Source organism: Anas acuta, chromosome 11 (assembly GCF_963932015.1).
Source record: "Anas acuta chromosome 11, bAnaAcu1.1, whole genome shotgun sequence".
Lineage (NCBI taxonomy): Eukaryota > Metazoa > Chordata > Aves > Anseriformes > Anatidae > Anas > Anas acuta.
The window spans coordinates 2,148,718-2,208,374 of NC_088989.1; the positions used below are offsets into that span (position 1 = coordinate 2,148,718).

The following is a 59,657-nucleotide window of genomic DNA, read 5'->3' on the forward strand; positions in this document are numbered from 1 at the left end:
CAAACATATGAAATGCTCGTGTGGCCGTATCCTTAACGTGAGGACGAGAGGAGAGTGGGCTACTCGCTTACCTGGGGAGGGGGGCAAAAAATGAACTGCGCATGGGACCCTGACCGGCCCTCTGGGGACAGTGAGACAGCACGCAGGTGCCTTCCGCAGAAGGAAAGCAAAATGTTCCTTTTCTGTAGAAGTTGGGATTTGATTTTCCTGCTCATTTTGGATTCCAGCAGCCTCACAAAACCAGTAGTCCCAGCAGAGTTGCTGGCATCTTTCCAAAGCCCGAGTCTTACTCCGAGCCGTAGCATTAAGTGCTTGAGATAAGGGTGACTTGACTTCTGGCAGGGATCCTGCTCAGCCTCTCTGAGTGATGGTTCGTGGGGATATCATTACAGGTAGCTTTTAATGAATTTTGTGAAGCTGTAGGTTTAATTTATCTCACACTGGGCTTTGCTGAGCTATTATTCTTCACGCAACTTCTATAATTTACTAACGGCGTTTTCTTTAGCACAGGAATGTCAGGGAAATTATTCAAAACAATGCAATTTGGTACAGCGATCTGGGCAAAATATGTATTCTGCAGGGCTGTGAGAAATGCCATCGCTCAGCTCGGCTGGTTCAGGAGAACTGATGAGTAGTCAGAGTTTATCACGAATTTGGATGTTAAACCTGGCAGGAAGCTGACACAGAAGTGAAGCCGTACATCATCATCATCCGAATTTGGGTCTATGTATGGGGTTTCATAGAGGTGTTGCTAAAAATATGGCTAGGCTGTTTCTTCAAAACATATAAGTGAAATCTCAGGCGCCTGAGCTTTTCCACTTTATTTTCCCTTTCCCTTACTGCAGTCTGTGAAAGCTGCCGGGAGCTGCGGCTGTTTCCACAGGTTAGCAAGCACAAACCCTTTGTTTTCCTGGCACAACGGGCGAAAGCTGCAAACATTTCCCTTTTGTTGCAGCTTAATTAAAGCCTCGAGCTCCTTGCTGAGACACAAACTTGCACAGGAGCTTCGTGCTTGGGATCCTACCGGGCTGTGCCCGTGCAGATGGGGAGGGCAGTGGGTGGCCGTGCAGCCTGGCTTCCGAAATCCCCCGCTGCGGGGGCTTCTCCCAGGGCTCTGGGGTCTGATACAGAGGCTGTGTCCTGGTGGTTTTCATGTGCAGGGAGCTGGGCAGTGGCTCGTTGCAGAGGGGTCAGGAGCAAACTGGTGCAAAACCCTGCAAAACCCCCAAGAAATGCCTGCTGAGAGCAGCCCGGTTCAGAAGGGTTCCTTGGCTGCTGCAGAGGGGCTTCTGCTGGGGTCGGCCTCGATGATTTCTGCAGTGCTACCTCTGACTTCAAAATGTCTGGAAAAAATTCAGGCCAGCATATGCTGGGATTTGCACTTTTTTCCCTGCGTGGATTATTGCTTCGCTGGCCTAAGAAAGCACTAGCTGTAAGGCCTTTGTTCCCAAAGAGCAATGCCCATAATAACTCCCGTACAGATGGGAGCTGAAGGAGGAGGTGACATACTGAAGTCCTGATAGATTTTGCTGTTGTATTTATCCTTTTAAAAAAACAATTTAACAAGCCCCTGTTTTTCCAGGATTAGTCACCACTTTGTCTTCAAATGGGGCTTGAAAGAGAGAGATAATCCTGTTTAGTGCCAAAGCAGCAATGCTGCATGCCCCAAAATGCAAAATGTAGTGGGACTTCAAAAGATAGACTATCAGTGATTAGTTTGCATGAACACGACTTGATTGCTTGGTCTGGAAAGGCATTTTCCTTGTCCGTGGAAATTTGTTTTCTTTGCAGAAGGTTTCCAGCATGCTTCTGGTGAGCGTTTATTAGAGCTGATGCTACTTCAGGCAGAAGGATCCAAGCGACTCGCCAGCACCCTGCCAGTGGTTTTGGGAACCTGGGGCCCTGAACTGGCCTTGAGAATGGAAGGCAAGGTTTTAAATTACCTAGGTATTGAAGGATTTCTTTTAGAAGGTGTTGGCAAACAACTGTTCTGATGGTCTCCCTTGTCCCTGTGGCTTTTTATGGAGGCAAACTGTGAAATGGAAATGCTGCCTCTCCTGACTGAGGTTTGACTGCTGCCTGCCTGCCTGTTCACAGGTGTCTGCTCCCTCCTATCTCAACTGAGCTTGCAGTTTTCCAATGCTTTTGGGCAGCACAGAAGGACTTGGTCAGTAAACGTGACCTGTGTGCTCTCCTCTCTTCCCCATATTTTACTAAATTGCACAGATTATGCTCTCTGGTTTCTCTTTTAAGCTGATTGAGTCCAAGTTAGTTCTTTAACCTTTTCTATTCCTTTTCTGCTTTTCTCATATATCTGTTCACTTTCTGCACCTACTTTTTTTTCCCCGTTTCATCTTTCCTCTTTCTTTGCTGCATGTTGCTGGTGAGGAAAGAAAAATAAGCAAAGAAAACCCTCCAGGAGCTCTGTAATCATCCCAGCATCTTCTGGCGGTGAGTTTTTCAGCCTGTTCCAAAAGAAATGTGTTTGTTATTACAGGCTTCAGCCTTGAAGTTTATAGCTACGTATTTGTGAGGAGATGGGCTTCAAAAGCAGGCTGTGCCATGTAAGGCTGCTGTATTTAAAAGAAAGAGGGGAAAAAAAAAGTAAGGGAGAGGCTACTGTGCATGCACGGATCAGTGTGAGTTTGCTAAATAGGTCTGAGGTGCCTGGGACCTGTCCAGTAAAATGCTCCAGGTGGGTTTCTGGGTTGTTCTTAGTCCAGATACCATGACCAGAGCCCATCTTCTGGGAGATTTAACTTATGGCCCTTCTAGTTCTTGCAGCATTCTGCAAGAAATGAATTTAGTGACTGGGGCTGCTTCTAGAGGGTCAACATAAACGTTTCGAAATGCTGCGTTGCTGAGGTTAGCCGTGTCTCCTCAGATGCTTGTTTCCCCTGCTTTACCTTGCAGCCGATTATTACTGTCCCTTATCTTACTGTTCATGCCCTGCCGAGCCCCTCTGAGGGTGGCTGATTTGCAGACTGCTCTGCAGGGCGCTCCCTACAAGCAGCCCGCCTCAGGCCCTGCCTCATGGCCCAGCCCTGCTCAGCGCCCTCCAGGCTCTGCAGTTTTGTACAAAGTTTTGCTTCTTGGTTAGGAAACACGTAATGCTTTTTTTTTTTCTTCCCTTCAAGCAACAAAGACTCATTAAGCGGAGAACAACCTTTAGAGGCATCAAGGGAGTATATCAGGCATCCCAAACCAGTACAATTACTCAGTTTGAGGCTAAATTTTCCAAATGATTACGGTCTGCGCTAGTCACTTTTATTCCCAATTACTGCCAAAAAAATTCTATTTATAGGCTGGTTGCTCCCAATCAAGGGAAGAGATGAAACGTCAGAGAATGCAAAGAGTGCAGGAAAACAGGCAAGATGCACCGATAATTAATGCCTGAAGGGAAAGCAATTGGCTTTGTTTGGTGTCTGTTTGAGTCAACCACATTTCAACAAACGTAGCAGTGCGCGCATCAGACGCTGATTGCGAGAACAAAGCAGAAGCAGGTGTCACTTTGCCGTGACTTCTTCAAAAGTAAGATCGTACAAAGTGTCCCACGCAAGTTCAGGTGCTTGTCACCTTGTGCAGGCAGTACTGGGGGCTGCAGGAGGCAGAGCACTGCTAGATTCGCTGTCTTTTAATTGAAGTGAGTCAGTAATTGCAATTGCCTGCAGCCTGGAGACAGTTCCCTACAGCCCCAGGTTACTGGATGCCACCGTCCCAGCCTGGGTTGTCCTGAAAATATTTTTCCTGTACCAACCCCCACTCCCGAGAATAAATAAAAATGTGTTTGAGCTGAGCCAGTGCTATTTCCCATTTAGGATAAAGTTTCATTTAGATGCTCAAAACTGATCCAGAGGAGATTGAAAATGTGTCAACTTGACTGCAGAGAGCAGCAGGCTTTTATTGTATTGTCCCAAGAGCAGCCAAGTAAAAAAGCAGCAAATTGCACCCCATTTCGCTTGCTGTTTTTCTTTCTCTGCCTTCAGAGGAAAACAAAACAAAACCCGAAACCCAGCCCCAAGCCCCCCAAACCGTTGTCACCTGCATCTCCAGCAGCAACTGGCTTCTGCAGAGACCCTCCTGCGGGAGCTCCTGTCCTGTACAGGAGGGAGGAATGGAGCTCCTCCTGGCCGAGTACACGCCGGGACTGTCACGAGCCCTGGAGAAGATGTGAGAGGTTTGTTCAGCACTTACCGCTTGCAGCAGGCCTCTGACGTTTTGTACTCCTCTTTGCGTTGACACAGGCAGCATCATTGCCTCCCTCCTGTTCACTTCTCTCTGTCTGGGCTCTGCAGAGTGTTTTCGGATGTGACCCTCCTCGTACAGCTGGGCTGGCCAGGCACCGGCCAGGGCTGTGCTTCCAGCAGGGCTTGTGCCAGGCTGCTTGTGCCTCCCTGCCGGAGGGATCAGGCACCGTAACCACCCAAGTTTTGGTTGTGACTTCCAGCCTGTATTTTTTATTATTCCTTAAAGTGTGGGGCCCGGCTGAGCTCTGCTGCCGTACAGGAGCTCCTTCCAGCAGCGAAGTGGAGCTTACATAACAGCAGCCCGGGATTTCTCTTACAGATGCAGCACAGCCCCTGCTGCTATTTGCTACACAGAGTGCTCTCTGGCCCAGTTTGGTTTTGGTGTTAAGTGCCCAAAAAACATCCGTGGCTCCTGTGTGATGTGCTCTGCTGGCTGTCACTGCAGGCTTGCTCCGGAGCCGAATTTCCCGAGACAGCGAATTGGCTGTAAGTGACCTCAGGCCTGAGGCTGTGGAGCTGAGGGCCTCGCAGGTAGCTCGGCCCTGGTGCGAGCAGAGCAGGAATGTCTTACAGGCCCCGTGGGTTCCCAGCCTGGGACGTGTCTCCTCCCCTGCCCGTGTCCCTATACCCACATGTGCCTCGCTGCAGGTTTGTCCTTGGTTGCACAACAGGCTCTGTCTGCACGTTACTGCAGTTACACCGAGGGAGAGCTGGGACTGTAATGCCTGGCGTCAGCTGTTTGTGCCCTGCATTGTGCCTGCCTTCTTTATGGAAGAGCTTAAAGCTTTTATCTCAACTTCTGTGGAGCCGTAATAATAACCTGGTATGAGCCTGCCTGACCTGAATGGCACTGTTAGCTCCGAGAACGAGATAAAGGCTGTAAATCCGCCCCCCTGAGTTTTTTACGGCGAGCATCGATTTGATTTCCACTAAAGCTTCCCTCCTCCTCCGTGCTGGCACACTCAGGGCTGTGTTTTCTGCCTGAAGCCTGGGGGCAGCCCCAGGTAATGAAGCCCCTGTGTGAAAGTAGTGCATTGAGTGACCTGTTTGGGGCAGGACACCCCCAGGAACAACCCAGTCTGCAGGACTGGAAGCAGCCAGGTGTAGGAGTGCTCCTATGGGACAGTCACTGGTCTCTGGGCCCACCCAGGCGTGGCAGGCACGAGAACTTGCCCAGTAAATGCCAAATTCCAGTCCTGTGCCTGGGACATCACGGACACCGGTGGCTCCAGGCCCAGCTCCGCTTTGTTCCCCAGCAGCCTGTGTGCAGGAGCCTGGGGAGCATCTCCGTGTGTCCTTGTCGCTTTTCCAATGCATGCTTTTCATTTCTCATAAGCCAGAAACATTTTGCTTTGATCACAGGGTTGTTTTATCATGACGCATTCCCCGAATTAGTGTAAGAATGAACAGGTTGGGGCTGTGGCATGCCTCACATTGGTTGTATTTTTTTTTTTTAAATCTGATACAGCTTGGATAGCTCTGGAGGCTCATGAAAATCGTCCCTTGGTTCAAAAAAACTTGGTTCTGCAAGTTCACAATCACAACAGTGCTCAGGGTGTGTTTTTGTTCATGCTGCAAGTTTCCAAAAACAGCTCTGCAGGTTGGGTGGCGCCATGTCAGAAAAGCAGCAATTCGAGTGATTTTTTTACATTACGATGCAATCACCTATACTGTAAGAGCAAAATACAAAAATAAAAATCAAAAACATTCAGCAGTAGCTTGTAATGCATGGACTAAACCCATGATGTAGCAGGAGGATAAGATTTTATTTAATTTATGAAGCCTTTATTATCCGTTTTGGGAAGTAATTCCCATAGTGCACACTCATAATCTGGGGGGTTTTTAGGTCAGCGTGGCCTGCCCCTCAGCTGCCCCAGGATAATTAATGGGCTGAAGTACAAAGCCAGTTCTGGCAGCACTGAGAGATGCACCCACAGGTTCTGGGGGTAGATGTCCAGGGTTCGGGGCAGCCGGTCCCTGCCTGTGCTGCTGGGGGGAGCAGAACCCCACCCAGCTGTGCCAGCCAGCATCACCTTCAGAGGTGGCTCCTCCTTTCTGCTCGCAGTTAGGGAGTTAGCAGTTATTGGCCATCTGGTATCTTTTTAATTCACTTTCTCATAGCGTTCACATCTTTAGTTGCCAAAAACAAAATGGGTTTTCTTTTCTCGGTTGTACGGGCGAGGTGAGAAGCAGCCCGTGCCCCAGGAGGTGGGATGGGGCACTGCCCGCGTGGGACCGAGCAGCCCGGGTGTGTGATGTGCTGCGGCAGCAGGAGCTCTGGGTGGCTCTGCTCCCACACAGGTGGTGAAATTATTTCCTTTTCTTTGGAGCTCTGTGGACAAAGGCTGTTGCAGACAGAGACTGGGTTGCTGGCATTAACGTAGCCTCTAGTGAGTGTTTTTTCCTGTATCTCTGAGATGACGTTTCCTTGATTTGTCAAGATTGCGGCTGGACCAGTGGGCAGCTTTGCAGAAGGAGCTGCGGGCTCATCAGGCGTCGGGGGCCCTTGAATTGCTGCTGCAGCTGTGGGCTCGGCACCAGAGTGCTGCTGCCTGGCTGCGAGGTGAGTGAGTGATTGTCCTGACTCTTATAAAGGCAAGAAATCCACCAAATTGCAAATCTGTCTTGGAAATTTTACTTGAAGATCCATCACGGTCAAAATGCACTGGCTTCATTCCTCACTCACTTGAAAAGTACAGTGTGTGTATTTAAAACCAAGCTTAAACTTCATTTCCAGAGCCATGAGGCTCTTCTAATTCCCTCGTGTAAGCATTCCCGACACTGGCATCCAGCAGGAACTTCTGTACAGTCATTTTTTATTTATATTTACTTTTTTTTTCACTTGTACCTTTATAGGGATGAAAACGTTTCTAATTTACAGTGTAGTTAAATGTCTTGTAAGAGGTATAATGAAACTTTATAACTCCCGTCAGCTTGGGGCTTTACCAATCATTTGTCTCCAGGAGATGTTAATTGCTAATTGCTGCCGTGATTTTCAGTTAGGCAAGATCCCGTCTATTACGTGTCTCGGTTCCAGGGTAGGCTCATTTTTGTTCCCTATTTTCCTGTGTAATTATAATGGATTTTTTTCATAAAAAGTCATTTTGTACCTAGGGCACTGCGGCTTAATGATATTTATGCATTCTGGCTTTTTTTTAAATGTCAGCTCAGTATATAAGGTTTAGCTCTTTTCATGATTTTTATGTGTTACTCAGTAGAAAATACGATAAAAATATCATGCAGAGAGCTCGTATAGAACCAGCAGCACCGTTTTGAGTTCTTAGTGTGTGATAGTGCACACACACAGACACGTGTAGGTACAGGGGGAGCTGTCCCTTAGGATTGTAGGGTTTTACATGTTGATCATTGCCCGTGCAGAGACACCGTTACGTCTGGTTGTCTGCCAGTGTGTCCGACCCCTTTCACCACTTCGTCTTGTCCAAGCTGTGGATTGAATTAGACTCAATAATACCCGAACTGTGTCTTCTGCAGTGCCGTGTGAGGTGTCGTGCTCCTCCTGCACAGGGCCCTGCAGCTTTGGGGCCGTGCGTGGGGCAGGCAGGTGAGCAGGAACGGGGCAGTGGGCTGCGGTGCGAGCAGGGCTGTGTCCCATCCAGCATCGTGGCCTCTGCAGCGGTCAGTCCCGATGCAGGCACTGATGGAGGGCAGGGAGCAGCCTTCAGAAGGCAGAGGGCTGCACAAGGATGAGGAGGGACTTTGGACAATAAGCAGCCACCTCCCATTACCTGGGGTGTCTTTTATCTCCTCCTCCTCCTTCATATCAGTATGTTTAAATGTACAGAAAGGATATTGTTAGAAATTAATCCAATCAATCTTTGTGATCGTTTTGTTACATAAATATTTTGTAAGGTACAATTCGGCTTTGTCTTGGTTGCTGGTTTCTGGTTTGGCTTTGCCCTTGTTTGTTTGCAGCGTTATCTGCAGCCCTGTCTGAAGGGTGAGGGAGCTCTTTGGGGGACACACTCCTGCCTCGCACGACAGCAGCACGCCCGTGATTTATTGCTATTTTGCATGGAGGAACACCATCTTCCAGGGCAGAATCACAATTAAAGCAGAAGGAATCTCATCAGTCAGCCGGCCGTGTGCCCATGACATGTACAACTCGCAAGTCAAACGCTGAAATCTTTATTTGAGCAAAATTGTTCTCTGTCACAGCGCGAATTGTGTATGAGTAAGGAGCTAATTGCGCTGCTGCTAATTCTAACGAGGTGCTGGATGAGGGTAGAGGCTGTCGCTGCTCGGGTGGCAGCACGATTTCCCATTTTGCTGGGTGTCTAACTCGCAGCAGATGTGGTTGGCATGCTGCACGTGAAGTCTGCAGCCCATTCACCATGAGTTTGTCACAGTGAATTTGTGTTAATAACGGGCTGAACATTGCAAAACTTAGGAAAGTTCAAATGAGATTTAGTGGCCATTAAAAAAATGCACGACTGAAGCTGCTTAGCAAAGGACGCAATTGCTGAACAAAATAATCTGCAATCCTTGCTTAGCTCCACTTATTTATACTTAATAGAGGAAACAGGAGCTGACGCTGGTGCTTGCTGCTGTGCAGGAAGACAGGCAAGAACGTCCCAGCCCTCCTGGCCCTATTTTCCATCACTGGATATTAGTCTGGTCTTCAGGTTGCTGTTAATGTCCAGAACAAACGCTGCCTATTGCTCCCTAATGTTGTCACACGTAGTCCTGAGCTATGGGTAGCGCAACCACCCTGGGATGTCTGCGACCTAAATACATTCCCTTTCCTTTGCCTTTCTTTCTAATCACATTCTCTGCTCCGTTGCTTGTTTTGATTTCTTTTCTTTAACAGAAAGCTGTTCAGGTTGGCTCAGGTATTTTTGCTTGGGGGATCAAAACTGCAGAGGAAATCAAGGTGCGTGTGCAGGGGTAGCTGTGGCTTGCTGAAATTTAACATCCTCCTGAGAACTCATGCTGTTGGTTTTTTGTTTTGTTCTCCTGTTTGCTGTCACCTGCAGTCCTCCCTCTGTGACTGCTTTTGGCTATGAAGTTCCTTGTACCCTGTGTGTAGGACTTTGCAGCAGCCTTTCCCAAATGCTCGGGTATTTCCAAGATGGTGTTAGCGTTTGTCAGGTTGTGAGGTCTGAAGGTCTCTTTCCTTCCTGCCTGTGGATCGGGGAATCTTCCCATAAATACATCTCCAGCTCACAAAGTGTTCCTGGCTTTGTCCTATGTTTAACCCATTTGGGAATTGTCACCCATTGCTCATAAGAAGAGGCATCCTGGCCCTGTAATAGCAACTGGACTTCTTCCTTTTCATCCACACTGTGCCTCATTTTGTTTTGTGCTTGGAAGACTCAACTGCTCCTAAATGGAAGGGTAGTCACCGGTACCAGATGCTGAGGCTCTGCACCAGGAGAAATTTGGATTGTTCCTAATAGATGCTCACGCTCCCCATCGATCAATTAGCTGCTTAAATAAAACGATAAGAAATCTTTCTGGAGCTATGTAGCTGGACTAAATTAGTTGGGGTATGCACTTGATTGAGGAGCTGGAGGTTTTCCAGACTTTATCTTCTGGATGAGTTGTTGAGGATTTATTTGGCCTTTTATTTCCTGACAGCTTTTGCTTTCATTCACTGCAGAGGTTAAAACAACTGCGCAGAACTATTTGAAAAATATTAAGATAAATGATTTTATGTGTAAACAATTTTTCCCCACGCGGAAGATTAAGGAATAGGAAAATGAAGGATCTCTCCTCTGAGGAAATGAGACCTTGGAGGTCTTGCCTGTCTCTTTTTGGAAGAAGGATGGAGGTGGCTCCAGGAGAACAGAGGGGCTGCGTCTGCTTGGGCTCTGGCAGCAGTTAGCGGCTGTGCTCTGGGGGTTCTGCAGGGACGAGAAGCTTGCATGCTGCCAGTGGGGTCCTGGAAAAGTATGTTCAGCACAAGAAAGTAAAGAAACAGTTGGGCTTCAAGGTGTTGGAAAATATTAGGTCTTTTTGATGACAAGATCTGAAATATCGTTAACCCTTTAATACCAGTTCTGCCACTGAGTGTTGACAGTCTCTATGCAGACTTCACTATATATATGGATTAAAACAAATTGTTACTAAATGCTAGTGTTGTTTTGCATGTGATTTGAATCATTGAGTAGCTTTTTGATGATTTACTGTAGGCAAAATATTCAAAGCCTGTATTTTTTCTGCTGATCATTTGACCTACGCTATCAGGCCGCTGTTTGCCTACTGGATAAATGTAAGCACAGCACCAGGTAGGAGCTTTGAGCAGATGCTCTGCTTTCAGTGTGTCAGAAGAGAGGAAGGTTCTTTGCCTTTATTGACACAAGGTTATGTTCTTTATGCTGGGATAACCGGTGTGTTTGTCTTGCTGGGGATTGTAATAGAGACAAGGCACCAGCCCTTTATACCGCAACAGAGCGGGGAAGGACGTCGCTGTGTCTTTAGCCTGACACTTCCCAGTGCCGAGTTTACTCTGCAGGAGAATTATCTGCTGTTTGCTACGGGAATAACAGGCAGGGCTCACTCGCTGCCCAGGAGTCAGGGCAGATTTTGATCAGACGTGGGAAATGGGGTAATGGGCAGCACTAGAGAACGATACAGGAGGCTTCCTCACACAACATTTGTCTGAGACTTCTAATTAGAATGATTTTATGGAATTTGTTCCATTGGAGTATGACTTTTTAGTGTAGTTGTATTAAAAGGATTGTTGGCATTGAGGAACATGAGGGTCTGAGCCCTGGTGTGGGTTGAATCCATGGGATTAGATGAAGGAGAGTGAATGGCTGGGGAATGCGTGCTAACTGAAAGCTTCTGAGATCGGATTCCCAGGTTGTTATAAAGAAAATTAGGTGTCAAAGTCCTATAAAAATACAACTGAAGCTGGAGGATGACTTTCCAAGTCTTGTCTGAGAGATTAGTTTAGAAAAAGTCCTTGTGGTCGATGACCTTGAGCGGTCGCAGCCCCGCCGACAGCTTCAGCCCTGACGTGAAGGAGCTTGGAAGGCGCAGAAACCACTTCGTGCCATTGCTCCCGTGTGATGTGTGACAGCAAAACTTGGAGCTACGGGAGGATGGGGAGCAGTACAATAACTGCTAACGACATCATTTTCCACAAACCCAATTTTAAGCTGCCATTTAGAGACTTGCAAATGGCCTTAAATAGCTCTTGCCATTGAAGATGATCATTGGAAGCGCTGTTTAGCAGTGCACTTAAACATCTGCACCTTCATTTAATTGTTTGCTGAGATAACGTTCAGGTCAGCCCCGAAAAGTTGCTGCCTCCGATGTTTCTGCTCCCCCGCTCAGTGGCTGGGGGGGAACGGAGGGAACAGAGGGAGCAGCAGCTGCAGCCTCCGGGCAGAGACACAGCGTGGGGCTGTGCGGGTGCTCCTGCTGTGAGCTTTGCAGCTCCTAATTCTGCTGTGCTTTCACCATTTGCCTTAAGAAACCTACAGGGAGTATCTGGAGTATCTTTCTAGGGACGATTCCTTCTGGAGATGTTGTCTTCCTAGGAACCAGGAAGTTCTTGTTGTTCCGCTTGGCTGGAACATTTAACAGGCCACAGGTATTGTGAGCTTTATAATGTCGGGGTTGTTAGTTTATTATTTATGATGCAGGAGCTACATCCTTCTGGCTACCTCAGCTACCAGGTGATAGCAGCATTGCTCTCACCCCACCCAAATTTAAAGCAGAAATACCAGGTCATTGAAAAAAGAGCGAGCTCAGCGTACAGGACGGAGGACAGAGAAGGGAAGCGTGAGGGGGTCTGAGAAGTCCAGGATGGTGAGGATGGGCTGGGAGAGCAGCCTGGACATGGCCTGGAGGACGTGGTGGCCTGGGACTCGCAGTGTTACAGGAGAACAGCCAGAAAGGCTCAGAAAGGACAGGAGTGAGCTTGGCCAGGCTGGATGCACCCAGCGGTGTGTGGGGCGCGTGGGACGAGGCCGGGTGGCTGGAGGCAGATCACTGCTGCTCTCGAGTCCTGGCCTCCCACGGACAAGAGCTGCTCCGTGACTTGAGGCAAGTCAGAAAAAAACAGGTCTTTGTCTACGAAAATATGAATTATGTCCTCACCGGCTGTGTGCAGGAGCCAAGGGAGCTCTGTCTGAGCACAAAATACTCTGAAAACTCAAGGGCCCAGAGAAATGAAATTAGGCACCCAGATCTCTTGGCTTTAATCTACTTAAACAGTTCTCCTTTTCCTGCAGTAATGTTCTGAAGCTGAATCCAGCCGGTTTTGCAAAATGCTTTAATACTGTCCAGGGAGCTGCAAGCCCCCTGAGGAACGCTTTGCTGCAAACGAGGCGCTGGAGAGCTCGGAGGAGAGCTCGGAGCAGGGAGGAGGAAGCAAACTGAAGGGACCTGGAGCTGCCCAGCCTGCGGGGCCAGCACTCGTCCTGTGCAAACTGCAGGGGAGGGCAGTGCTGTGTGGTGCAGCAGGTACATCGGGCACATCAGCTTTGGGGAGGGCAAGGGGGTGCCACCAAGCTGGACGTGGTGCCTCGTGGGCTGAGAGAGGCTGCGTGGCCTGCTCTGAGAGCGGGGCTGCCCCCGGCCCTGTGCACTGCCTGCATGCATCCGTGTGCCTGTGGTCAAATTCAGAGGAAATTGGGGAATTTTACTGTTTGGATGGTAAGATGACCAAGGCTGCCTGTATTTGCCTTGCTCTGGAAGGAGCAAGGCCTCTCACCTCCTGTGAGGCACAGCGTGCCGTGACCGAGTGATTTTAGCAGTTACCAGAGCATTTGGCATCTGGGCACAACCTGGATCCCTGGCAGTCACTGCAACAAAAAACTGCTGAGCCTTTTAGCAGAAATAGGTTACGTAGTGATTATTTTTCAACAAAAGGGTATCATCCATAATCTATTATTACACTATGCACTGGCTTTGAGGGGTGTGTGGTGTGGCAGCCTCGATTCTGTCGCCGTGTGAGCAATGTGACTATTTAAGCCTCGAACACAGGGGCTGGAGTTGTTTTTCTCAGTCTCGGTGAGAAGGCTCAGTGCGGGCTGCAGCAGCTGTCTGCACATCTTCTGTATTCCCTGGGTGTGCTCTGATTTGCAATGAAAAACAAACATGTAATTGCGAATGGGATGCGGGATTGGATTTTTTTATTATTGTTATAGAGACCTCTTCAAATGGAATTTCAAGTATAATAGGACAATTTCATACCTGAAACCAAAAAAATAACAGATCAGTTACGAGCACTTGTTCCTGGTCTAGAGCGGTGAGTTTGTCAATGACCTGCTGTATTAGGGTCTGTGTAGTCCTTAAACGTGCTGCAGGGTCTCATGGTTTCTCCCATTAAATGATCCCGTTCAGAACGGGATGTAGGTGATACTCCAGGGATTGTTCTCCATCGTTCCCCACCTTGGTCTTTTCTGATGTTTTAATTCTCACGCCCAGCTGAATAGGCTGCTGTGGGAAAGCAATTGTTAAAAAAAAAAAATCTTGTAAGAATTTTTACTCCGGTTGTGTGCAGAAATCTGGCACTGCAGTTTGGAAAGATACAGATCTTATTTGGATCACTGAAAGTCAGTAACTCCACTGAGGAGGATAGGATTTAAATCCTGTTCTCCCCATCCCCAGAACTGAAATGAAAAATTATGGTTTCAAGTGATTTTCATAGAGAAAAAAAAATAATAAAAATGTCCATATTACAGAATTGCACTGAAAATGTTTCAGAGCTGTTCCGAATTTCAGGCAATGAATGCTTCCTGAAGCACTCCATGAGGATCTGCTTCGCCTGCCCGTGCAGTAAGGCATCGCTGATGTTGAGGAGAATCAAGCTCGTAGCTCCTTTTGCTGCTTTGGAGAATTCTGCGTAATGACCCATTCCAGCTTTTCCAAAGTGTTTCTTTGTGTTTCAAAACCTACTGATCTGATTCAGCATTCCTTTGGTCTACACGACATAAATACACAATGGTGCAAATTTTATGGTAAATCTCCCCTACCTTACTAGAAAGAAAAACGAGTCTTTTGTTCCCTCTATACCAGTAGAAAAAATAACAGAGACTCCCCAGGGTGCTCACAAGGAAGGAGAAGAGCTTTGGAGCAGAGCCATGGGAAGACATTTAGCTTTTTTTGTTAAGAGGAAGAGGAAGTTCTGTGTGTTAGAGTAAAGGGGAGGCAGAATGGTGCTGCCGAGGTGTTGCGTGCTGAAACCTTGGCCTTGATCTGAGGCTTGCTGACAGTCAGCAGCAGCTGTGGTCTCCAGAGGGAAACAGCTGAAAGAAAAACAGCGTAAGAGGTACGTGAAGGGAGAAAGGTTGGCAGGGAAAACGGGTAGCTGCAAAGGTAAATACAAATTCCAGGTCCTTTAGTGAGCTCTCATGGGATCTGGAGATCTCCAAGGCTGTGGGAGGGTCGCCCTTGAATGCTGGGAGGCTTTGGGGCAGGAGGAGAGGCGGCTGCAGGGCAGGTGGACTGGGGAGTGCGGGGCTGAAAGCTCTCCAATATTAAAAATCCCAATAGTTGGAAACTGCAGTAAAATATCAGGAGGATGGCAGTTCGGGAGAAACACAAAACGCTCACTTCTGTCTGACACCGCAGAGATCTTATCTGGAGCTTTTGGCAGCGGCGCTCTGTTTTACAGGGGCACGGTGGCAGTGTTTTACCAAGGGCTGTGTCCAACAGCGTTTCATGTCTCCAGCTCAGGCACTCGGGTTTTCCTGAAGAAAGAGGTTCGGTGTCAGCACATCCAACATCCACCTTGCCCTTTGCTCTTGGGGTTTCCATGGCTGTGGGCGCCGGGGCTGCAGCCCTTGTGCTGCCGGCAGTGAGTGTGGAAGGCAAATCCCCGCTGCAGCAGCAATTTGTGTCCGTCAGAGCCCTTGGGTAGGATTCAGGTCCATCACGTTGGGTTGCAGGATGGTGAGATGACTGGGGCCATCTGCCCCCAAAATGTCCCATTCCTTGCTGGGTGTCCCTGCAGTGGAGATGTTGCAGCAGCAGCCCCCAGCTGCTTATCACACTCAATCTTGGGAATTTCTTTGCATGGTGGCTTGTCCTCAGTCTTGTTTCCAAGGTTGCCAGCACAAAGTGAGAGGAGTTGCCCAATTAGTTTCCTTGGCAGAACTCAGAGGCCCCTTTTATCACTTCTGTCCTGGCCCGTCATGGGGCAAGTTTATGTACTTGTCAATGCATCTCAGGCATGCTGACCTTTTTCCAGTTCTGGCACGTTTTGTAGTGTTTATCAAAGAAATTGAGGACTGCAGGGTGCAGCCAGGATTATTCAGATCTACCTAAGGTGAAACCAGTGGTCCAAACTGTTGGCCTTTTCTCTTTGTAACCTCCTTTCAGTAGCAGTATGCATTGAGGAGGCGGGGTTGGAGGGCAGAGCACAGCTTTCCAAAAAGATCAGTGTATCTGCTCTGTAATCCATGACCATCTCCAGTAGGAGCCTGGGCCCATGGGTGAAAATATCCCCTCAGTCCAAGAGGAGGCTCAGATTTAGGTGAGGAAATGCAAAATGCATGTAGCTGGAGCACTGAGTACCACACTTGACTGAGCTACTTACTCTTCAGGGGACAGAGAGATTTCATTTGGGGGCGATCAAGTGGAAGGAACGCTGCAAAAGTTTAGTTGGGTATGAAATATCTACTCTTACTCATTTCTAAACTCTTAGCTAAATCAAAGATAACAATGTTTTTTTCCCATGCTGTTTTTAAAGCAGCCAGGCTCAATCTCTGCTTTGGAGCAAACTGGGGGTGTTTTTGTCTGCAGCGAATGGTAGATGCAAATACATTTTGAAGGCAATTAGGCAAACAGAGTATTTTTATTTTTGCTTACAATGAACTGCAAGCACAAAATTGTTAGGACAAGGTTGAAGGTTATTTGCTAAGATTGTATGCCACATGTCATTAATCTCTTACCCACTATTTTACTTTTTCTTTTATTAGCAGAATTTTAAATTTCCAGGAGAACCGTACAGAGCTCCAAGGGGACAGATTACAAGGCTGAAAATACTTATCACTGGTGGCTGTATGTGCAGAAAATGCAGCATTAGCTCGGGGGTTCTGGCTGTTCAGCTGTTCTCAGGTAACCTGCATCCCTCTGCCAGAGCCCCAGCTACCCTGAAACATTACAGACCAGCACATCCAGAAGGGTATGACTGTCAGGAAGCCGTTTCCCCTTGCTGTTCTTGAACAGCATCACTCTAATGATAACAAATGACATAACTCTGCCAAATAGGTCTGCAGGGAACAACAGGCACATAATTCCCCCAGTGGAAGGGAACATATTAAACGTTGCTCTGCTTCCTGTACCCCCAGCTGCTGTCGGGTGGTTGCTGATCAAATTGGTGAGTTGCTCCTTCCTCCTGCTCCATGGCTCCTCCACTGGTTCGACTGGGGGCCGAGAGGTTTGCGTGATCTTGGTACCGAGTATTTATGGCATAGCTGCACGAGTGCTGCAGGCAGGTGGTGGAGAAAGGGACTTGCTCTGCAGCTTCTGATACCTGTTCAGTAATTATTTTCTAAGAGAACTTTATGATGTCACGCAAGTTGGGAGCCGTAATTTGGCTGTCAACCTCGTCCTCGCCGTGTCTTTTCTCTGGAAAAAGTAGAGTGAACCTTCACTGCAAAAGAGATCTCAGTTTTAATTCATCATCACCGTTATAATAATAGAGGCAGTTTTAAGGTGAGAATAGCATATAGACAAGATGGTAATTATTGCTCTTAAGCTTTTCTGGAGGAGAAGGCAAGAGGAGAATTTCCATTAACATGAAAATTAAGTACAGGAGAAGGTGACAATAAATGTTTTCAGCATGCTACTCCTCCATGACTAAAAGACGCCTGCCTAATCCCAACATACAACTATCGTGATTAAAAATTTGAGATCTCATGAACATATAAAATATTGTGTATAGCAGAAGTACTTGATTTAAATGCATAATTAATACCTTCACTGAGCTTTACATTGAAATGCAAGATCAACAAGGCATGTCTCTGAGACGCATACTGGAGTTTTTGCACCAAAGCACTGTATCAGTAAACTATGCGGATAACTTGTCTCATTTTCAGACAGTTGGCTGTAGAGGAGAAAGAAGTTTGAAGCTGTCTATTTGAAATTTTTGGGGGAGCTCTATAATTGTCTTTTTTTTTTCTTTTTTCTTTATTTTTTTCGGTAAGTTAGTGAGTTAAAAAACTTCAACCCCAAGATCCAGGCACATCCATTATTTTAACAATTAACTTTTACTCACCACAAACCTATTTGGTATGTAAAAACATTGAAAAGGTTGCACACTGACATAAAGTGGTCATAAAGCGTAGAAAATTCTGTGCTTGCTGATTAAGTATCTAGTGTAACCATAACCATATGCTTCACCAGAAACCCACCCTGCTTGTGACTCGTGTGCAGTCCCTGCTGAGAACTTGAGTGGATTCAGAACAGACAAGGTACAACATTTCTGTAGGTTCAACGGCAAATTATGCATTTAGATTATACCCAGTGCTTGCACACAAACACCACTGCTTTTGGAGGTTTTCCACTTTTAGTGTACTAATTCAGTAAAATACTGAGAGTACTGCTTAATTTTAAGCCTGTAACAAATACAGTTCTATATTGGACCCAAACTTTTACTGTTTTGATAGTTTCAGCTATCTTAATTTCTGCTTTTGAAAGAACATTAATCCAGTTCACTTTTTTTTTCTTTTTTTTTAATGTGTATGCCAGAATTCAACTGTTTTATTTCAGCTTGGTAGCAGTGAGTTGTTTGTTTTTCTAACTGATCATAATGACAGCTAAATGTCAGCTTCGTTTCTGTCTTAGCTCAAAATACAAACAGAAGAATATACAAAAAGGAAACTTTTTTTCTTTTCACAATGATTTTTTTTTTGCTGTGTGCCTTATGCCAAACAGTTTTGATTCTGCATGTTACAGTCTAAAAGCCATACTGATATATATATTTCTAAATTATTTTCAATATTTTGCATCCAGTGCAGAGAAAACACTGCTATTAAAAAAATGTGTTAAAAAAAAAACAACATCCCTGCAACTTTGAAGTGTAATTCCATCAAGAGAAAACCACAATATTTTTATATAATGTTTTGGATATATTTTATGTCAAAACATGATCACCAGTCAAACTAGTGACATCTAAAACCAATACATTATTGTGACTTCTAAAATAAAAAATCAGAACAAAACTAAATTTATTATCGCTCCGCCTTCATTAAACACCATGTGTTGGTGGCTTAAGCACAACAAAAGTCTAGTATTCTTCAAAAGTGTCTACTAAATATAATAAAAAGAATAAGAGAACAATTAACATTTAGTCTGTTACACTAAAAAACTGGATGTACGTTTTCTATTGCCTGTTAGCTTTACCTAAGCCTTTTCAACAACTACAAAAAGAAAATGAAAATATAATTCATTGTTCAAAGTCAAAAACATTCAAATCAGTTGATACAACATTACAGTACAGTCAACTAACATCATTCAGGGTCTCCTTTTCTCAGTTTGAGTCCTCAGACCAGTGTTACAAAACTAGTTCAATGCAGTTTCAAAACTGTATGTTAGCTTTGCAAGATACTGTACTCTACTGATGGCTTCAAAGGAATGGGGTTGTGCTACTTCTGAATCACAGGGTAACCCCAGCCTCTCATTAATTGTATTCAGCACTGTAGTTAGAACAGCATTAAGTTTAGCACAATAACTAAAAGAAGGAAGAAAAAAAAAAAAAAAGAAACTGGGAGCTAGGTGAAGCTGCCATTTGTGTCAAACAATTGCGATACGCTATACTAAAAAATTCTGAAATATCCACCTGTCCTCACCACTCTGCCACAAGCTAGCAAAGTCAAAAATACAAAAGTCTTCAACTTCTCGTTTTTGCAGAATAAAGCAAAAAAGTCTTTGTGCTCCTTACTACCAGAAGCAAAATATCCTCTGAGTTACCACATGTAATAGCTTCTGGATGTGTCGACTTGGGTTGGCTTGGTCTCTGCAGAACCATCCTTGTCCTTTTCACTGTCGCCTTCCCAGAGATTAATAAGTGGAGGATAGAGCTCGTTCAGTGGGATTGAAGAGGTCTTTTGCATATATTTTTTCAAGGAATGGTGGTAGTTTTTTCTCTTAAATCTTTTTGCAATGTAAACAGAAATGGAGGCAAGACTAATAACGGCAAACATTGATCCCATTACTGCCGCAAGAGCAGTGCTGGTTTCTTGATCTGAAATATCTAGCGCAAAAGCTGCATTTTTTGTTGTAACATTAACGCAGGACCTCTGTGTTTGTTGATGGATGTTTGACACAGTTAGACACACTTCATAATCTGTAGATGGTTGTAAATGCGTGAGGTTATACTCGTGTACATCAACGGGGACCCGAGCAGTGTATGTAATGTGAGGGTTGTCAATCTTCATAGTAGCTGATGACCATTTTAAATTGGAAGTCATGACATTGGAGTTAACCTTCCAAGAAACTAAAATGGAATGCGATTCGGCTTGCTTGACGTAGATTTTCAGAACCTGGGTACCATCCAAAAGCGTCCCGTTCACCCGGATAGTAGCGACCCTCGTGTCAGCGCCTTCTATGTTTTGAGCCACACAAGTGTACCTCCCCGAGTCTTCGATCTGAATGTTAGAGATTTCCAAGGTACCCTCGCTACTCAGCTTGTATTTGTCGGAGAGACTTTCAACAGTTACTTTATTTCCCAGAGGAGTGACCCAGTAAATTTCTGGCTCGGGTTCTGCCATGGCCCGACAATCTAAAAACACCGTCATGCCGATGTCCAAGTTTAAGTGATTTGGAAAGGTCTCGTGCGAGATCATTGGAAGACATTGCTCGTTTGAATCCTGGATTAGCACCTCCTTCACCTGCTGCCCTCTGTACTCGGGAGGCATGGCGCAGAACATGGAGAGAGGTTCCATGAAACGGATGTTGGTTTTGTTTGAGTTGATCCAGTGAATGACACAGTCGCACCTGAGCGGGTTACTGTGGATACTGATCTCACGCAGGTTTGGGAGGGATTCCACTGTTTTTTGGTAGACGGCATTCAAGGCATTGTTGTTCAGCATCAGGCTCTCCAGGGCAGGAACGTTGCGAAATGCCAAACGGTGTATGTAAGACAGCTTTGGGTTGTTGGTGGCTTCAAGCTTGGTGAGTTCAGGCAGGTTGTCCAGCGCGTACCTATCGACGGAAACGAGTTCTCCCATGTTATTGATCCCAAGCTCTTTCAATTTGAGCATGTTTTTAAAATCACCTTCTTGAATTTTATGAATGGGGTTTTTGTTGAGATCCAGAAATTTTAGATTGGGAACCTTCTCAAGCGCCAGCTGAGGGACTTTTACCAATTTGTTGTCGTAGAAGGAAAGACTTTCAAGACTATCCAAGCCTACCAAGGCATTGCCGGGGATGTCTGTGAGATACATACCTGCCAAAACCAGACTCCTTAAATTGGAGAGTGGTTTGAAGTTCATATCTAGTATTCCAATCACTGGATTTTCTCCGATCATCAGAATCTCTAAGTTAGGAGTAGAATCAAACCAACGGCTGTCAATAACCTTTAATTTGTTGGAGTTGAGATGTAGTCTTAAAAGATTCTTCAGGCCAGAGAATGCATTTGCAGAAATGCTGCTGATCTGATTATGATTTATATATAACTCCTGAAGGTTGCAAAGGTCTTGCAAGCAGTAGTCAGTCATCTCCGTTATCTGGTTCTCCTCCAGGTGCAAGGTCGTTAGCTGAGTAAGGTTTGAGAGCCCCACGTCTTTGATACTTGTGAAGTTATTTTGTGAAAAATCTAATTCTGTTAAATTAAACAACTGTTGGAGTTCATCTGTGGTCTTTGCGATATTGTTGCTTTGTAACAGAAGGACTTGAGTGTCACTGGAAAGATTGCTGGGGATTTTTGTTAAGCGAAGGTCATTGCAGTCAACTGTTGTGGCTTCCCTGTACGTTGACTGCGGTGTAAACCAAGGCCTGATTTCACATACACAAAGCTGTGGACATTCATTGCTCTGTACGGAAGACTCAGTTAGTGAATTCATCAACAATTCTAGCACCAACTGGCAAACAGTTAAAACCAATCTAATCTTAGCCATGCTGGTCAGCTAGTGAGTTCAGCTCTCCAGCCCCTTAAAGTAACAATAAATTGAGCGTGTAATTTGTTGGCAGGAAGAAAATGTAAAGCTTAAAATTTAGGGTGAAAGGCTTGGTCATCCAGAAGATGAAAGTCGATTTTCTAAGGTTAGAGAAGACAAGAAATGGTCTGAAGGCTCTCAGCCGCTCCTCTGTGTCCCAGGATCTTCTGCAAATCGGTGCCTGAAGATGTTCCTGAAAACAGACAGGGATATATGTTATGCTCATCTCACATACACTGCGTATATGCTTTGATTTCTTCATCCTTTAAGGAGAAATATCTGAAGACAGTTTTAAGTAAATTAACATCTCTTAGGAAAATTCATACTTGGTGAAGTGTGTACATTTTGGAACTCCGATAGCTCCCAAGTGGTTCTAACAATACTTGTAATCAGCTGAAGATAAAACTTTCAGATATCTCTCAGTTTTACTGTGCAATATTTGTTTGAATGGCTGGGGAAGTGCCAAGGATGTAGGATATGCGTGTGGGGATGGGTGGGTCCCAAAGGAGCGTTCAGAACACGACCCCAGGTAGAGTTCAGGCTGCCATCGCGATCCCACTGCCTTGCATTTCAGGTATTTATGGGATAGGAAGATGTCGTTTTATAAGTTTCAAGCCAATTGCATAAGAACTTTGCCAAAATTCATCAAAGTTAATCAAATCAGTTCCAGATAACAGTTTAGACTTAATCCAGCTAAGCACCACACAGTAACACTAAATGTAATTAAATGAATGTACTGCCCTTATTTTAGCTGCTCGTACTGCATTGTGTCACGTGTGGATTATTTACCCCAACTCCAGTGCATTGTATAAACCACAGGATTGGTACCTCTTTTAGCCTGAAGTTACTCATCAAAGAGCATGTTTAAATTAACCCGGTGGTGTCCAGTGTACACCAGAAAGCAGGAATGTTACCTGGAAAGCATTTGACCCTGTTGAGTCAGATTTTCTGTCTTGTAGCTAATATTTCAGTTTGGGATGAGAAGACCCCACTGGAGGGGGGAAAGCCAAATGCAGGACAAGCATTCCTTGTCAAATAACTTCCACCTGATCCAAAAATTAAGACATTAACTGCATTTAAAAAATAATCCTAATAGCACTGTAAAAGTAACAATATCTGTTGTTACTGCAGAGTGATGAGGAAGCTGATGTACACTGAGTCATTCTGGCTGCAGTTACCCTGCAGGTACCGCTGCAGGAGGTGATGTGGCTCCAACCAGGCGTTCCCCCAAAGGCTGTCCTATCTCCTATCGCTCTGCTCCAGGTGGGAGAGCAGGGAGCAGCCCCTGCCTCCTAAAGCGCTACTCCTGCTGATGCGTTAGCGCTGATTTAACTCTGATGTAGTTGCAAGAATCGTGTAGTACTTTAAAAATGAAACTGCCCGAAAAAGATTTCAAAGCTTCTTTTAAAATGTGGGAACACATCTACATTTAAAAAAAAATAATAATAATTGGAACCTTTCTTTGTTGAATATTTCTATCCTCTTACTAGCACGTTGCATTTATTGTTCCTCCTCTGTAAGAAGGCATCTCTGGGTTCACTGAACAGACTTCTGGTGTTTGGTCACTGCAGACGTATGATTTTACAAGTTCCCAGTGACATTTCTCTTCTCTAGTTATTTTCTACTGCCAATGGATTTAATTCTCTTTAACTGGGAAATGTTCTGTAGAGATGACCTGCACATTATTGTCTCCGATCTCCTCCAGCCCAGGGCAGCATGGATGAGGCTATAAATGAAAAGGCAGCGCAATCAAAAAGTAAATTCTGCTCAGCTCCACATGCCCCGCTCCCTTTTAATGCCGTGCTTTGTGGATGACGGTCAAGAGGCCGCCGCGTAAGGGAAAAGCCGCACCATGGACTTTTGCTGTACCTGCTGCTTGTGCTGCACAGCCACATCCATCGCTCTGGGGAACTAGAAATTCAGTAAAAAAGTGCCCTACAAGCTTTAGATGTAAATAGATGGATCAGGTCAGAACATTTTAGCTTTTTTTCTTCTGAAAATAATATTTAATGGGGGTCTTGTGATCCGTGGCACTTGTTTTAACTGTGTGTTAAAAATGTATTTCTGTTTAAAATACTGGGTGGAGAAACTTCCCCTAAACATTGAGGGGGTGTGAGACAGTGGTGGAAGCTGCAGGCTGCCCTGGCCTTGCAACCTGGGTCCTGGAGAAGCTCGGCAGCAGCTCTGGGCTTTGGGCATCAGCTTCCAGCATCCTGTACCTTCCCTAGTTCAGTGCAATCGTATTTCCTAGTGCACCAGCCCACCATAACAGTCATTACAGGAATTAACTTGGTATCAACAGAAATACCGCTTAATTTTATGGGAGAGAGATGGAGGGAATTATTTTGCTAGGGGCTCAATAAATACATTTTCCATAGCACCTCTCAGTACCCAGTGCATTAAGAAACCACCTTTTAGTCAGTAAGCACATCACAGCTGCTCTCTGGGCTATCAGCTTTTTTGTATTTCTTGCAGACAGAAGTTCACATCATTCCTGCGTCTTCCTTCTTGGAAACGCACTGGGGAGAACCCAAATACCAGTCTGCGCATAGCTTCCCTTTCTGGCTAGGTTCTGCAAACTGCTCAATACTGAGAATTTGTTTGGCCAAAGAAAGCAGAAGGGTAGGGAGATGCGGGGCGTTGGGTTCTGGAGCAGAAGGTCCTTCGATTCAGCTTTCCTGCCTGGTGGGAAGAGGTGTGTGCCGGCAGCCCCCAGCCCTGCTGGAGGCTGCTAGAGGTCCTCCAGGTGTTCAGGAGATCCAAAAAACAGTAGGGTTAAATCCACAGTACAGTAAAGGGACAACATGGAGAAATACTCCTGAAAGAAACTGTTCACAAAAGTGTTCATAGCTAACTGCCCAGCTACAGAAATTGATGTTAAATTTTTCTTGGTTGCAGGAAGGCAAAGCAATGTCACTTCCGTGGCAGCTGTATTAGGGGTCACTGTTAAAAACTGCTGAAAAAGGAAATATAGGTTGCACGGGGACAGTTGGATGTCTGCCCTGAAACAGCAGCACTGCCACACGACAACTTGCCCCTCTTCACAGTCAAGTGGCTCATTCTTGCAGGATTTCTTTCATATTGCAGGTAGCATCAGCACAGGTCTGTGTGGGCAGCCATGCATGCTACACGTGCCCAGGTAAAAGTCTAAAGGATCAGATACGGGAAGAAAATTACTCAGGCTAAGAAAAGCGACTTATTTTGCACTTGCTGTGAGCCAGAAGCATGGACTGACCCACAGCACCCCCCTGCTTCCCCACGGTGCCATTCTCGTGTGTTGAACCTCAGTAACGTAGGTACCCTTTGGAAACCCAGGGACCTTTTGGAAACCCGTCCATTGTGCTGCTGTGCTAGTGAGCTGTGCAGCTGCCTCGATTCCCCTACTCAGTGCCAGGGAAGCTCCTGCATACGGGTATGTGCGCCCACTAAGCGGTTACGCAGCGAGCACAATGCTGAATGTCACCAGGAGTACTAGGGTACCATCATCGGGTCTTAGTGCAGCCCAGAGCATCAGTGAGCTTGTGCACGTCCCAGAGGAGGAGGCTGGCCTTGGGGTTAAGGGCAGGGACACTTAGGGCTAACCAACTGAAGGAGCTCCTCTCCCAGGAATCAAATTTACCAGCGCGGTCCTGTCTGTCTAGAAAAACACTGAGGAATCGTGTCTGATAGCAAGCCTTTTATATTAAAGTTTTTAAAGTCTCAGATGTCATCAGGAAATGAGATACTCACAAGATGGAATTGTGTAAAACACAGGGAAGTCAAGCTAGAAGGGTGCGAGTCAGTTAAAAATGTATACCAGGATCTGAAAATCTGAGTTTGTTATTAAAAGCAGAGACATAAACAAGGGATTATAGAACATGTAATAATGGTCTGAAAGCTTCAAAACACATCTTCAGGGATTTGTAATATTTAAGGTTTTGTTGTGTTTTATTTTTTTTCCTGCAAGTAATGCCTTGCTTTTAAAATTGTATCTTCCTCTTTTTTGTCTGTTCGCACATTCCATCAAAATACAGTCAGTGTTTAATTTCAGGGAAAGCTCTGGGGAAGCAGGGAAAGCTCTGATGAGAAAGTGCTTCGCTGTATTTCAGAAGACAACCTCAGCATGCTTTATCTGGGCTCTTTTGAACAATACTGGCCTTATCTCCATAGAAGAAATGCAAAGAGCATCCTCTTCATAATACTCGCACTACAGAAACAACATATTAAATCTGACATCTTTAAAATTTGTAATTTATTGTGGGCTTATTTTTAAGACTTGCATCTGATACAATGTTTTTCATTAAAATAGTGAAGTAAATTTGTAGCAGAGAGATTCTTTTCATTCATGTACTGATCCTGAGCACAGGGAGACGGCTCCATTGCGGAGCTCAGTCCCTGTATCCTGCTGGCCCATCAAATCAGCCGTGGAATTGTGACCCTGCTCCTGTCATCTGTGTGAAAACCTCTTGCAAATTACCATTAATAAGTCACATTAGAAACATCAGAAATAATAAGTGCTTCTGAACAATGGGCTGTCAAATTATATAGTCTGTTTGTTTGTTCTTTAGCAAAGAGAAACTCATAAAAGCATTTAAAAGCCTCGAAAACCTAAAAAGCTATGTTTGTTCAGTAGTAATAGTCGTGCATTGGAAACTCAACTTGCTATCTAATTTCTATGTTTATTTTCATAAGAAAATGTTTATTTTTATAGGGAAACAGTTAAATCTTGAGAAAATGTAGGCTGTTCTTTTATTGCCCGTGCCTCTCGTTTTCACTCCTCCTACACAGGGTCTGCTCGTATTCAATACGAAGGCAGTAGTAAAGCTTTTATTTCATTCACTGGAGAAGAACCATGCCCCTGGTGCTCAGCCTCGTTCTACATGTACGTATTTACCAGATGAAATTAATTCAGCAGATTGGCCTTCCTGACAACCAGCCACACAGCTTCCACCGTTGGGTTAAAAGCCAACACCAGGAGCCTTCCCTTGCTGCTCTTTGCCCTGCAAAGCCAAGTCCCTGCAGCAAGCTGGGCAGCAAGGTGCCTGCCCCACTCCTGCCCTCGCCCTGAGAGGTGCTGAGCGGTTGGGGCGGCTGCACAGAGGTGGCAAAGCTCCCTGCTACCCGCGGGCACACCCGAACATTCGCTGCAAACAGCTCAGAGATACTGGGCTTGATGAGGGATGAAGCGCTATGGAGATTTGTTCATTTCCAACTGTACTCGCTGTAATGTATTCATATCCCTCTGTATATTTTAAATGCTAGGGAGAATTTAAACCTAATTGGTTTTAGGTTGTAGAGTGTCAAAAATTTACAGAGCATAACTAATTTTGGAAGACCTGTTCCAACTATTTTTTGCATTTAGTGTTTCTGCTGGCTAAAGAATGAAAGAAGACAAATATTAGAGAAATCTGACTGAGTCTTCTAATTAAAGAGCAGAAAGGGGCAGAATTTGGTCTTGGCACGCTCCACATCTCTGATCCGAGTGGAAGGATCTGAACAGCTTGTTACTCGTGGGGCTACCTGCTTCTGGGGCAGCGCGGGTACGAGGAGGCAGAGACTATCAGTCAGTACAGTCCAAATTAAAATTTAAACAACCAAAACCAGCAACCACCACAACAAACCCCAATTAGCTCTAAAAGAAGAACGGGGGAATTAGGAGATGGGGCTGGGCTTTGGAATAGAATTTCTGGTTTGTTTTTTTGACTGCTCTGTGAGACGAGGCAGCTTTGCTCGTGAAGTGTTAATAACGATAAAATAAGGAGCACATAAGAAATATTTTTAACCATGAGAAAAATGGATGCCAGAACTCCACGGGATTTTCACCAAGCAACAGAAAATCCTCTTCCCCTCTTTTTGCTGACTGGCTTTCTGGCAGCGTGATTACTTTACTTCCCACCCAGTTCTAGATCAAGCTCCGGCGTTATGAGTCATTCGGGAACCCCGCAGACGGGAAGACCCCAGCAGTAAGCAGTTGTTACTACAGCAGTGATGCCAGAGAACGTTTTGCTAGAAATGGGAGTCGATAAATAAAATCTGAACTGCATTGGTATCTAAGTATTTTTAAAACTACCACATAATAGCGCTGGCTCTAGGAAACGCATACGACTTGTTATGAGAACTGTGTCTGTGTACAGAATAAGTCCCATACAGCTTCTGTCCTGTATCCTCAAGCAAGGAAAAATAAGAAATTCAGTTCCTTTTGCTGGTCCTTGTTGCTCCTTTGGTAACTGTTTCCCGTGGCTGCGCTATGTATTTAGTTTTCAATTATAAGTGATTAAGTATTAATCTATATTTTATTATTAGGCTACATCTATATCTACTCACATTATACGTGTAGTGTGCTTAACGGACATCAGCCCCTAGAATAAAATAGACTTCTATCGATTTTCTCCAGGAGTTATGTGCTTGCGAGATCCAATTCTTTATTTCTGAGCTATATTTACATATAATTGCTAATAAAACCATCTATCAAATGGCCTGATACGGAGACCCCTTATTGTTCACTCAAGACCGAGAACAGACCAGGAACAACAACTCGATTTATCACGGGAGGTGCTGAGAGATCTAACACAGGGGCTGTTAGCACCAAGACAAAGGTTTGGAACTCCACCAAGCTGAGATGGGCTAGAAGTAATTCCATTAAGTGCTCCGAGATTTGTTTTGGTGGTAGTCTGTGGTAAGGTTTTACTCGGATCTATGAAAAAAGTTATTTTCTCTGCAGTCAGATGGCTGTATTAAATGACCCTCTCCTGCCACTTCCAGCAAGGCTTGCTGTGCTTTGCGGTGGGTTTCTACATCAAGTTTTCCCATTTTTCTGTTTCCCATTTTTCTGGGCCTGCTACGTCCTCCACTCACAACTGATAACATCAGTTACGCTGTAGTGAGAAAATACACATTTTCCATCATTATTTCATTCCACAAGCATTAAAGAAGTACTGCTTGAAGAGCAGAGCAGGGCATCGACCACGCCATGGGAAAGCCACGTCTCAGTCAACCGAGACTGGACAAAATGTTTATAGCCTGTATTTAGCTATTTTGTTCGATCTGAACTGCCACCTACATTTTGAGACTGTTTTATGCAGAGATCAGATCATGATTCTTGCTTTGAGGAGTCCACGCGATGGATATATATGAATAATATATTTGTGTGTTTAAGAATAGACCTGTAAATTGTTCCGTTCGCTTTAGTCCTCAGTCTTGTCATTGCCAAGTCAGCAGTTCTTCCGCAGATGGGTTTATTTCATAACTGCCTGCAAAACTGCTGCAGAGTGCAGAAAACAGAAGTTACTTCTCTCAAAAGTTTAAGTTATTGAACCTCTATAGATAAATCTTAACCTAATTAGGGCGATTTATCCAGGTGCAGTAGTGTTTAATTTTTATATACTAGACTTCTTTCACTTAGATGGGACAAAAAGTTAAAGGAAAACCTACTTGCCAACTAATTCACAGAGAACATCCATCGGTCTTTGCTCAGTGCCTCACCCTACGGTGAATTCATCATAAAGACCTGCTCCAAAGCTCTTTTTTCCTTTCCAACTACTTCCCTTAACTGTTGTTCGTCTGTAAGGTACTGTCAGTTATTTTTGTAATGCATTTACAATTCACTGCAGCGTCTATTGTGAGTGGTGGATCTCTGTAACTGTCAATATTTACTCTATTTCTGTTAGAGTGATGGATCATTTGTAATTTAAAAATTTAGCAAGGCCAATCAGTAGCTCATCTGCATCCCAGTAATTATATGCAGCACATTAGCAAGGTAGGCATTTGCTAGGTATTTTTGGACTTGTTTAATCAAATAAATGAAATGATGCATGAAAAAAGAATATGCAGGATCCATTGTAACAATGACAAACATCTCCACATTACAGAAAGGACAATCCAAGCTCTGATTTTTTTTTTTTAAATGCTAGTCTATCAAATTTTAGACAAACTCAGTAATTGTCCCAGATAACATTTGTGTTTATTAGCAGCTCATCTTTGATTCTTTGCCATGTTGTGGGCCAATCCATGAAAAACACAGAAAAACAGAGCTTTGTCCAGAAGGACCAGGCCATGAGCAAGTGTAAGAGTCGTGGCTGCCCAGGGCTGTGCTGCTGCGCTCACCAGCTCACACAGAGCTCCATGGGAACCTACTTCTACAGAACAATTAACTCCTAAGATCATATTTTGCTTATGACTTTTAAGCTATGTTGACTGCACAAATGCAGTTATAAAGAGAGACCAAGGAGCATATGATGCTTTGGGGCCCCGTCCCTCAAGTTCTCAAGGCCAGGATGGATGGGGCTTTGACCATACTGCTTTAGGGGGAAGTGTCCCTGCCTATGGCAGGTGGTCTTTAAGGTCCCTTCCTTCCCAGACCCTTCTGTGATTCTATTGTATGTACTGAACTCCAGTAACAGAAGAGAAACCTTTGCCTTGAAGTGGAACAGTCAGTTTCAGAAAGGGGACGTACAAGGGCACTGCCCGGTCCCCTTTGGGACCTCCTGTTGGCGATCCCTGATGGAATCCTGCCCTAGTCCCACTGCCGGCACATCACAGCATGAAGAGCCCAACCTGCCCTGCCAGGGCTTTGCTCTTTCAGCACAGGAAGGGCCCTCTCTGTGCAACTGCCCATGCCCATCCCTCACCCCATGGGACACAGCGGGACATGGTGAGGGCTGTCCCCACTGTGGGACCAACCCGAGCACTGCTTCAGCCAGAAGCACCCGCTGCCATTTGCCTCAAGGGAGGCTTGGCTGCAAAAAAAAGCTGGGATTCCTGCCCTAATCACAGTCAACAGATGCAGAAGTGCTGTAGTCACAGAGTTCGTTAAGTTAAATACCTGGAAACGAGATGCTGACAGTCCCTGAAATTCCTAACTAAAACGTGCAAGCGCTCTTTGCCTCCAGTACCAAACGGGCCACCTACACTTGGGAAGTGGCCGGGGAAAGCCCCATCCTGCAGTGCTGCGAAGGACCCCAGGTCAGCACTCTGTGACAATCACATAGCAAGATCATCGTGCCAAAGAAAATCAGAGAAAGAGCCATTTCTCCATGGTACTTAGAGAACTTAGGAGCCTTCTCAGTACAGCGTCCTTTTAAGTATTTCAAAATGTATTTACAGGTGCTTTGCCTTGTCTCTGAGCAATAATCATAGTAAAAATAAACAGAACCAGAACAAATTGGGTATCTACCCCATCTGGCATACCTGATCTTCAGAAACTGTACTCCAAGTAAAAATTATTGCCATTGTTTTGGGAATTCAGTCAACTGGAAGGTCAAGAAGAGGCTGGCCTGTATCACCAAATTAAAACCTTCTGAATTAGAAGGTGCAGGTACCAGAATATTTAACCTTTTACAGCACAATTTAGGAGCAGACACTAATTCTCTTCCCATTGATGCCAAAGACTTCTGCTGTCTTTAAGAGGAAGAGAATTAGGCCAACACAAAATAGGCCAATCCAGTATTTTTCTTAAGTGCCATATGGATAAAAATGAAAGATGACATCCAAATTGGAAAACAAAATTTGAATAAAGTTGCAGGGCTTTCAGGAGCAATGAATGAGAGGATGTAGTTGGGAGGAACTTTCATCTGGGCACCTCCTAGAGCTGTCCGGAGGCCGTCCTGTTCCCGGCCTCATGAAGTCCATTAGTGGAGGGCTTAAACATCCTCAGCTGCAAGAAGAGAAGCTGGGAAATCAGGCTAATTCCAGTGCAGGCTCAGCAGGCTGCTTGCTAGCAAAGTAGCCCTCTGCTCTCTCTTCTCAGAGTTTAAGCACTCGGTCTCAGGGAAGCAAGATAACTGACTGGTTTTATCACATACCAACAAAAGCTGTTTCTTAGCCAGCCTCATGGCTTTTTTTTTTTTTTTTTTTTTTTTTTTTACGCACCCATTTCCTTCACCTAGCCAGGTAGGTGTTAGATGCAGATGAAAACAAGAACATTGTTTGGGCAGGTGGCTGGCACCCACCGGGACCTGCTGGAGCCCACCGCTGGGTTGTGCCCAGCCCTTGCTATGCTACAGGTTGGTTGTAGGAAAATCCTATCCTGTGCCTGCCACAGCACTAAAAGGCCTGACCCCACTAATTACTTAACCTCGTCCTGCAGGATGGTGTTCCCAGCTGGGCACAGAGAATCCACTGGCATCAGCCTGAAACGCGGGCTCACCACGAGCTGTGGTGTTACACAGAGATAGGGGGCGAATGGATTCATGTGCTTCCAAAAACTTTCTGTAGATTTTCTTTGGTTCTATGTCTACAAAATGTCTGCCAGAAAAAAATCTTGAGCTTGGAGGGATGAAGTATCACACGTGTATTGTTCGTGTAGCTATGGTAACCTACAAATGCCACCAGTGTTTCCATTTCATACACAAATGAGGGGACAGCTGTGGAGACCACATGTCTGCCAATGGAATAATATATGTGAACTGGGATGGCTTGGCCAGAAAATTACAACTCATTTATATTAATCAGGGCTTCAAAGAACAGTCATCCTTGTAGATATAAAGTCCACAGGAAAAGAGTGATTTTTTATTTCTGAAAATGTTGGGCTCTCCAGTAAACATTTCCATCATCTTGCTATTTTGCTGATTTATGGAAGGGCACTGGTTGTTAACAGCATTTTTTTTTTTTTTAAATGGCACTTAACTTTTTCCTGCAGTTTTGTCTCTTTCTGCTGCCTGATCCTAGCCTGGGCCCGACACAAAGCCCAGCCTGGGACCAGGCTTCACCTGGGCAGGCAGCAGTTCCAGAACAGGCAGAAATAACCTGCCTGAAAGCTCTAACCTGCCCAGCGAGGTAAAAAACCCTTCCTTTACTCATTGATACCTTGCACAGAAATAGAAGCTCCATAATGATTCATAGAGGATTTTTTTTTTTTAATTCAAAAACACTCATTTAAATTAACCTGGAATTTCCATCGCCCCTACCATCAAGGCCACCAGCAACTACAGCAGGAATTGGGTAGCCTCAGTACCACAAACTGCATTTTCGGCAGCTGCCGACCCCGGTGAGCCGCAGCACCCGCGCTGCTTGGTGGGGCCGCGATTCACTGGAGGTGCTTCCAGCATCCCCCCCACCGCCCAGCGCTCTCCTCGCCGTGTCCCTGCTGCTGCTGCTGCTGCCAAGGCAGCGATGAGCAAAAGTTTTCCTGGGCTCCCACAGGGCTGCGATGCCGGGGCGAAGTCGAACAAAGGCTGCAGCATCACCTCCTGCCTGCGCCACGTCTCGGAGGCAGCCGGCACCCAGCCCCAGCGCCTCGCCAGGTGCCCGGGCACCCGGTTACGGATCGTGGCAGGGCGAGGGAGGCTTCGCTGGGGGAATATGGACCTGGGCAGCTCTCCCCTGAGCTGCGGCCGAGACACCTCGGGCACCCGGGGCCCCGCTGCACAGCCCCGAGCCCAACTTTGTTGCTGCGAAGTTTGGGTGCTCCCAGCAGGAGCACAGCCCCGATAATGAAAAAATAACACCGAGGATTTCGTAGTTGAAAGGATAAAGGCTGGTTAGCGCGATGAGCTATGCGAAATTTGATAAAAACACCGATTTTTCTCCGAGAACCGGAGATGTTCCGAGGCTGCCGGCACAGCCGGGGCCGGGGGTGTCCCGGGGGTGTCCCGGGGGCTCCGGGCCAGGCGGCAGCACCGCAGGGAGCGGCGGCCCCGGCGGAGCCCGGCCTCGGGAGGGGCGGCCCCGCTCAGCACTGCGCCTCCCCGCCGGCTCCCAGGGGCTATTGTTGCACCGCAGCCTCCTCAGCCCCCTGCGGCTGAATGGGCGAGGCGAGACATCTGCCGGGATACGCTCCCATTCGCATGCAAATCAGAGAAGAAAAAAAAAAATATTTTAAAAATAATAAAAAATAGCGAAAAAAAAATAAAATAATAAAAAAAAACTTTCCCCCGCGGGGATGCGCCGGACCGGGGGTATCCCCACGGGGGTCGCAGCTCCCCCCGCTGCCCGTCCCCTCCCCTCCCGGTGCCCGGCACTTACCGGCGGGGCGCTCCATGCAGCACGGGGGGGAAGCGGCCGAGAGCTGCGGGAGGAGGAGGCGGCGCTGAGCGGCCGGAGGGGCCCCCGGAGCCGCCCGCTGCCCGCCGCCGCCGCCCGCTCTGTGCCACCGCCGCCGGCGCGCACCTGGGTAGGGGCCGGCGGTCACATGACGCGCTGCGCCGCCATTGGCTGAGCCGCCTCGGAGGGGCGGGGCGAGGCTTAGCCACGCCCACTTTCACGGTTAACCACGCCCCTCGGTCTCACAGCCACGCCCCCTTGGTCGAAGCCACGCCCCCAGCTCGCGGCCACGCCCCCTTTGCTCAGGCCCCGCCCCCCGGGTTCAGGCCCCGCCCCTTTCTGTGCTCCCCTCCCTGAGGGGACGCTGAGGGGAGGCGGCCCCCGGGCACCCCCTGGGGCTGGGGGAGGACAGGGGCACCCCGGGGCGCTTCTGGCATCAACGGGACCCTGACCCCACGGGCCTGTAGGGCAGGACACGTACATTGGGAGTGTCCTGAAGCCTTTAGGGGCCGCCTCAGGGAGCAGTGACCGTTAAAGCACCTCATTAGGGCACTGCCCAAGTGTCTCCACAGCGCTGTCACACACACAGGCACCAACCTCCTCCCTACGGAGCCCATCGTGCCCTGCAGTAAAGAAATTTCGCCTGATGCCCACCCTCAGCCTCCCCCCGTGCAGCTCCATGCCCTTCCCCACCTGTCCTGGCACCCATGGCCAGGGGAGGAGGCCGGCACCTGCCCCTGCTCCCCCTCCTCAGGGCACCAGCACCCTCTGTCTGTCCGTCCATCCATCTGTCCATCCCTGTGTGCTGGGTTTCTGCAGTTACTTCTAAAAACTCCCTCAGGAAAGCTGAACAACTGCACTTGACCTCATTTTTTCCTACAGCCCAGGCCTCCTGTTAAGGTGCTTACAGCCAGGCGCTCTCCTGTAGCTTTCTGCCCTCGGTGTGGGCTCCTGGTGCTAATTAGTGCTTCGTTAGGTCTCGGAGTGAACAGCTGCTGGAAGGTCACAGCGTTGTCCTTCCCTCTCTGGCTGCACTGGAAGCTCTTTGTGAGCTCCAGAAGATGGGGCACCCAGGGAGGTAACCCCCGCCTCCCCTCCCATCCCTGCTTCAGCTGCTTTACCAAATCCTGATGCACAGGTTGAAGGTGCAATGCCGAGGCATGCTGAGCTGGCCTTGGTGGGTTAAAATATTGCCAAGAAGCATCAGGTCTGAGCTTCTGTCCTGTGCAGGGCCAGAAACCTGCTGACTTGTGCAGCAGCTCCCGGTGCCCCGGGGCTCAGCGCAGCCCCCTTCCAGTGGAGGCACTGAGGGATAGGATCGCTTTCCTGAGGTAAGCGAAGCGGTATTACTTACCAAAATCACATTCATGCATCCTCTGTGGCTGCTTGAGTAGGAGATGGATGAATTAGCTAGGAGAAAAATGGGATACCGCGTCGGCTCTGAGTGGTTGGAGCCTGGCGTTCAGGGCTTCAAACCGCCCCTGTAAGCCCTTGGCCGGGTTCTGTTCCCCTTCCCTCACAGGTTTCTGTTTCGTCTCTAGTTTTGGTTGTGTCAGTATGGAGTTACCGACCTGTACATTTCTGTGTCTCCTGTTCTGTGCCTGCCCTTGGCCTGCAGAGGCCCCACTCCCTGGTTTGCCCTCAGCCACGCAGGGCAGAGCAGGGGCACCCCAAGCCGCGTGTCCTCAGAGCATCTCCTGCCTGAAACCACGCTTGGTTCTCAGCAGCTCTGGGCTAGACAGAACTGGGGGGCTTGATACCAGAGGCCAACCAACATTTTAGCATCGTTATACAAGCCAGCTTTTCTTCACAGCCTTAAATCTCTGTTTCTTCTTTCCTTTTATTATGCATTTAGCTAGCTGAAGGAAGACCGTGATGGGAGGCTGTTATGTTGCCTCGCTCCGCGTGTGCTTTATTAACATAAGGTAATGGGAATTCTGCACACCTCAGCAGCTCAAATGCTTTCAACGACAACCCCCCATCGAAGCAGGCAGCTGGCAACTAACGGGGAGGGTTTCACCCTCGGTCCCTACCTGAACCCGTCGTGGTCCTGCAGGCAGAGCTGGCTGGGTGGTGCTGTCCAGGCAAGCTGCCCTCGATGCCTCTCCTGGAGCTGCTGGAAATGCTGCTGTGCTACCTTCCCAGGAAATCACCTCAACACCAGTTAAACAATTTATAGCGAGGAAGGCTTAAAACGAGTTTAAAAATAAGTTAAATGTGTAGCAAATGTGGTCTTCAATTGATGCCCTAGATTTCCTCTCAAGGCAACAATTTATGTTTTTTTCTGCAAGCCCCAAAGGTCATTTGGGTAACATTAAAAGTGAAGTTTTTCATGTGCAAGGAAATTGAATTTTCAAAGGAACTCATAAACCTCCCCGAGGAGCCGCCTTGCCTCCCGCAGCGCTGTGCTCCCAGGGTGCGACTTCACCCATCTCCTGTGTCACTGGCGTGGAAGTATTGTCATAGCTGATGCTTCTGGGGAAAGCTCGTGCTCTGTGCTCCACACACTCTGGCAGTGCCATTGACAAGGAGGCTTGCCTGGGTGTTTGGGAGTGCTGCCGAACCTTCCGTAAGCACAACCCCAGAAGCGAAGCGAAGGCTTGCTGGAGGACAGGACAGGACAGGACAGGACGGGCGCTTTCCATACTGGATTTCATGAGCAGCTGAGCACTCGCCTGTCATTGCAGGCGACGCTGTCGCTGTTCCAGGCTTCTGCTGTTTTAAATTACACGCACAACAGGCCCCCATCTCTGCCAAGAGTGCCAAATGATCACAAATAAACTTTTACACCGCAGCTTACGCCTTCAAGCTGCCAGGCAGGCGGGGATGGCTGCAGCATCCCTGCCTTGGTGCGGCTCCCCTCGGGGACAGCTGGCACCGGGCTCACCTCCTGCCCGGGGCAGGGACAGGAGCGTGGCCTTGGGGACCCATGGGGACACCTCACAGCCCCCCCGGAGCTGCTGGCACCAGGTGCAATTATCCCGTAACAGCACGGGCTGCGTGCCGAGCTTCAGCACGGGGTCCTGTGGAGTTTGTCCTGTTCAAGGGCTGCTCATTAGGAGCTAAATCCTAATCTCCATCTTTGGCCCCAGAGGTTTGTTTTGTGGTACTACTGGGAGAATTTTGGGAATGCCACAAAACTTCATGGTTTCGTAGGGTAACGACTGGTAGTTTGTGTTTGTTTTAAAATTCATGCTTCTAGATGACGCTATGCTGAGAAATGCCAGCTTCATTAAAAAAAAAAAAAAAAAAAGGCTTGATTTCTTCTGATTGCCGAGAAAAGCTTAAAAGGCATAAACCCAATGGACCTAAAACCTATACGGCAAACAAAAAGGAAACAAAACAACAGCCACTAAAATCCTGCAATCTGATGTCTTCATTTCTAGACAGTTTTCACAACATTTACAATGTTGGAATGAGAATAACGCCGAGATGGGAATTAAAAGAAATAAAAACTGGGTACTCCTCCCCAATGCTCCTGCCCCAGTGGCCTTAAAAATGATCACGGGAATAAAGGAGATTTCCACCACTTAAACCATCTGAAGGGGCTGGGCAGGGCACTTTGGACAACACCAAACCAACCCGGCTCTGGGCGCCCTGCCCCGCGTGTCACGGTGTTCTTTCTCTGCAGCAGACATCCCAGCATTAAGCTGCTTAACGTCCCCAGTGTGTGCATAATCCATTACCCCAAACTATGCTGCTGGACTCTAACACCTCTTCCTATAAAGTCATGTAATTATAAAAGAAAAGGGCCTTGGCAGGTGAGGATCTGCTGCCCTGTGATCCAGCAGTAATAGCTCCTAGCCCATGTGAGATTGAAACGAGTCTGTAAAAATAGCACCGGTCAGCTGGAATTTTGGGGAGAGGTGATTATTGCTGAGCACTCCTTTGTGAGTTAAATAGAGAAGGAGGCTTTGCAGTTTGCATCTGGTGCCAACAGGTTTCTTCGCTCAGCTGGCACTCCTTGTTGGCGAGGTGAAACACCGCTGGGTTTTCTCTTCGCCTGCTTTGTCAGACACGGGGCAGTTATCTGCAACATGGCACGAGCGGGCTGGGTTTGTTCAGAAAGGTGCCAGAGCTGCACATGCAAATTGCCAGCGAGCAACTGGGTAAGCCAATGACCAATTACATCCAGAACTGGTGATTTGCATAATGCACTCCCAATTACGCATGCAGATAGAATAATTGCGTGCACAAATGGTGTAAGTGATTGCAGGTGCAAAAGTGTGTCTGCAGGCTCGTGGGGGGGCTGCAAACCCCAGCTCCGTGCGAGCAGCGATTGCACCAGTCCCCGTGGCGCTGGCACACAGCACCCCAGAATTAAAGTCTTTGTTTTGACCCGGAGGCATCGTTTTACCTGCTGATTGCAACTGCATTGTTCCGAGGCAATAAACCAGCTCCTCGATAGCACCGCTTCTCGGGGCTCCCCCTTCCTTCCCCGGGCAGGCGCCTACCTCTGGGTGGCTTTGTGTGGGCGGCTCTATAGCGAGGAGCTAGAACGACACCAGGCAGTGTTTTTAAAGCAGGTCAGTCACTTCGCACACCATTCCATCTCACTTCTCTAATGTATTATTAATTGCGAAGCTTTTTCCTTGTGGTTGATGTATCTTTTCCCAGCTGAACTGCTGCGTGAATGTTTCATGAGGAGGGACTCGGAGCTCATTTCATCATTTTGCTAGGAACCCCCCCAAAGCTTCTTAGAAAGCCAGAGCGCCTTAAAGAAAATCAGGGAGTTTAATTGCAAGCCTGGCATTTGTGTTTACTCCACGGGTAAAAGCGGCAACACGCAGAGCGCAAATCCCATTTCCACTGGATTCCCATCACGTGCTAGTGGAGGACCAGCCATGAAGGCTTCCCGCTGCATCTTCTGGCACGAGGTGTGATGGCCACGAGGCTCAGAAGAAGCAGTACCGTGTAGGAATTTGCAGTTCCTACTTCCTTCCCAGGGAGGAAGGCTGGACACGTGTAGATGTGCCGCGTTTTGCTTAAGTTCTGTTGACAAAATGAAGTCAGCCGTGGAGGTGCAGCTTCTCATAAGGCCGTGGTTTGGAGGTGCCGTAGGGAAGGTCGCTCAGGTTTCTTGCATGTATAAATGAAGAGCGCTCCTGAGAGGGCACTGGCAAAGATGCTGTGGTCTCAAGGCGATGGGAGAGCTGCTCGGGAGGCTGTAGGAAGGAGCGAGGCCCGGCCAGGCTGCGCTCCGTGCCCACACCTCAACCTGCGCCTGGGCCGCGGGTGCCCGAGGGGCTGCAGGCACAGAGCCTGAGAACTGCATTTCACACGGCTTAGCCTGAGCTGCTACTAACACTAAGATAAATATAATTTAAATTCACTTTGACCTTAGGTGGCAGCTGTGACAAAGCGCGGCGTGTCTGAGACCTGGGGACAGTCACCGGGCGCTGCCAAACGCCGCGCTGCAGCCGCGACCTCTGCATCGCGCTGGAGCCAGGAGGAGCTCCCCGGTCCCAGCGTGTGAACCGCAGCTCACCCCGCTGCAACGCGACTTCAGGAGCTATTACCATCACAGGGAATATTTAAAAGGGTGTAGAAGCTACGAGCAAAATATTTATTTTACACACTCGTCTGCATTTAATCCATAAATCTGTCTGCTCCGATAGTGTTTTACTGGTGTAGATGAGGCAAGTAAGCTGAGATCATAGCAGACGTCCTATAAGGCTTTACAGAAAATCATTGCTTTTTAATCCCTTTATCCCTGTTATTTCCTACCACTGTGAAAATCCAGCGGCAGGGGAAGCCGGCCCGCTGCAGGACAGAGGCGTGGTGTGTGGTGCTAAGCAGGCAGAAATCCTCCTGTGCTAACGCCCCGAGCACGTTACAGATGGCAGCGTCCGTGCCGTGTGTCCTACAGAAATAAGAAGAGCGGGTCCATACTCGGCGGGGTCCTGCACATCTTTGGGCTTCCCTCTCTGCGTGTGGTGTGCGTGGATTTCCGTACAGCACGGGAGGAAGACTGCGGTGAGGGCGAGGCATTGTAGGGTGCCGTGTTTGGGGAAGGGGATCCTGACAAATTGCTGTGTGTGGCTTACAGGGGAAAGGACCCATGTCAAGACAGGCTGGCAAGGGTGTCACTGTGGGCAATGATGGCAGTGGTTTCTCCCCATGTGAGTCCCGCTGCCACCAGCTGGGATGGAGCCTGGGAGACCCCCCCAGCTCCTTGGTCACCTTCTTCATGCCATGGCTCCAGGCATCAGCACTGCTGGCATCCGGCCCTGCTGACCCCAGGAGTCCTGTACCTGCCCCACATCCTCGTCTTCTGCAACACGCACTTGTTGCTACTCACTTCTGCTGCTTATTTATGCCATTTATTAATTCATGCCCTTTAGTTCAGGGCTGCAAGCTGTAGCTGATTAACGTCTGCATGACACTCCTCTGTTTTATTAACCATGGAGGAACAAAGGCTTTCCAGCCTCCTTCTGCTCTCGTCCTGGTGAAAAGGGTCATGATTTTCATGTCCCAGGCTCAGTCCTGTGCCTGCTGCTCGGTGCCTGGGGACGTTGGGCTGCAACCCAAGTGCCACTGCGGGGCCACAACCCCAGGTGGGTAGGGTGGGGTACACTGGTCTTGTAATCTGGGGCAAGAGGAAATAGGGAGCATGAAGGCAGCATCAATTTCAGATCTTGCCAGCAAAAATAGAGGTTCTTTCAGCCAGAATGACTTAAATCCATGGTTCATTTCTCTGCTGTTCCTGGCATTCAGTAGAAATTGGGCACGAGTGACCGGCTCTCGGGCTGCTCACACCTGACTCTAAAAGCATCTGCCAGAGGACCCCACTTTGTACCCAACCCATGAGCAGTTTCCTGGTTATTTTGCTAAATAAATAGCAAAATAACGGGCACTGTACAAATGGCGGAGTCGCAGGATGAGGCCTCCAAGCAGCACGCCCCTGAGCAAGGTTTGGGTACCCAGCGCGTTGGGAGAGCAGTGCCTGGCACACGGGCACTTGGCAAAATCTGGCAATGTGCTGTGCCAAAACAAAGCTGGTTTGCTTTGAAAATACACACAAGGACCCCAATGGCTTCGCGGAGAGATATTTGCCCTTGGATGCCAGAGCACAGCCATGGTGAAACAAGGTAGAATAGTAAATATAAGGGAAAACTCAACTTTTCTATGGATTTTTTGTGTGTAAGTGGCCGTAGCAGAGCATTATGGCTGTCTCCTAAGGGCTGCTGGGCTGGCTGTAAGAGCAGCTTCGATGGAGCCTGCTCCTATAGCATCTAATTGGCTTCGTATCTATCAAACACTAAAAGCCTTTCTTTAAAGTTGGGGGTTTGTTTTTAAATCAAATAGATTTATTCGTGATGTCTTGGGCACATTATTGCAGTAACCTCATCCTTGGACCAAAGCGTTGGCAGAACACACACATCTGTAATGAGGACTGTGTGTTCTGGGGAGGTTTTATTACAACAGAAGATGAACAAGTACATCGGGAAGAAAGGGGAGAAAGGGAGAAGACTACTTTTTTGGCAAGGCTTTGTACTACAATTCTCATTTCTCTGCTTGCAGCTGCCTTTGGGCACACGTTTCAGTGACTTGCTATATTGTGCTTTACTGTTGATGCTTCCCAAATTTGCTTTTTGGTGAAACAGACATTGTGCAGGTTCCCCATAAAAATGACTGATTTGGGTTTTACCAAGAACTCTGGCACTTCTCCATTGTAAGAAAGAATTACATTATTTTGAGACAATTATCAAGATGGGAGTAGTGAAACAAACATTTAAAATGTCCAGTTTAAGTCCCTCTCTTCCTCCGAATGAGCTCCTGTGAGCAGCATTTTTAGAAGTTCAGAAATGAAAGCTTCCTGAAGGAAATATATTTCCCTGTGGGACTGCACAGCTTTCAGTCCTGCGTCTGTGCGAAGGTAAGAGAGCTCTGTTTTCATTCACTATTGATGAGATGTGCGTTCACATTGCCAAGTGACCATAGGATTCTGTGCTTTTAAGAATCTGCAAATGAGACGAAGCTCATTATTTTTTAATGTAAAAAGGATTATTGAGATCTTGTGACATGATATGCGACCTCGGAGATGTGTCTTGCTGTAGAATATGTACCGAGGCTTTTCCTTTAGGAAGACAATAAAGTACACGCAGCATTTTCCAGTCACTCTGTTCAGCATTCAGAGGTATTTATTAGAAATAGCACTTAAGGGGCTTTTTTGTTGTTTAATTGCAGACCATGAGTTGTAGGAAATCACCCTCCTCTTTGTGTGAGTCTTATTTACTGTGCTGAGATAAATGCAGGGGGATGTTTCAAAATAAAGCCTCGTTGTTACCAGCACAAGGGTTGTTCTCATGGTCCTAAGGGAAAGCTAAGGCTGGTAATCAAGTAATCCCCCGTTAATGTTTCCTCCAGAAGAAATTAGGATTTCCTTTGTAGGATTAAGTCATTGGGTGTCACACCACGGCCCTGCTCTGACAGCGACACGCACCTGGGAGGTTCTGGAGCTGGAAACGTCAGCGCGTGCGGCTGGGGCGTTGGTGAGCCTCTGCCCAGGGCTGTGGTGTGTGTGTAGTATCCTCGGAGGAAAACCAGTGAGAGAACTGCAAAAAGAGACACTAAACCCGCTCGTGGACACCAAAAGGTGCAATATGCAACACGGGGGGAACCTGCTGGCTGTGCTGCCTGCCGAGGCTGGCGGCTGTGGTGCCCTGCGCTGCTCCCCGGGGTGGCGCTGAGCGTGATGCTCATCCCAAACCCGCCTGGCCCTGGGCACCCAAATGCTTTCCATTTCTATTGCCAGTGCTGTTGTCTCTAGATCCCGCAGATGGGAATCCCTCTCATTATTGTGGTCGCCGTGCAGGTTGCTCTGAAGCAGGTTTGTCACGTGGAGTTGTACAAAGGGCTGTGGGTGGAGGGCTGCTCGAACGCACACCCGAGTGTCTGCTGTGCTCCTCTGTGCCCACGGGTGCGGTTCCCGGTGGTGCTCCCGTCTCTGTCATTAACACAGCCCTGCAGAACAAATTCAGGAATGACAGGAGTGAGGGGGTTTATGAGGGAAGACATTCTGAACGTCGTTGTTAACCAGGAAAGCCAGATTGGCAGTACTGCCTGTCACTGCACAGACACAGGTCCTTGGTTCTGCACACTCAAGTAGCCCCTATTTAAAATGACTCGTTAATAATTAATAGATTCTCACAGCAGGCTGCAGAATAACTGAGGCATGAGGAAGGATGAGCATGAGGAAGCATGGCTGGTGCTATTCCTTGCAGGTATTTTTGGGCCCACACTTCCATCTCTGCTTCAGGACTGGGTGCCAGGGTCCCCACCTGCAGTCCTGAGCTGCCTCGAGCAGGGAACCCCAAACCCTGCCCCGCTCATCCCCGAGGGCTCACCGCCACCCCCACGGTCCCGGCTGGCTGTGCTTGAAACACAACTGCCTCCACTTGACTCTCTGCCTTGATGTCTGGTTACTTTGCTGATGAAAGCTCGGAGCCTGTTGCATGTGGGTTTTAGGCATGACTTGGACGTTGTTCAAGCCTGAGACAGGAGTGTCAACGGGTAGAAAAGGCGTTACGCTCTCAGGAGAAGGTACCAGATCACCAGCGTGCTGCAGACAGCTCAAGCTATTACAGAAAACAGCAAATTAAGAGGAAAATTTCACAGCTTTGCTGAACAGGGGAAGCATCCAAGGATCTGCAGGAGATCCCGAAACAATGCGGGAGAGGGGAGCAGGCCAGCTGAGACATCCCCTCGGCACGGCACTTCGCTGCTTCATTTCTGGAACCAGAAAGGCTTCAAGTAAGGCAGGATTTCTCAACATGCCCTTTGGGATTTAGGTGACGTGCTCGCAGGGCCCTCGGGCACTTATATCCCCTCGGTGCCTTTTAAAACCCCGGACTAATTTCCTTCACTCGGGTTCTCTCTGGAGCTCACGCTCCACGAATGCAGTAATTGCAAGCATTTGTTTTGAGCCATACAAGCCTGAGCTCCACGGCAAGTTTTATTTACTGCAATTATATCTGGCAGATCATTTCTAATAAACTCGGGAAAATGATAAACCGCTCACTAAATTCATGAACAGAAAAATAGGGCAAATTGATCAAATAAGCTGTTTCCCACGTAATCAAAAATTACCATGTGCATAACATTTTGGCGTAGGAATAGCTGCGATGGAAGCATAAAGGCAAGCAGGAACCTGCTAGAGGCATCTGTGCAGAGCTTTTAAATTTTGGTTGCCTTCTAGAGAAGAGCCTGAGACTGTTTTAGTCTAAGAGGAGTTACCCCTTGCTGCTGGGGGAGCCACAGGCTCCTGTGCACGTACCTGGACCTTCCTGCTGGGCGGTTTTGAGATGCAGCCCTGGAAAGGTGCAGCCCCCCTCCTGCCCTCCTGGTTGTTGACCGAAGGGCAGCAGAGGAAACTTCTTTTCCTTTCAGCACATAAAAGGAAACCAGACAAAGTGCTCCGGGTAAAACCTGGGAGATTTGTTCCACGTCTCATTTACTGCATGCGCGATGGCACCGAATCTAAATTTCAAATAGCTGAAATCAGGTATTGGGTCTTTCTAAAATGAGCTTTTAATAATTATTGAGCTTTTTTGTCTCTGCCGTGCTGCTTAATTTACATTAAAAATGTGAATTTCATCTGAAATCCTCAATCTAGCAGCGTTAACACCTCTCTGAGATAAGTAAACGCTTGCTACAAATTAGGCCTGGGCTTGGATGCTGCAGCTGATTAACATCACATAAGGACAATTAACAGCGTTTTTAGGAGAGGATAGGAAGAAATTATCATATGCAGTTGAAGCTATAAAGAGAATTCTAGGGAGGTATGTAATTAGGCAAATCAGGACAGGGCAGTGGCTCCAACACTGATACCCTGACGCGATGTGTGTGTGGGTTCCTGACGGACCCTATAGGTTCTGTAATGGCTGTAGCCATCCATCTCCTCTGCGAGATATATTTACAAATCAATTTAAATGTCAGATTCATGCAATATTAACATCGCACCGATTCCGAATGGGCTGCCACCACCAGGAAAGTTAATGAGAGCTTCCCTGCCTGAGCCCTGAATTTCTGTCTCATTTGAATTTGGATAAGGGGAAAACAGAGCTCGGGGAATGAGAGCATACATTTTGCTGGTTTAACGAAAGCTTCGGGCGGGGCTGGATCCGTTAGGTTTTCACACTAACATCTATCTGCGTTCATTCGGATGCCAGTTCTAAAAACTGCTCCTGTGGCAGTGGTCGAGGAGCTGCCACAGGGCTCGGAAAGCAAAGCAAAATGGCAGGAACGGAGCCTTCCCGTTTTCCAGCTTAAAACACCGCTACGTACGACCTCGTGTCACTTTATCCTTCATTATCAATCATCATCGGAGGGCTGAGGGAAGCTTTATCTAGAGCTGGCGTTGTGAGGGATGGCAGCACATGGAGAATAGGAAGGGCTGCGTATCGCTCGTGGAAAATGCTCTGCTCTGAAACCTCCGCTGCGCTCCCCAGGCTCCGCGCTAAGCCTGGATAGAGACTGATGGTGCTCAGAGGCTTGTATTTTCCTCGTCGTCGGGAATAATGGGAACCAGATGTGACAGGCTGCGGGCTGGAAATTATCCATCAAGCGGCATCTCCGGCTGCCTCCCGTGGCTCCTCGGCTTTGCAATCTCAGTCGTGGTCCCGGCTGTCTGCTCGGGAGTGGGGCAGGTCCCGAGCTTTGTCCTTGCAGGGGTTGGAGCATCCCCTGTGCCTGCTCCATCCAGTGCCAGCTCTGGATGGAGCCCTCAGCGCTGGGTGCAGAGCAGGGTGAGGCCCCGCAGTGCTGTTTGCTGCACCGTTTGGCCAGCTGGTGCTTTGCAGCTCTGATTAATTTTTTCCCCCCTATTTGTCATTTCCACTGCACGTTTTCCTCCCCGAGCTTGATCTCCGCAAGTTTCCCAAGCAAAGAGCAATTCTGGCCCAGCCACAGGGTGTGCACAGCCACACAACCACTGCTCTGCCCGGCAGGGCTCCAGCCCGGCTGGGTGTTGGTGCTGTGAGATGGGGGTGCCCGAGATGTACGGGCTGGTGGTCAGCAAGGAGCTGGAGGCAGAGTTTTGGTTCCCCTGGACTCACATCAACGCAGCTGTCTCCCATCAAAGCATTAAAACTTCTATTTTCCTGTTCTCAGCAGAACATCGTGGCCTTGTGTGTTATGTATTGTACTGGAGGAAGCTTCCAAAATGCTGTCCTTAAGTGTGTCTTCTGGGATTTTTAGGCACTTTACAAATTTTCCAATATTTCTACATCAAATTAGATAGAGTTGCGTAGCATTAAATATCTCTCTTAACACGTTTCCACAAGCTATGTCCTTTCAAATGGTTGACCAAATTCATTATGAGATAAATTTCATATGCATCACTAAACTTTATTTTGGTGTAGCAATATTGTGCCTTTATCCTTTATCTGTTCCAAACCTTCAAATAATTCCTCGCTTCTTTAAAACTAACCTTTGAAATGGTTTTCGCTGAATGGGGTGAAACAGGAGGAATAGTAGACATTGTGGGATGTGCATCCAGCGTGGCTTCCCACTTCTCCAAATGCTTTTGGGGTTGCTGATTGCTTGGTACCAAAGCCTGACGTGTCACCAGGAGGAGGGAACGAAAAACTGCTCTGATGTGCGGCGAGGCTGAGATTGGCTCCAAGCTTTAACCTTTAGGGATGCTCTTTACTTTGGTTCCTTAACTTTTCACAGCAGTTAAATAGCCGGAAAGAAAACAGGGAGTAAAACGTATGTGGGGGAAATGCTGCTGTGCTCCGGGGGAGCAGGGCCTGGCTGCTGCACGTGGCAGCTTTCAGGGGGCACCTCGGCTGCGTGGGGCTCTCAGCAGCCCCAGGGAGTTTTTACTCCTCAGCCTTGCTGCAGCGAGTGCCGAGGCTTGGAGGAAGGTCAGGAGGGCCAGGAGGGAGCCGTGCTGCAGTTTAATGAAGCCCCTGCAAATGGCCTGGCTTAGGCCTGGCTGGGTAATTACAGGGCTCCCTCACCTGCTTTCTAGGAATTATTTTTTTTGAGCAGGAAAAGACTCCAAATGAATCCACCTATCTCGCTTCAGCCCCGCGATATGTTTGTTCAACAGGAAAAAATCAATGTTGGACTCGAATTTTGTGGGGATGGAGAAAATCCGGGGAGATTACATTTCTGCTTCAGTGCAGTTTGGTGTCTTACTGCTGCATAGAGCAGCTCGTTAATAAGGTGTCCTTGAACATGAGGCCATATCCCGTGTGTTGCTGTGCTCCTACGCACAGATCAGTCCTTGTAATTGGTATCGGTGTCTTTGGTGTCATCGTAACTGTGCCTGCCACTGACTGACAGGGGCCAACAATCAACAGCATCTTCAGCATGCTGATCCCTCGCCAAAACACCTCCAAAAACCTCAGAGCCGCCCTCGGCTTGGCCTTGGGGCAGGGGCTGAGCGGGGCTGGGTGCAGCGGGGGGCAATGGCTCCACCACCACCACCTTCCCTTTGCTCCTAATGAAATCCTTTCTCCCTGAAGCCATTGAGCCACCTGACAACAATTCTTCCCCGACTTTGTGTTGGAATAATGCGCAGTTAATGGTAGTTTTGTACTTGGCTGGGGAAAGGTGATAAGGAGAGGAAAAAAAAAAAGCATCCTTTGGAGCGGCAGCACGAAGTGTCCTGGGTCTCTGTGTAGGCTTCTTATCTGATCCAAGAGTGAAAGGGAGATGACTTAAAAGAAATTAAGGGGTAGAAGCAGATTTCTGGACGGAGATCAGTCCTGTGCTTCCCGGATGCTTTTTACCCAGAGATTTGGGGAAAAAACTGGGGAGCTGCTGTGTAAGGGGCTCCGTGCTCCTGGTGCTGAGGTCTCTGAGCTGCCTGCTGGCACACCGAGCTGCCTGCCTCTGACCAAAAGGCTTGGTTACTGAATTAGAGCTCTGAGTCATTTAGTTAGGGCACCAAAACTAATGACATTCGCACAAATCAGCTTTAGGTATCAGGATCTGGGTGTGACATACAGACTTGGCCATGGCTGTAATAAGGAATTTCTGTTATGTGTTAGACCTATGGAAACCCAGGTTAGTGTGTAGGGCTCAGGAAAAAATAATTTGCTTTTACCTGCACACTTTAAATCTGTCTTTCCTTCACTGATAATCCTCTGCGTGTTACTCTCACGATTGTTTTAAATCTTTTTGCATCCATTTGGGTGATGTGAACATCTGTGAAGTATCACATCCTTTTCTGGAGTTTCTTCCTTCTGCATTGGATGCACCAAACAGGCAGATGCAGGTTATAAAAACACCACAAGGGCACAGCAAACATTTGTTGGAAGAGTGCTCTGTGAATTCATACGCATTTCTTGTAGAAAAGATCCCGTTTAGGTGGGTAACGTTTTGCTGGTTCCTTCAAGGGGCATGAGGACAAACCGAGGAATGGCTGCAAGGGGAGCCGCTGCCGGCAGCTGTAAGGGAATCCTGCACCTCAGCCGGGGCTGGATTTCTGTAAGGAATCAAATAGCTGGAGGTGGAGGCCTTGGGGTGAAGGTTCAGCGCTGCAGGGCGAGGGTTGATATCCATGAGTGAGTGGCTTCTGCTCGGCTCTTCAGGCTGCCTGCGCTGAGGACGATGCTATCATCACCGCTCCGTGCTGGAAAACTTTATTGCTGCCCATGGAAAGCTCTCAGTTAAGATTAAATCTCATGTCCCTGAAGACCGAGTTTTATGTTAGCTGTAAATCACTGCGGTATTGTTAGGGCTAAGGTTGGGTTTCGGGTTAGGGTTCAGAATAGCATCCTCGGGAACCCGTTTCATTCTTCCTGCTGGAAATCCCTGCGAGGGATGAAAGGCTAATAGCTGGGCACCGACTGGGAGCAGGGGATCCCCTGGCCGCTTTTAAGGCGTAGGCGTTGGAGGAATTTGCAGAGAAACGAAGTGCTGAAGAGCTTGATTCATGGGTGGATCTCGGCCCACGTTTTAGAGGTCTTTGGGGAAGCACTGGAAAAACATTTTTTCCTGGGGTGTGGAAGCCTCACCCTGCGGTACCTGAACAAAAGCACTGAAAGGTTACCAGCCCGTTAAAAACCATCCTCCTTGCAGAAAATAAACAGCAGCCCGTGCTGCCTGCTGGGCGGTTCAGAATGGGATATTTGAGGCTTCAAAGTTCTTCAAGAAATGAGTCCGTAACGTGTCCCTGAGCACTTCTGCATCCCGGTTGGGAGCACTGGGACTGCCCTGGGGTCCCTGTGGGCAGGCTGCTGGCCCTGCAGAGATCCCAGTGCTTTAGAGGTGTTGCAGGGTGCTGCAGCAGCCAAGACACCCATGGCAGAGCCCCCGCGCCCCTCCTCGTGCGTGCTGAAGGCTGCTGCCGTTCGCTGTGGGAGCTTGCTGCTAACAAAACAGGCCTTTCTTTTATTTTGTTTTTTCCTAGCAGTGAAAGGATCGCTCAGAAAAATCCGAACATGGCATTAAAAACAGCTCCAGGGAATGGGCCGTGCTCCTTGTGTGGTTACGCCGCTCAGTGTGTGCCTCGGGCTGCCGGACACAGGAGCAGCCACCACGGCTGCATCCAGCTGGGGCTGCCACGCAGAGCTTCCAGAGGGGCCCACGGGCTCACACACCGACAGATAAGTACATTATACCGAGCGTTTCGGACACATCAAGGGTTATTCTGCTGTAACCTTCTCGGATCATCGCAATTTTCCATTTCAGCAGCTCCTTAAAGGGGATTTTAAACCCTACGACGGATTCCAGGTGAAAGCAGCGTGTTGCTGGTGCCTCCTCTTCTCAGCTTGGATTTGCACCCCCAGCCCGCACACTGCCCTGGGAAACAAGGGGCTGGTGCCCCGCCGGGCTGTGCTGCAAGCTTTGCAGCAGTGATTTCTGAGTCATCTTCTAGAGCTGTCCCCGAGTGTAAAATCGTGGTGTGGTCTGTGCAGAGCTGGTCTGGGTATGTGTGTACACAATCCTTGTGGTTAAGTACAAGAAGTGATATTCCATTCATTTAAATATTGTTCCGTCTGACACCGCTGCAATGCACCCATATTAATGGCTCACTCGCGGCCAATTCTTCTCCTCCAAAGGCCGTTTCCATTGCAAATTCATCATGCAGGCAGCAGGCAAAGAGTTATCAGTCACTTGTTTTGGTGAAGGACAGATATTGATATTCTCCTAAGATGTGAGAATAGATCTCCTTATCAGCAGTGCTTAGCATACGGGCTGCATGCGGAGGCTCAGCAGCAGTGCTGTAGGAAGGGGCCCAGCACAGCACCAGAGCATTTCACTGTGCTGTAAATCGGTAATGGGAACACTCGGGTATTGGATTTCTAGCATAAAAAGTTTTATTTTTATTTTTTTTTCACGTAGTTTTGTGTTCTTCGTTCCCTGTGTTTAGCAGGACGCGTGTTTCAGTCTGGGTACTGCTCTCCGGCTGCCCACCGACACCCTCAGCAAGCTGCTCAGGCTCTTCGTGCTTCGTGTGCCACCAGCAAAATGCACAGAAAGCTTCTTGCTTTTAATGGCAGTTCTCTCGTGCCCTAGCAGTGAGTGTTTTGGGGCAGAATAACAGCACCGCAGGTGCTTCTCCTGGCTGAGGTCTCCGAGCACCCTGCAGAAGCGCCCTGAGTCCTCACCCCAGTGCCAGCAGCGGCCGTGGGAATGCTGCTGAATTGCTTGCAGGGCAGATCATTACTGGAAATATATACATGTACATCCACAATGCAACACTAGCTATCATTAAAAACCCAAACCTGTCCTTTTTTGGGGAAAGCTGAGCATTTTCTGCTATGGTGGAGAGCAAGGCGTAAGGAAGTACCCAGCGAAGGCCAGTAAAATTAATGAACTGCTTTTGGCTGCTGGGTCTCCCGTGATGGGTGATTTGGAGTAGCAATGAACACGCAGTCTTGGTGCTGCCAGCTAAGGTCTGAGCATTACTGCGTAGGGCAGAATTGATTGATTTCCTTGTCTAAATTATTTGCAAGCTTAGTCATTACTTTTGTAGCTGATAATTTCACTGGAGCTTGGGACCCGCCGTATTATGGCTTATAAAAGTTTAACCATCAGTGAACTCTTCGGCAATAAATCACCCCGGTGTTGTATTGCTCTTAAAACAGTAGAAACGCGTGGCTGAAGCATCAGGAGGAGCACGGCGGATTGCAGGTCACAGTGTTTGGTGCTGCTGTGACTTGCTGGTGTTTGCCCAAGGGTCGTGTGCTCGCCCTCAACAAGCAGGCACGACAGCAGGGAGCATCTGGGGGCACGGGGGGGCTGTGTTACCGGCAGGACTCGTCCCCTTCCCGGCCAAACCCAAACCTGCACTGAGATTGTGACACGTGGAAACTCTGCAACCTGGCAGCCCAGAGGAGCTGTTCCTGCAGGTTGCTGCTCGCTAAGTGCTCGAATTGCCGCGGTGCTGGCGGAAAATTGCCAAAGCGCCGGGAAATGCAGCGGGTATTTTTTTGAGTTTATTTCTGAGCGTTCAAAGGGAGGGAAAATCGTTAGAAAGTTGAAAGTTAACATGTTTTCTTACCACCCGTGGAATTACTCTTTAATATCGGAGTTTATTGTGTAAATTGCCGGTACAAGAGATGGCTGTGGACCTACAGCTAACGCCCCCACGAGGCTCCACAACCGCCCGTAAATCTTTTGAATTGTGCTCTCGAAGCTTATGATGTATTTAGAGCCCCTTGAGCAAATTACAGATTTGCATTAATTCCCCACAATTTCCCATATAAGCACACGGTTGTTATTCTTTCTGTTTTGTAATATGAACTCTTCGATGTATAGAAGGAATTAAGGGTGCTAATTAACCTCAATTCCGGTGCTGCTTCTGGGCGGGTACAATTTCACTGAGGTCTTGAAATCTTACCCTTCCTTTCCCTTTCCCAATTCCCGTGTAATATTACTGTTTAACCTCACCCAGAGCTGGTATTTGCTTCATGACAGATTTTCACCGTTTGCCTGTTTAACTCCTCCGGTGCTGCCGTGGTTCCCGTGGCAGCCCGTGCGTCGTGGAGCTGCTGGGTGCCTGCACCACTCGTCCTGGCACGAGGCTTTCCTACAGAGCCTGGAAATACTTTTAGCTTTTTCTCTGCTCTTTCTCTTCTATCTACATAATTAAAGAAGTTGAAATCTGCAAAGATGGACACAGAATCAACACAGGGAGATAAAGATGTCTACTTGTATTTATTTCTCCTGTAAGATATATTCTTTATAAATCCTTCATGGCGCATTAAAAATTGACTCCTCCTTGTCTCAGTGAACAAAATAATTGTGCATCCCCGAATTTCTCCTTCGAAAGCCCAGGATGGATTGCAGTACCACTTTCCTCAATATTTAATTAAATTCATTTATTTAAAAAAGAATGAGAAGCTCGTTCTGATCTACGAGGGACCCAGGAACTTCAAGCCTGCTGCTGGCCGCAGAGTAGCGCTCCGCGAAGCGTGGCGAACGCCGGCTGCTAGCAGAGGAACTCAGGGAACGCACCGGCTTTTAGCAACCATGACTGAGGAGTCTCATTTTAAAAACTACTACCTACGGCCGGTAAAAGCATATTGTTGAAATTAACAAGCCCAGATCTTAAGGAGAGCATTAACCTTGCTTTGATTGCGCGCGCTCGTTAGCCGCGGCACAGCCCCTGCTCTCCGGCCGGCACTTAGCATGCGATGAACGCTTCACGCTCCCCTGCAGAAATCCCCTCTGATGGCCGGGCAGCGCCAGCCTCTCTCAGCAGGATGTTTGCTGAGCACAGAGCCTTTGAAAAGCAAGGGAAAGGTGAATTTCTGGTGTTTGAAGGAAAATAGGAAAGCATGCTTCATGCTGCAGGCAGTGAGTCACCTTCAATTCTCCTTACGTTGTTCTGAGTGCAGACTGAAGACTGCCTCATCCCGAGGAAATACAGGACGCCAGCAAAGCGTCAATGAGTTCAGGATATTCGGAGGAACATTAAGGACTAACAAGCTGGCTGTCCCTGCCATCATCTGCTCTGGGCTGTGTGTGCGGTGGGGCGTTCAGGAGGAGCCTGTTCGTCGATGCGCTTTCATCCCAGTGTCTTCCTCAGAGACGAGAAGCCAAGAGGAGCCCGCACGTGGAGCAGGAGGCAGCAATGTTTGCAGTGGCATCTGGCTCCAGAGGCGTCTGTCTCCAGCAGAGACAGCTTTATCCCTGTAAGTAGGGATATATATATACAATATTCTGCAGAGGGATGGTTTGGAGGCTCAGTGGTCCTTTGCTTTTCCCAACCTAAGTGCCAAGGAAGGAGTAGGAGACACTTCTCATCTGAAGCACCCTGGCAGCATCCCCTCCTGCTGCCCGCTGCAATTTGATTGAAGCATGCCGTGAGCACTCTGGTGGTAACAGCTCCTTCGTATGGGCTCCTTCTGAACGTCTGCTCAGAAGGGAGGTGAGTCAGTCAGCCACCTTAACCTACACCTAGAGCAGAAAATGGCAGCAAGGTGCAGCGCTCAGTGCCTGCCAGCTGATAACCCACCGGTTGCTTCAGCAAAGTTATGTCGGTAGGAAACGCGCGGGTGGCTGCGGGAAGAGAAATGGCACCTGGAGAATCACCTCGATAAATACCTGCCACTGGAGGCTGAGCTCCCCACCGACATAAATAAGGTCTGTCTTTTGCGGGAGATTTAACGCAGGACTGAAAGGGAAATGAAATGCATCAGTTTTATCATATCACAACACATTTCTGGGGATGTTTAAACTGAGGGTGAAATATACGGAAAGGTGTGAGATTGAAGGAAAACGGGATTTCTCTTCCTCTTATTCTTTTTCCAAGTTAAGTCCTACATTAAGAAATAATGTCTTAGTACTGGCTGTCTGATCCCACCGCTGGTGCTGACGCTGGGACCCGCTCATCGTGCCACCGTCCCTTGGCAGGTGACATCCCACAGCCCCGCATGGTGACGTTATGAGGTTAACCGGGGAGCTCACAAGTGTCGTGTGGGACTTTGTGATGTGTGTACCTCTACACGCACACCTCTGGGACTGGTTTTTGCTGGCTCACCGTTGCTGAGGCTTGAAACATCAGCGATTGCCGTGTGCCCGTCCCAGAGCTGTGGGGACGCACCCGGGGGTCCCTTCCTTGCGGCTGTGGTTGGCAGCGGTCCTGTCTGCAGGGAGGCATTTTGGGGGCCTTTAACTCAGCCTGATGGCTTGGTAATCCTGTTCTGTTCAGCGGCTGCGCCACGTGCTCTGCCCTTCAGCTGTTTGAATTCCCAACATCTCCATCGTGCTCTCTCCATCTCTGTCGTGCGTTTGGCTGCTTCACAGCTGCCGAGGCACCGCGAGCTGCTCCCAGCGTTTCAAGAGCAGATCTGATGCCCTTTGATACCAGCTCTCTACAGAAGAGCTGATGTCAATACTCATGGAGATCTACATCGCAGGTGCTGTGAGTTCAGCTGAAATATTTAGGAGTGAGGAAAGAGGCTCTTTATCTCCAGACACCCAGCACATCTCCATGCACTATTTTTCTGGTGCTGCATCCTGCTTCCCAGGGGTGCTTGTGGGCTGGGAAGGGGGACCCGAGGGTGCCAGCAGTCCTCACCCAGCAGCCTCCTGGTTTCTTGTTCTACCTCGGCCAGGTCAGCTTACCAGCATCAGGTACAACCCCCCAGTTACACCCTCCGGGCTGCCTTTTGAGTCTCCCTTACCTTAGGAGCACCCCAAGTCCCCGAGGCTGCCTCGGAGGCTCTGCTGTCAGCACGGCGGGGCGCTGGAGCCTGCGTCTGCCCCGCGTGGCTCTGCCTCTGAGCTGCGTCCTAAAGAAATGTTCACAGGTAGGTGCGGGGATCTGAGCCTGAGCCTTCTTCCAGCACTGCCGTGGCACTGCTGAATGGTTTTGTGGCTGTTTTCCTGTTTTCTCTGCCTCTGTTCGGTGTTGTGCTGACTTCCATCCCCCCTCCCTGTACTCTCAGAGACTCTGTTACGGAAAACCAAATCGGCTCGGTAATGGCTGGGGTCAGAAACACTCCAGTGTGTGACCTCTACAAATGCTGCCTGCTTGTGGGTTCTGTGTAAGAAATTAATGCTGCAGTGAGAAGTGGTCAGACAGCAGACATTAAATAGCACTTGCTTTTGACCTGTGGCGACCTCAAGTCAAGAGTTTTCCAGATTTTCTTGCGCAGGTTTCCAGTTATCCGCCCGGCTTGTGGCTGATCCCCTCTGCTCAGCTGCGAGGGGAGCGGCTGGAGATGTCTCAGGCAGGAGGCCCAGCTCTGCTCCCTGCTTGCAGATCACCTGCAAGTGCTTGGAGCTGGTCAGAAGCAGCCCAGCACCGTGGCTGAGCTCTCGGCCACCTGTGAGAAGATTGTGCGATGCATTTGTGGCTTTTGGGACGTGTTAGGTGAGGCATTTCCATGAGAGACCAGGAGAGGTTCCAGCTGCTGTGCAAGGCCAGGGTGCGACCTCATTTGGGGTGTTCTGTGCAGTGCCAGAAAGCATCTTGGAAGAGATGAAGTTACTTGCAACAGGTGCTTCTGGGATGATGAGGAGACGAGGATTTTGCTTACAGAAGGGACGGAGGGTGTTTCTGCCATACCTCCAGCTGTAAGATTTTAATTCACCTCTTTCTTGGAGCACTCAGATATCATGAATTTGGATGAAATGCTGAGTGAAAAACGTGGTCTCGCACCTCTATTACTGAAACCTCCCAAGTGCTTGGGGTCTGTGGCTGTCCGTCCCCTGGCTGGTTCCAGGTAGTTCGCCAGCATCCGTTCCTTGGTTTATTCCTTCAGTCCTTTCCCTGCCTTTCTGCAAGGCATGACATAACTGCTACAATACTCTTGAGTCAGGGCTTTGGAAATAGCATTTGAGTAAATGTGGAATTAAAGCAGAATTAATTTCTTTTGCCCTAAATGTTATATTAACATTTCATTTATTTATATATTATAGCAAATGGGCTCAGACTAGAGATTGATGTGCCCCCCAGAAGACCATTACGATACAGATTATTGAAATAAACTGGAAGCATTGCAGAGATGCCTCCTTTAACTCGTGGCCTGAAATTAAAATGAAATGATCAGTGTATTGGCTAATTAAGAGAAGACATTTGTAATTTAAGTTTTAGTATTCAGCATACCAGTAAGTCACAGGGCAACGATGATCGTAAAAACAATATTATGAGAAAGTGACGTTCTCATTCCGGTGATGAACTCGTGAGATGAATCAACCAATTTAAAGTTTAACGATGTCATTAGCGTTGCTGTGTGTGCATCTTCTGCACCGGCAGCCTGGTAAGGTCCGAATGTGAAGTTGCTTTAAGCAGGGCTTGATTTGGACTTTCATTCTGCAATTCAGTTGAAAGGGGCTATTATTTGATACCACTTCAATCTGCAATGAGTGCCAGCTCAACTAGAAGGGAATGAATTTAATTTGATTGCAATAATGTGCATGGAAAGCCTCTGTAAAATCAAAAGTTACATGCCCTTTCATTGGGGTTAAGAACTGTTGGTTTTGCCGAACAAATTGCAGATTGCAGGAAAGGGGGGAAAGAAATTCCCTTTGCAGCCTGGCGTGGGCAGAGCCGCGCGGATCGCTGCGGTTCCCTGGGCAGCACCCGTAGCTCAGCACCAGCCCCGGGGCACGCTCAGCTCCTGCCTGCTCAGCCCTGTGCCCGTGGGGACTCTGCAGGTGCCCTGAAGGTACGGGGCTGTCCTGCCAGGCAGCTCCCCGCGTGCTGGGTTGGTTGATGTGTGTGCCAGACCTCTGTGCGCTCAGAGGGAACAGAAATCACACGTGCATGTGTCACAGCCCCTGCTGTCCCAGTGAGGGTCACGTCCCTGGGTGCTTCATTAGGAGGGCTCAGGGAAGAGCAGAAGCAGTGCTTACTTTTCTCATGGAGACCACTGCATGGCTTGGAAATTCGGGTTATTGGAGCAGCAGCACCAGGGAGGGCAGTGGCAGCTCTTTTTTTCCCTGTGAGTCTCATCCTCCTTAAGTTGGATCTGCTGACGACATGGCTGTTTAGTCCCCTGCTGCAGCAAGGTATTTCAGCTCTTCCCTTTTCTCTCCTCAAACTTTTATTTTGGGGAGGGCGGTGAGCTAGAAAGAAAAATCCAGCAGTATTTAGTTCAGCTTGTAAATGCCTGCTTGGCCTGTGATGCTCTACCCTTTCGGGTGGACTTTTCCCCACGAGCATTCAAGTGAGAGCTTTTCAGGCCAAAATTGCTGCTGGAAGGGGACTTTAAATCATCGTATGCATGCTCTGCCGAAAGGTACAGCATGCACCTCCGCTCAGAAGGGAAGAGGAATCCTTGCCTTTTTTTTTTTTTCCTGGTCAAGTAAAACCAAGAAAGGTGGTTTTGTTGGAGGACGCTCCCAATCCATCTCTGGGGTTGTTATTTTTAGAAGGATGAAATTATTGAATTAAGTCAAATAACTGAAATCGAAACAAGGGAGTCAGTTTGTTTATAGATGACTTGTGAGCATAAAACAAGGCTACACTTGTTGATAAAATTATTCAGGATGAATTATTTGCTCAGCCCTAGTTGTTAAAAGATTTACAATAATTTTCTCTCTTTCGTGTTACCCTGTTCAGCAAAATTGTTGTTTCCTCTGTGGATGTTATATTAAAATCTTTACATACAGTAAACACTATTTCTTATTGCAAACATCTATCCTGAAAGCAAAAGTCAAAAAATAATAATAATAAAAAAAAGAATTAAAGAAGGAAAGGAAAATGCAGCATGAAGATTGATTTCTTTTATATTTATTGAGTTGAAACTTGCAGAATTGAATTGAAATGGGGTCTCATTTATCATCAGACTTGGTCGCATCTTTAAATAACGCCCTTTTTATCGAAATATGTTCACAACATAATTTATGAAAGTAGCAATTTGGCAGATTGAGCTATTTTTTTCTGAATCGAATCTCTGTTCTCTCTGATTTAATATTTTAATAACTAAAGCGTATCTGCTGGTGAACTAGATAGAAATGACAACTCTTCTATGCGCTCTGATTAGGGGGAAGAAGATCCTGCAGGCAACTAATATCTTAGTTTTCAAAGGATGCTTTTAAGCTATTCACTTCTTTTTTTCTTTGATTTTTTTATAATAGTTTGAACAACCTTGAATTAACAAATGTAAATTAGTGTTTTAAATCAGATTTCTTAAATGCTTATCTAGAGAACTTCAGAGAAGTGAGTTCTGGCTTCCTGAAAACAGCCATTTCTAAGGAAGATCCCCAACCTAATGATCTCTTTAGCACTGCAGTAACTGTATGAAGTGTTATGTTTGAAATAGGATATTTGTACTGCAGAAGTGAGGCCTAGATCCTGCACGGTATTTAAAGATGTATGCCTTCCACCTTTGGCTTGAGTTGGGCCCGTACTTCCATCAGAAAATGATCTTATTATTAAAAACAGAACAAAACAAAACAAAACAAAAAAAAAAGGAAAAGTTGTCTATAATGAAGCTCTCAGGTTACTTTTTTTTTGAGAAAATACATCCCTTAACTCTTACGGATGTAATAGGCTACAGGAGTTGTCTGTGATTTCTGGGCTGTATAGTGACGTACAAAAAGATAAAACAAGATGGGACTGAAAATCCCATTTTGCCTGAAACGACCCAGGAAGGAGCGTTTTCGGAGGTCTGTCTGCCTTTGAGTACGCTGCTGTTCCTCGTTGGAAGCCTCGTTGGGCCTGGTTGGCACACCAGCTCTCGCCCTGGTGGGCTGAGGGTCCCGGGACGAAGCTGTACAAATGCCAGGGACACGCAGACGGAGCGAAATACGGGAAGGATTTTTGTGTGCTATTTCTGGCTGACGTGGCTTTCCGTGGCCCCAGCTCTAACAGCATGGCTGGGTTATTTATGACTGCCTTAAAAAGAGCAGTCTGGCTTTGCGGTGGTGTGAATACAACGGGGTAAGCCCTCGGCACAGCCATCACCCACTCTCCTGAGCAGCTTTCACGTTCCTCAGCTGTTGTCCCCTTCTCAGGGGCTGCTGCCCGTGGTGGGGGGATGCGGTGCTGCTGCCCCGGGCACCCCACAGGGCAGTGCCACCCAAAATCTCAGATGCTGGCAGCGACCTGGTGTGTGGGGCTGAGCCCATGGCTGGGCTCTGTGTCACCAGCTTGCTTTCTGCTGGGCCCAGGTCAATGTGCAGGATGCAATGTGCTTGCCTATGTACTTATATAGCGTTTAAAAATATAGGAAGAGTCACAGCAGCGTTCAAGAGCAAAAAGCCCGTTGGCTTTTCCATTAAGCTGACAAAAAAAGAGCAAATTTCAATTCGCTTGATGTGCATCCACCTTGCCCAGCGCACTCACCCGCTGCCGTCTGGGCATGCCACGGTAAGAGTTAAAGAGCTTTCACCTTTCCTTTTGTTGTTAGCGCATTGGCAGCTCACGGGTTTGGCATAAATATTTGGATGCAATTAGAATAAGGCAGCATTGACCCGATGTCACGGGAAGCCTGAGCTTCAGCAGCCGCCTGCTCTCTCCCCAGAGAGCAGCTCCTCCTGCCCACTGCCCCCAGCCGGGCTGTTGGGTGCCAGTTCTGGTCTCCTGGGGAGCAAGGAAGAGCTTTAAAACTTTTTTGGGATCTCTTCCCTCCTTTAATTGTGTTTATTCCCGTCTTCCTCCAGCACTTAATTGATTTGTGCTGGCCAGGTGCAGCACCTCCTTCCAGATCCGAGGGTTCCAGGGTGGTGGCATCCCTGTCCCAGGCTGGCTGGTGGCACATGTGCCCTTCTTGGGGACACGTCTCCTTGTCCTGCACCCTGCCCCATGCCATTAACCAGCATTTGCTCCCATTGGGCTGAGCTGGGACATCGCAGGGTGACAAAATCATCCCTCACTCCCTGCCGGCCCTGCTCCGTGGCTTGTGTCGAGCCAGGTGAAACGGCAGCAAAACGAAGAGCCGCGTCGTGAAAGATGGGAAGAATAATTAACTGTCCATTTATAACACGTTAATTACATGTCGGGATCATCGCACACTGCTGCAATCTGTAATCATACACGCGTTATGTGGGCAGAGATTGATGGCTGCTCCTGCAAGGCCCTCAGGACCCCTCCTGGGCTGCGGGCTGAGCTGCTGGGGACAGCTCTGAAACCAGCACAAGGACAGCAGCGTCCAGCTGCCTCCCTGGGGACCGTGATGCTGTTCACACGGGGACATGGACAGGAGCAGCCATGGGGAGGCCAGGACGGCGTGCCAACGGGATGCTCCCCGCGTCCGCAGAGCGGCTCCGGCAGCTGACAGCACCCTGCGGGCTATTTCTGCATCCTCAGGCACGTGCTCTCTCTCTTAGAAAATATGGACTGAAAAATAGCTCTTCACAAGAATCCTGGGACAGGTGAAAAATTTAATCCCCGACAAATGGCCAACAAAAATGTCTGCTGGAGGACAGCTTAAAATAAAGCTGTTACTGAGGAGAAATGAAAGCTTAGCGTTGGGGAAATGTAACAAGACTTGTAATATGTAATTAAAAC

The 59,657-nt window shown here is 47.8% G+C and overlaps 1 protein-coding gene across 1 annotated transcript; it reads right to left on the reverse strand.

Moving 5' to 3' along the window:
* Positions 1-13,332: 13,332 nt before the first annotated feature.
* On the reverse strand, positions 13,333-33,423 carry LRRN1 (leucine rich repeat neuronal 1). Its single transcript, XM_068694297.1, has 2 exons — positions 33,266-33,423; positions 13,333-21,518 (listed from the first exon to the last, which is right to left on the reverse strand). The coding sequence occupies exon 2, from the start codon at positions 21,284-21,286 to the stop codon at positions 19,136-19,138; it is 2,151 nt and encodes a 716-aa protein (XP_068550398.1). The 5' UTR covers positions 21,287-21,518; positions 33,266-33,423; the 3' UTR covers positions 13,333-19,135.
* Between the last annotated feature and the right edge of the window lie 26,234 nt (positions 33,424-59,657).

Bases quoted from the DNA above. Each gene is read 5' to 3' on its own strand.
- LRRN1 (XM_068694297.1), bottom strand. From the start codon at position 21,286: ATGGCTAAGATTAGATTGGTTTTAACTGTTTGCCAGTTGGTGCTAGAA.